The following is a 72,089-nucleotide window of genomic DNA, read 5'->3' as shown; positions in this document are numbered from 1 at the left end:
CTGTCTCTCTGACACTGTAAGCTGCGGGTAAACCTGTCCTGCACCTGTACTGTCTCTCACTGTCCTGTCACTGTCCTGTAAGCATAGACTACGACAATGCCTCAACGGCAGTAAAGCAAAGATGCAATCCCAACTGTCTAACTCACAGTCAATACATCCTAGCTGCCTATCTAAGGGTGCTCGTGGGATCGCTCCAAGACCTGTATCACCGAAAGGATCTCAACATTCGAGAATCCCCCAGCTCAATAAAACCTCACTCGACCCTCAACAAAGGCTGTAGTAAATCTGACAGTACATAGACTTCCCACAAAGTCATACATCCACAAATTTCCCACTGTATGCTGTAACCACTGCGACGGTTGTTTGCTGCGTGACTCACAGCCAGCAAACCCGCAACAGATATACATCATCTCTGACAATACATCCCATGTGGAAGTAATTGCAATGTCAGGATGAAATCTGGAATATCAAGCAGCAAACACAAGCTACCTGATGAACTATTGGATGCTGTCTACAGTCTGTGTGTAGATGCGCCCGTGTCGTATGTGACAGGCCTCCAAGAACTGTGAGCCGTCCTTCGATGTGTAGATAGCCACAAATCAAAACTCTGGGAGTGTCGATATCATCAGCACCTGCAGTCGTATGCCGAAAACCCCAAATTTGCAGAGTCCGATCTGCACCCGCCGAGACCACGTAGTCGAAAATGGCCTGCGCAGACCTTTGTCGAAGCCGAACGGTGACCGAGATGACCTAAGAATGAAATTCTGAGAACACTGAGCCCTTTGGGTGCACCCACAGGATTTGGGGCCGTGTCTTCGCCTGTCGAATTTCACTCCAATCTGAGCTGGTGACTCTAGCCTCCTGCAGGGCTGCCCCGAGCCTCGATCTGAGCTCTGATACGAGTTGAAGGAGTACGAGCGGAAGTGCGACGCGAGAGAGAGTGCGAGAAGAAGAGTACGATGATATGGTGAACTCGCTCTACTGTAATGTGTAGAGCATAGTGAGTTCTTATTAGGTTTTTACAAAAGAATATGTGTACATACCTGGCGGCCCGCCCACTTACCAGGGCGACCACATTGGGCTTTATACCCCAACAAGAGTATACTATTCGCATTGATGACCATGAAATAGAGTTTGAAGAGGAAATCAGAGCAAAAAAACAAGGAAAAATATAAATGGATAAAAACGCAACTTAGTATTTACAAGTTGAAAACCCTGACTTGATAGACAAATGGGGGCTAGAAGTAAATACCATAATTCCAGATATGACAACAAAAGAAGGACCAATGACTTTAGAATTTAAGGGATACGATCAAGTTGATTTGAAGCCCTTGAAATGGCTTAGCACGGATAATCCTAGGATCCGAGTCTATTGTTGGGAGGATAGAAACGTCAAAGATCTTCTATGGAGTTCTCATGTCAAATCAGGATAGTTAACACCCATGAAGAAGATCATCTATATCTTCAAAATCAAAGACAAGGATTCAACAGATCTACCAACCTACATATTTAGGGATTGTTATAGCAATAACTTTGTTATGATGAGTCTTGAGGAGTGGAACAAACCAAATACCAAGGGTATTCCAGGGATTGGATATTGGGCCAAGGACTAGAAAGTATTCCAAGAGATGAACTCCGAGAGAGATCTTTTGAGAGTAATGGTAAAAAACTCAAAACTACCTCATCATGAAGAAAAGCGGGTAACACTAAAGCCACTCTAGGGCTACATGAGTCACTATTTCCAACAGACTGGTTTAAAGGACTCGGAATAGGACCAACTGCCAAGAGATCGGGAGTTGAACCAAATAGATGTATCAGACCAGCTGATTTTCAAAAATGGGTTAGAAAATAAAGTGGATCTGGGGATCCATATGACCACTTAGCAAGCTTTAAGCAAGTACTAAGAGTAGAATGCATATTTGATCTCCATACTCAGTTTGAGGGGTTTGGAATGACATTAGAAGGAAAAGCACTAACATGGTTCCAAAACATTCCACCAAAGTCACTCCTGGACTTAAATACATTAGCTCAAGGATGAATAAGGTGCAAAAAGCACCTATGAGGAGACTAGGGCAAGGGATACCTCAATAGAGACAACCAATTAGGGCAGAGAAATGGTGTGCAATTGAAAATAAATGGACCATCCATAAGACCAATGAGTGCTATTACCGACCAAAGTATGAGGGGAATGTTCGATATGTGCCTATGAGGTCATAAGGACAACCCATGTACCGATATCAACCTAATATGGGCCTAGCTCAAAGACCACCGATGGGTATGGAAAGACCTCAGTCTGTGTTGTGTCAACAACCTCCATATCCTGGACATAATACAATACATGTAAAGTACATGCATTCAGAGGGAGTCATAGATGAACAAGCACTAGTGCCTGTTACATCCTATGCTGAGCCTAGTCCATCTACCGTAATCATAGAAGGAGATTGGTACAATTCACATCCACCACCAATGGAAGAACCTGTAACTTATAGTACACCAGAGCTACCGATGTACTATGTAGCTAATCAAGGTGTTAGACCTCCGGTGGTAAGACCCATGATTAAGCCAAGGACTGGGAATTTTCATAAATGTGGTGGACATGATCATTGAAAAAATGAATGCCCAGAGGCCTGACAAGAACATTAAACCAGTTGAAGATTTTTGTATGCAATGTTGTAAAACGGGAGGACACTTCCATGAAGATTGTCCAAAAAATCCTTTAAACAAGGGTAAAACAATAGAGAATGTAGTCCAAGTGATACCTAGTAGCTTGTTTGAGAGTGAACCTATTGTTCCAATGAAGGTGATCAAGAGAGCCCAGGATAAGAAAAAGAAACATAACTCCTCTAATGACTCGGAGAATACTAAAATTTCCTCTCAAAAGACCAAGAGAAGCGGAAGCAAAAGGTATGAGATGAGAAAACAAAAACAAAGGCAAAAGACCAAGAGAAGCGGAAGTGAAATCAAGAAAACTACAGTGAAATCTGGAGAATCAATTTTGGTAGACAAAATTTTTGAGCCAATCAATGTAGCATTTGAAGCTTACCAAGCGGGACTTAAAGCATGCCAAAACATGAAAAACAAATGGAAAAACTATCCTTCTCCAAATATGGAAGCAGCTAAGCTTGAAGCCTATCAAAATTTGGTAAGAATTACTCAAGAGATGCTGGAAAAACAGAAACCCAAGCTCGAGAGTAGAGCAAAACCTCAAGAGCTCATGGTAGGAACCCATAAAGAGAAATCCGAAGTTGTGGTAGAACCCCACCTTGAAACTAAAGAGCCAAAACTCATAGTGCCTGACAGTGAAGATGTCTTATAAGATGGATTCCGTTAGTAGAAGAAGAATGGCCATGACACTTATGGAAAAAATTAAGAGAGATTAATGATGGGGACCTAACTCTAAAGTCAACTCCTATAGAGGAAGTTTGGTTAGACAATCTACCTCCTGATATGGACATGGATGTACAATCCTTGAATGGGGATTGCGGCTCTGAAGCTTGAGGACTGTCTAAGCCAATGACTTTGAAAACACTACCCTCTTACTTGGGAGATAACAAAGATGAATCCGTAGTGTGTAAAACCACTCAGATAAAGAGAGCAAAACACACCCTTGAGGTAAACAATATCCATTCAATCATGTCTACACCCATTCAATGCACTCTTACTCTAGTAGGACTGATAAGAAAAAGACCATATCTATGGAATGATCTACAAAAAACTCTAGAGAAGGTGGGGAAAAGAGAGCTAATTGTGAAAATTTGAAACACGAACTGGATAACAAAGAGATTAGATCCATTCCAATGAACAAAGTCAAAGAATAATACGAAGCGGAAGAAGGAAACACAACCCTTCCAGTGAGATACAAGCGGAAGAAGGAAACACAACCCTTCCAGTGAGATACAAGGATGGCTTTTCAGGATACAATAACCTTTTTGGTTGACCTAAAGATCAACATAAAACTACCTTTACAACTGTATGGGGTATTTTTGCCTATAGGGTTATGCCTTTTGGGTTAACTAATGCTCTTGCCACCTTTCAAAGATTGATGAGCCATGGTTTTAATAAATACATTCAAAATTTCTTGAAAGTATATATGGATGATTTATGTGTACATTCATCAAACCCGGCTGATAATTTTGAACACCTCAAAAAGGTCTTACAAAAATGTAGACTTTATAGGATTTGCTTAAATTCTAAAAAGTGCACATTTATGGGCAGACAAGGAAACATTCTTGGACATATAGTGTCTAAAAAAATGGCATAGCTACTGATATGGATAAAATTCATGTTATTGCTGAATTGCCTAGACTGACAATAGTCAAAGGGGTTCAAGCTTTCATGGGACATTGTGGATATTATCGACGATTCATTTACATGTACGCTAAAGTTGCAAAACCCATGTAAAACCTAATTACACTCTTCGAATAGACTGATGAGTGTGAAGAATCCCTCATGAAGCTTAAACAAGCTCTCACTACAGCCCCAATATTGAAAGCACCATATTGGAATAAGATATTTCACATACATGTAGATGCTTCCAATTTTGCCATTGGCTGTATAGGACCTCAACCAAAAGATGGGAAAGTTAATTTTCCTATTTCTTATGCTAGTAGATACATGAATATGAAAAAAAAAACTACAAAACCACCAAAAGGGAAGGATTAGGAATGATCTATGCAATAAAAAAGCATAGACATTACCTGTTAGCTAACAAATTTGTGTTCTTTGTGGACCACCAAGCCTTATTGTACTTGGTGAACAAGCTGCCATGGAACATAGGAAGAATATTAAGATGGCTCAAAAATTTGGAATTTGATTTCATCGTAGTTGTGAAAAAGGACACCACTCACAAAAGAGCAGATCATTTATCAAGGATTGTTTCACGAGAACCACCGAAGGGAGTAGACAATGATCTACTGGATGCATATTTTTTCTCCATGGAAATGATACCCCGATGGTGGAAAATATGGTATCATTGATGACCATAGCTCGAGTGGATTTGCAAATACCACTTCTTATTACAACTGGATCAATTGAGCAATCAACTATGTATCAATTACTAGCTGAAAGGCTATACAAAAGAAATCGAGATGGAATATTGCTTCTATGTATTAATGCTGAAAAGAAAACCCAATACCTAAATCAAGCACATATTATCATAGTGGGACTTCACTTTGAGGAAGACCAAACTATGCAACAAATGTTGAGACTCGGAGTATTTTGGCCAACTATGTGAAGGCATTCAAAACAGAAGAAGAGGTATACATTTTTGTCATGCCACACAAAGGGGGGGGATACCCTATCATTCTTGGAAGACCATGGCTCATGGCTATGGAGGTAAAGCAGGATTGGAGTACCGGAATGATCAAGATGAAGGATGCTAAAGGAAAGCCAATATTCTAGGACATGAAGATTGGTAAGGAATGCAACATGATCTTGGAGGCATCGAAAGATGAATTCACTAGTAAATCCTTCAACTACTGCATTCATAATGCGTATGCATTTCACTTTGATGTTATTTGCCATTTTAGCTCGGCAAGGTGCCGTCCTACTTACCTCTAGGCATAGATGGTGCATCATTTTTTCACTCATGAAGCATATTTGTGCACCACCATCCATGTAGATGTTTGGGATGCGTTTCCCCTTTATGTGGGCATCCATGATGGGCAGGATGTCGTCTAGGTTCCTCTCAAAGATAGCCACATCTATCCGTGGTCTTGAATTTCTAGTACTTACCATTTTTGTCTATTGTCTCCTCATGCTCGGTACAAGATGGAGTAATTAGGGCCATGTTATTTTCGGACCCTGCATCAAAACGTCTTGAACTGGTCATATGGTTTAGCATACTCGCCCAACAAAAAATCCACGATGTCGATCTTTAGTCGTGAGGCTTAGACACGTGCTTGCTAGATTCTCCTTTTCATTTCATCTTTTCCTCCCTTTGAGAGGCCTCTTCGTGCCTGGCATGCTTTACTACCATGGCATCCACTTCTTCTACTTTTCGTTTTCGTTTGTCCTTCTCTTTGTTGCACTCTGGTACGTTTGCCTTTCCTTTAGCTTCAAGACTGATTACACTCACTGCAGGTGGTGGAGGTAGCAGTGGAACGAGAGGTTGTGGTGGTGGTGGTGGTGGTTGTACGGATGGTCGAAGGATTTGGACCGATGGAATCTGGTCTGGTTGCCTGAGCAGTGATGGTCTCGCCCTTGGAGGGAAATTTTTCTTGTACCTTATACCTCTATTGAAGTTCTGCCTTCTTGGATGAGGACAGTAGTATATGCCATGGACGTCCTCTCCACAGTTGTAACAATGGTACTCTTGATTCTATCTTTGCTGCCCTCTTCCTTGCTCTAGATTTCTGGTAGGTGCATGCACTTGCTGCACCATATGTATTAAAAGATTATCTAACTGGTTGGTGATTTGGTTGAGCAGGTCTTGTTGATCTTCAACCGGTTCTTGTGACTGATTCCCGAAGGCTACTCTGCACGTGCGGCTAGGTGTGGTCGGACCCTTCCGAGTTCCTTTTCCTTGGTAGTTCTGGCTTGTAGACACAATTTTTTATCTTTAAGGTGGGTAGCTACTTGAACTGCTACCTCATGCGTAGCAGGAAACCTTCCCGCCACCTTCTCTTTAGGAATTGGCCATAAACCAACCACAAACCGGTCTTTCTTTAGGAAATAAGTTGCCCGTTCACCCTCCCTTAGCGATGCAACCCAGCATCCCCATAGATCCACGGACTTCAATTCGTATGCTGCATATTCAACCATACTTCCTTGCTTCAACTCCATCATAAATTGCCACAATTTCTTCGATGTGGTGCCTTCTCCAAAGCTCCTTAGAAATGTTGCTCTTAGTAGGTCCCACCTCTCCTTGGTGGCTTGTACCAAGGTGTTGTACCATGATCTTGCTTCCACTTTTATAAATAGTGGAAAAATATGCAGACCCAAATCAGCATCATCCCTTCCAGATATGACACATGCTATTTCAAGATTATCTAAGAAATCCAAAGCATCTTCCACCACCTTACCGGTGAAGATCGGGAAGGAAATGTTTGCCATTGCAAAACACAACTTTCAAACTCTTTTTTTTATTCTTAAAACACAAATGACTTAGCGCCTTATAGTGACTTTCTTACAAGGTTGGGTGGATAGATGAAAATAGGATAAAAATTGAAACATTAAAGAAGTGATGGTAATCCAACAAGGGGAGGATAATGGGATTTAGGGAGCTAAGGATCACTCCTAGAACCTCATCACCAAATAAGAACACAATCTTGCGCTGATAAAAGATCTTCCTATCTACATATATAGGTGCGTGCATGTGTTGCAAAAATCTAAACGGAAAAGAGGTTGGTCCTTTATCCATGATGCACAGAGTGTAGAGTACTCACTTATACCCTTACCATGCTAGTGTTTAAAGTCGGCACATGCACAGGAGGTCGTCGCCCTTCATAGGATCCACATTCCCTTCATTGCTCAGCACGTTTGGAGTGATGGCAAAGTGTTTGACCACTGCTAGCCTTTTAGCTAGAATAGTTGTAAGTAGTTATTGTAATCTGCTCATTGCATGAATTCCACACCATTTAATTATAGCTCATATCCGGCCCACTGGGTTTCACCCATGGTAGACAATTTCTTGAGGATGAGTTTTACGGGGAAAGGAGGAAGGCCCTCTGCTCGGCCTCCAAAACAGTAAAGACAGTAGCCAAACCACTCCTTTCTAGGGCATGTGAACCTTCTTATCACCTCCGCTTTGGGGTTGTCGAAGTGAACTGGCAGTACTTGCATGAACACCGCGAATCAATAGGCGATCTTTCACCGCTTTGCTTAGCGACGATCATAGCAACGCCATGGATTTTAACATTTGAGCATTGCATTGCTAACATCGCTAATATGAAGAACCTCTTGTAGTGAATATTTTGCTTTCAGGATGCACCACTCCTTGTTTGGAGACACATGAAGTGATGCCCCTGAGTCTATAATCCAGTCACTCAGTGTATTTCCATCAGATGCTGTAAGAAGAGCTGAGTCCATTGTATTCTTCCAGAAGTAGATGTCTCCTGACACTAGACTGTCATCCTCTGCAACAGTGTTTGTCACATTTATTTCTTGAATCTTCACTGAGGACTTGTTCTTCTCACCATGGTCTTCAGCTTTCTCTTTGCCTTTTTTTGCTTTCCATTCTCTGCAGTCTCTTTTCATGTGACCCTTCTTGCCACAATGGTAGCATTCTATGTCACTCTTGCCTTTAGCACTGCGGGACTTGCTACGAGACTGATTCCTCTTTCCACCTTTGTACTTTTCTTTGGTCCTTCCCTTGAAAACTAAGGCTGTTCCTTTGCCTTGGTCCATTGTCTTTCTATTGGTTTCTTCAGTAAGCAGACTTTCTTCTACACCTGCTATGTTCAAACCATCTGGAGGTGCAGAATTACTCAAAGCTGTGTGAAAAGTGTCCCAACTTTCCGGCAATGTGATCAACGGGAACATAGCTCTAACAGGTTCATCAAACCTGACACCTTGAGCTAACAACTGACTGTAGATGGTGTTGAATTCATTCAGATGATTGGACATAGGTGTCCCTTCTTTCATCTTCAAGTCAATAAGCTTCTTAAGCCAATATACCTGTGAAGCTGCACTCTGCTTCTCATAAAGATCACTCAGCTTTGTCCATGCTTCATAAGCCGACATCTCGTCTGCTACATTGAAGTAAACGCTTTCTGCCAAAGTCAGCATAATGGTAGAAAGTGCCAATTCATCCATTTCGCTCCATTCATCTTCGTCCATATCTTCTGGTTTTATCCCCTTGAGCTTTATAGGTTTTATCTTCTTCTTTTGTACCAACACGTGCCAAATCTGCTTCTTCCACAATGGGAAATTGGTTCCATCCAGCTTCTTGATATTGTAAAGAGCAGTGTCCTGTGATCCAGCCATACGCTTCACAGTAGTTAACTTTCCTAGGAAAAATTCAACAGAGTTTTCCCTGTAAACTGACCTCTAAACCAATATCAACCTGTCAAATGAACCAAGAAAGCTTCAAATTCTGCAGAAATTTTGGCAGAGTCTCCTTTGTAAAATGGCTCTGGTGTACTAAAAAAACAGACCAAAAAACACTGCCTCTCTAACACTGTAAGCTGTGGGTAAACCTGTCCTGCACTTGTACTGTCTCTCACTGTCCTGTCACTGTCCTGTAAGCATAGACTGTGACAATGCCTCAACGCAGTAAAGCAAAGATGCAATCCCAACTGTCTAACTCACAGTCAATACATCTTAGCTGCCTATCTAAGGGTGCTCGAGGGATCGCTCCAAGACCTGTATCACCGAAAGGATCTCAAAATTAGAGAATCCCCCAGCTCAATAAAACCTCACTCGACCCTCAACAAAGGCTGCAGTAAATCTGATAGTACATAGACTTCCCACAAAGTCATACATCCACAAATTTCCCACTGTATGCTGTAACCGCTGCGGCGGTTGTTTGTTGCGTCTCACAGCCAACAAACCCTCAACAGACATACATCATCTCTGACAATACATCCCATGTGGAAGTACCTGCAATGTCAGGATGAAATCTGGAATATCAAGCAGCAAAAATAAGCTACCTGATGAACTAGTCGATGTCGCCTACAGTCTATGTGTAGGTGCGTCCGTGTCGTATGTGACACGCCTCCAAGAACTGTGAGCCGTCCTTCGAGTGTAGATAGCCACAAATCAGCACTCTGGAAGTGCAAATATCCTCAGCACCTGCAGTCGTAGGCCGAAACCCCAAATTTGCAGAGTCAGATCTACACCCGTCGAGACCATGGAGTCGAAAATGGCCTACGCAGAACTTTGTCAAAGCTGAATGGTGGTCGAGATGACCTCATAATGAAAATCTGAGAACACCAAGCCCTTCGGGCTTATACACAGGATTTGGGGCCGTGTCTTCGCCTGCCGAATCTCACTCCAATCTGAGCAGGTGACTCTAGCTACCTGCAAATGCTGCCCCGAGCCTCAATTTGAGCTCTGATACCAGTTGAAGGAGTACGAGCGGAAGTGCAACGCGAGAGAGAGTGCGAAAAGAAGAGCACGACGATATGGTGAAATCGCTCTACTGTAATGTGTAGAGCATAGTGAGTTCTTACTAGGTTTTTACAAAAGAATATGTGTACATACCTGGCGGCCCGCCCACTTACCTGGGCAACCACATTGGGCTTTATACCCCAACAAGAACTTCATCCAGATCAAACAATACATGTTAACAATCTGGAACATTTCACCATAGAGTGATTTTTTACCTTATATTTTTCATCATGCGCACACACTAGTTCAAACAAAGCACACACCGACTTAAAGACTTCAAAAAATTCAGCAAGATTGTGTTTATTCAGGTTGATAATCATTTTGACTTTAAATGGTATATTTGCTCATATAAAATACAATAAATATGTCATTTCTAATAAAATTGTCCACATCTAACAGAACATGTTAAAAATCTAAAACAATTTAAAGCCTCTACCAACCTACATATTTAGGGATTGTTATAACAATAACTTTGTTATGATGAGTCCGGAGGAGTGGAACAAACCAAATAGCAAGGGTATTCCATAAGGGATTGGATATTGGGCCAAGGACCAGAAACTATTCCAAGAGATGAACTCCTAGAGAGATCTTTTGAGAGTAGTGGTGAAAAACCCAAAACTACCTCATCATGAAGAAAAGCGGGTGACACTAAAGCTAGTTCAGGGCTACATGAGTCACTATTTCCAACAGACTAGTTTGAAGGACTCGGAATAGTACCAACTACCAAGAGACCGGGAGTTGAACCAAATAGACATATCAGACCAGCATATGTTCAAAAATAGACTAGAAAATACAGTGGATCTCGGGATCCATATGACACTTAGCAAGCTTTAAGCAAGTGCTAAGAGCAGAATGCATATTTGATCTCCATACTCAGTTCGAGGGGTTTGGAATGACATTAGAAGGAAAAGCACTGACATGGTTCCAAAACATTCCACCAAGGTCAATCCTGGACTTAAATACATTAGCTCAAGGATTTGTAGCTGCATATTCTAAAACGGGGATAAAACATAATACAATAGCTCAAATCTATAGCTTCAAACAGAAACAAGGTGAGTCATTTAGGGATCGTGCAACTAGAATGAAACAATACATTGCAAGATGTCCAAAACTAGAAATACCTGCAGAAGAAAGATTAGTATCATTGTTTCTAGAGGGACTGCTAAACAAAGAGCTTTATTCTATATTGCATCGCAAGAAACATATGACCCTAGAAGAGTGTGTGTCGGATGCTATCGACTTAGGAGACAATTGTGATATTTTGAATGAAAAAGATGTCCCTAAAGATACCCAAAGTGAGAAAACAACATCCATCAAACCAGCACAAGTGGGAACTGCTGCTGCAGCAGCGCCCCGAGGAGGTCACCTAATAAAAATGTAACTTATCACGTGAGTTCAACAGAAGGGTATTTAAAGTTCTTGAAACTTACAAAAATATATATTTAGAAGGGCATTATTTTTTCAAATTTGGGAAAAACTTATAGATTTTAAAAGAAAATGGCACATTATATTCCTAACAAAATTCATACATAAAGGGCTTTACAAATATATCTTGAACGCAGGTGATATGGTAGTTTTATACATAGTGAACACCTCGAGATCACCGCTTATAGCCATAGAAGACATGCTCCAAAGGATGAATAACATGCAAAAAGCACCTATGAGGGGAGCAGGGCATGAAAACCAATTAGGCCAAAGAAATGCTGTGCAATTGAGAATAAATGGACCAACCATGAGACCAATGAGGGATATTACCAACCAAAGTATGAGGGGAATGTTCAATATGTGCCTATGAGGCATAAGGACAACCCATGTACCGATATCAGCCTAATATGGCCCCAGCTCAAAGACCACCGATGGGTATGGAAAGACCTCAATCCGTGTTGTGTCAACAAACTCCATATCTTGGACACAATACAGTACCTGTAAAGTACATGCATTCAGAGGGAGTTATAGATGAGCAAGCACTAGTGCCTATTACACCCTATGCTGAGCCTAGTCCATCTACCATAATGATAGAAGGAGATTGGTACAATTCACATCCACCACCAATGGAAGAACTTGTAACTTATACTACACCAGAGCTACCGATGTACTATGTAGCTAATCAAGGTGTTAGACCTCAGATGGTAAGACCCAGGATTAAGCCAAGGACTGGGAATTTTCATAAATGTGGTGGAGATGATCTTTGGAAAAATGAATGCCCAGAGGCATGACAAGAACATTAAACCAGTTGAAGATATTTGTATGCAATGTTGTAAAAAGAGAGGAAACTTCCATGAAGATTGTCCAAAAAATCCTTTAAACAAGGGTAAAACAATAGAGAATGTAGTCCAAGTGATACCTAGTAGATCATTTGAGAGTGAACCTATTATTCCAATCAAGGTGATCAGCAGAGCCCAGGCTAAGAAAAAGAAACATAACTCCTCTAATAACTCGGAGAATACTAAAATTTCCTCTCAAAAGACCAAGAGAAGCGGAAGAAAAAGGTATGAGATGAGAAAACAAAAACAAAGGCCTAAAATCGAGGAGAAAGCAGAGAAACTACTCCAAGAAAAATTCGAAGAAATTGGAAGTGAAATCAAGAAAACTACAGTGAAATCTGGAGAATCAATTTTGGTAGACAAAATTATTGAGCCAATCAATGTAGCCTTGGAAGCTTACCAAGCGGGACTTAAAGCATGCCAAAACATGAAAAACAAATGGAAAAACTATCCTTCTCCAAATTATATGGAAGCAGCTAAGCTTGAAGCGTATCAAATTTTGGTAAGAATTACTCAAGAGATGCTGGAAAAACAAAAACCCAAGCTCGAGAGTATAGCAAAACCTCAAGAGCTCATGGTAGGAACCCATAAAGAGAAATCCGAAGTTGTGGTAGAACCCCACCTTGAAACTAAAGAGCCAAAACTCATAGTGCCTGACAGTGAAGATGCCTTATAAGATGGATTCCGTTAGTAGAAGAATACTGGCCATGACACTTATGGAAAAAATTAAGAGAGATTAATGATGGGGGCCTAACTCTAAAGTCAACTCCTATAGAGGAAGTTTGGTTAGACAATCTACCTCCTCATATGGACATGGATGTACAATCCTTGAATGGGGATTGCGGCTCTGAAGCTTCAGGACTGTCTAAGCCAATGAATTTGAAAACAATACCCTCTTACTTGGGAGATAACAAAGACGAATCCGTAGTGTGTAAAACCACTCAGATAAAGAGAGCAAAACACACCCTTGAGGTAGACAACATCCATTCAATCATGTCTACACCCATTCAATGCACTCTTACTCTAGTTACTCCAGTAGGACTGATAAGAAAAAGACTATATCTATGGAATGATCTACAAAAAACTCTAGAGAAGGTGGGGATAACAGAGCTAATTGTGAAAATTTGAAACACGAACTGGATAACAAAGAGATTAGATCCATTCCAGTGAACAAAGTCAAAGAATAATACGAAGCGAAAGAAGGAAACACAACCCTTCCAGTGAGATACAAGGATGGCTTTTCAGGATACAATAACCTTTTTGGTTAACCTAAAGATCAACATAAAACTACCTTTACAACTGTATGGGGTATTTTTGCCTATAGGGTTATGCCTTTTGGGTTAACTAATGATCTTGCCACCTTTCAAAGATTGATGAGCCATGGTTTTAATAAATACATTCAAAATTTCTTGAAAGTATATATGGATGATTTATGTGTACATTCATCAAACCCAGATGATAATTTTGAACACCTCAAAAAGGTCTTACAAAAATGTAGACTTTATAGGATTTGCTTAAATTCTAAAAAGTGCACATTTATGGGCAGACAAGGAAACATTCTTGGACATATAGTGTCTAAAAAAATGGCATAGCTACTGATATGGATAAAATTCATGTTATTGCTGAATTGCCTAGACTGACAATAGTCAAAGAGGTTCAAGCTTTCATGGGACATTGTGGATATTATCGACGATTCATTTACATGTACGCTAAAGTTGCAAAACCCATGTAAAACCTAATTACACTCTTTGAATAGACTGATGAGTGTGAAGAATCCCACATGAAGCTTAAACAAGCTCTCACTACAGCCCCAATATTGAAAGCACCATATTGGAATAAGATATTCCACATGCATGTAGATGCTTCCAATTTTTCCATTGGCTGTATACCAGCTCAACCAAGAGATGGGAAAGTTAATTTTCCTATTTCTTATTCTAGTAGACACATGAATATGAAAAAAAAACTACAAAACCACCAAAAGGGAAGGATTAGGAATGATCTATGAAATAAAAAAGCATAGACATTACCTGTTAGCTAACAAATTTGTGTTCTTTGTGGACCACCAAGCCGTATTGTACTTGGTGAACAAGCTGCCATGGAACACAGGAAGAATATTAAGATGGTTCAATAATTTGGAATTTGATTTCATCGTAGTTGTGAAAAAGGACACCACTCACAAAAGAGCAGATCATTTATCAAGGATTGTTTCACGAGAACCACCGAAGGGAGTAGACAATGATCTACTGGATGCATATTTTTTCTCCATGGAAATGATACCCCGATGGTGGAAAATATGGTATCATTGATGACGATAGCTCGAGTGGATTTTCAAATACCACTTCTTATTACAATTGGATCAATTGAGCAATCAGCTATGTATCAATTACTAGCTGAAAGGCTATACAAAAGAAATCGAGATGGAATATTGCTTCTATGTATTAATGCTGAAAAGAAAACCCAATACCTAAATCAAGCACATATTATCATAGTGGGACTTCACTTTGAGGAAGACCAAACTATGCAACAAATGTTGAGACTCGGAGTATTTTGGCCAACTATGTGAAGTCATTCAAAACAGAAGAAGAGGTAGACATTTTTGTCATGCCACACAAAGGGGAGGGCTACCCTATCATTCTTGGAAGACCATGGCTCATGGCTATGGAGGTAAAGCAGGACTGGAGTACTGGAATGATCAAGATGAAGGATGCTAAAGGAAAGCCAATATTCTAGGACATGAAGATTGGTAAGGAATGCAACATGATCTTGGAGGCATCGAAAGATGAATTCACTAGTAAATCCTTCAACTACTGCATTCACAATGCGTTTCACTTTGATGTTATTTTCCATTTTAGCTCGGCAAGGTGCCGGCTTACTTACGTCTAGGCATAGATGGTGCATCATTTTTTCACTCTTGAAGCATATTTGTGCACCACCATCCATGTAGATGTTTGGGATGCGTTGCCCCTTGATGTGGGCATCCATGATGGGTAGGATGTCGTCTAGGTTCCTCTCAGAGATAGCCACAGCTATCCTTGGTCTTGAATTTCTGGTACTTACCATTTTTGTCTATTGTCTCCTCATCCTCGGTACAAGTTGGAGTAATTGGGGCCAGGTTATTTTCGGACCCTGCCTCAAAACGTATTGAACTAGGTCATATGGTTTAGCATACTCGCCGAACAACAAATCCACGATGTCGATCTTTCGTCGAGGCTTAGAAGCGCGCTTGCTAGACTCTCCTTTTCATTTTATCTTTTCCTCCCTTTGAGAGACCTCTTCGTGCCTGGCACGCTTTACTACCATGGCATCCACTTTTTCTACTTTTCCTTTTCGTTTGTCCTTCTCTTTGACGCGCTCTTCTACCTTTTCCTTTCCTTTAGCTTCAAGACTGATGACACTCATTGGAGGTGGTGGAGGTAGCAGTGGAATGAGAGGTTGCGGTGGTGGTGGTGGTTGTACGCATGGTCGAGGATTTGTACCGATGGAATCTTCTTTGGTTGCCAGAGCAATGATGGTCTCGCCCTTGGTGGAGAAATTTGCGTGTGCCTTATGGCTCTATTGAAGTTTTTCCTTCTTGGATGAGGACAGTAGTATATGCCATAGACGTCCTCTCCATAGTTGTAACAATGGTACTCTTGATTCTATCTTCGCTTCCCTCTTCCTTGCTCTCGATTTCTGGCAGGTGCATGCACTTACTGCACCAGATGTATTAAGAGATTATCTAACTGGTTGGTGATTCTGTTGAGCAGGTCTTGTTGATCTTCAACCGGTTCTTGTGGCTGATTCCTGACGACTGCTCTGTAGGTGCGGCTAGGTGTGGTCGGACCCTTCCCGGTTCCTCTTCCTTGGTAGTTCTGGCTTGTAGAAACAATTTTTTATCTTCAAGGTGGGCTACTTCAACTACTACCTCATACGTAGCACGAAACTTTTCCGTCACCTTCTCTTTAGGAATTCACCATAAACCAACCACAAACCGGTCTTTCTTTAGGAAATCAGGTGCCCCTTCACCCTCCCTTATCGATGCAACCCAGCGTCCCCATAGATCCACAAAATTCAATTCGTATGCTACAGATTCAACCATACTTCCTTGCTCCAACTCCATCAGCAATTGCCACAATTTATTCGATGTGGTGACTTCTCCAAAGCTCCTTAGAAATGTTTCTCTTCGTAGGTCCCACCTCTCCTTAGTGGCTTGTACCAAGGTGTTGTACCATGATCCCGCTTCCACTTTCATTAATAGTGGAAAAATACGCAGACCCAAAGTATCATCATCCCTTCCAGAGATGACACATGCTATTTCAAGATTATTTAAGAATCCAAAGCATCTTCCCCCACCTTACCCGTGAAGGTCGGGAAGGAAGTGTTTGCCATTGCAAAACACAACTTTCAAACTCTTTTTTTTCTTCTTAAAACACAAATTACTTAGCGGCTTATAGTGACTTTCTTACAAGGTTGGGTGGATAGATGAAAATAGGATGAAAATTAAAACATTAAAGAAGTGATGGTAATCTAACAAGGGGAAGATAATGGGATTTAGGGAGCTAAGGATCTCTCCTAGAACCTCAACACCAAATAAGAACACAATCTTGCGCTGATAAAAGATCTTCCTATCTACATATATAGGTGCATGCATGTGTTGCAAAAATCAAAACGGAAAAGAGATTGGTCCTTTATCTATGATGCACAGATTGTAGAGTACTCACTTATACCCTTACCATGCCGGTGTTGACAAGTCGGCACAGGCACAGGAGGTCGTCGCCCTTCATAGGATTGACATTCCCTTGATTGCTCAGCACATTGGAGTGATGGCAAAGTGTTTGACCACTCCTTGCCTTTTAGATAGCAACAGTTATAAGTAGTTATTTTAATCGGCTCGTTGCATGAATTCCATACCATTTAATTGTAGCTCATATCCGGCCCACTGGGTTTCACCCATGGTAGACAATTTCTTCAAAACAGCAGAGAAAGTAGCCAAACCACTCCTCTCTAGGGCATGGGAACCTTCGTATTGAGGCGGTCCGGGGCGGGCAACAAGAGAGGCGACCTCTAAACACCTCTCAAGGCTCCCGTGCTGCTCAATTGGGGTTGGGGCAACCACAAGCAAGAAACAACAACAACAAACCCAGAGCCAAACAAATGAAGGAGCACCACCTAGTTATGGTATGCGAACTAGGACGCAAGAGAAATTTTTGCACAACCAAGAGGATGCGCCACAAAACACACACCAAGCAACCTCACACCAAGAATCACATAAAATGGGCCAGAGAGATCTAGAGCAAAGGGAAGAGAGAGAGGAATGGATCTTGCGTAATACCTTATTTGTGACTTGCAAATGGAGATGGTTCGTTATGTTGCTATCGTAGAGCTTGTACAAAACTCACTCAATGCTTAGTGAATGCTAAACAATGCCAACACACACACACTGTCTTAGGGTGTGGGAGACCTCTCACCACAATAACCTCTTACAATGGACACAAAATTGGCAATGAAAACACACTAAAACACTTTCTAAAACAAGATAAACGATAAAACTCAAAGTACACAAGTCACCTTGAATTCACTAAACTGTATCGCACAAGTGGAAGGAGGAAGATTTGAACGTCGAATCACGCCTTTGGTGCACCAAACCTCAATTTATTGATGATGGAGGAACATATACAATAGTGGTTTTGAGATTTTGAACTCACTCTCTCTCACTTGCAATGTGTAGCTTGAAAGCTTCTCTCACACCAAGAGTGAAGCTCAGAAAGTGGTTGCTACGCCTAAGTCTCTCCTCACGCATAGAGTGTTGGGGTGCTATGTGAGATATTGGAGGTTGTTTTACAAGAATGAGAGGGTCCTATTTATAGGTTGGATACCCCTCATTAAGATTATTGGAAATCCTAATTTACAAGCTAACAAATCAGGATTATGATTTTTTCAGAATATCAAAACATTGCGGGCCTTCTTTGTCTACTTGAGTCATGATGTGGGCTCAAAAGAGAGCATTATTGATGGTAGATAAGGTGAAAGTAGAGTTTTAAGGAAGGGGAGAGAGAGAGTTACTATGCACATGTTTTGAGGTGAGGTGTCTTTTATGGTTAGGTGAATGGCTATTTTGTGTTAGTATGTTAGTGGTTAGTCTTAGTAATCACTAGAAAGTTAATGATGTATTTACAATGGGTGGAATGAGGTGGATGGTTGAAGTAAGATGGTTGAATGAAGTGAGGAAATCCTTGTGATGGTGAGGCTTGAAGAAGGACTTACTTGTGTAGGTTCCCAAAATGACTATTGATCCTCTTCTTCGTCTTCTCTTCTTTACGCAACCGCCGCCAAGGTTGATTATCGCGATGAAAATGGAAATTCAGTTGATGAGATCTCTTACTTTGTAGAGGTTTATCATGGTACACATGCTGAATTTATGTATATATAGAAGGGGTAAGATGGAATTGTACTTTGGAGATAATAGAGAGGCATAGAGATGGTGTATGTACATGGAGAGCTCATACATGAGAGCTATGGGAGTAAGAGGGGAAGTTAATGGTGAATAAGGTGAGGAAAACCATGGAAGGTGCAGGTTTGAGTGAGGGATTGAGAGGCATGAGTGTGTGTGTGTGTGTAGAAGTGTGGAAAGAGGTGAGAGAAGACTATGGGCTATTTGTGAGAAAAGTGGGCAGACTGGGGTCCCCTCAAAAACTCCTAGGTCACTGGTGATTGCTCCAAAAATCACCAAAATTTTTGAGGAGATTATTCAGCTCTTGGTACACATTTTTTGTTTTGACCACTGATTTCAATCCGGAGTGGAAATGGATATTAAAAGTCCCACCAAAATACCTATTTTTCTTCACAAAAAAGTCTTCAGTGGCCCCCCCTTTTCTTGAATTTGCATATGGCTCCAAAGGTGAGCCTCTCCTTGCATGAGGGCATGAACTAATTGATTCTTAGGGGTATTAAAATATGAATGGTTGTGGATTATGCATAAATATAATACACGGATATGATGAGAAAAAACAGGCTAGTATATAAAATATTCATGGAATCTAGAATAGTGTCAGCTATATATAAATATAAAATGGAAAAAAGAGATATATGAAAATATAAGGAATCAAATGAGGGGACCCTCATTTGTTTTTATTGAAGTGTATTTATTTACAAGAGATAAGAAAAAATACCTCTAGGAAATAGGAATTTAGTGAAAGGCAATGACTGATGGTGGAAGGTATTTTTGAGGTTTTTCCTTGGAGTGGATTATCACCCAAAAATAGGAGAAGCTTGCATAAAATGATTTTTTATAGAATTCAGAGGTAAAAAATATTATGGTAATGGTGAATAAATGTACATAGCATATATATGAAAATAACGCACACCTAGGTAGAAATATTTAAATAAATATCAAAATAATTATGAAAATTCTCTATATTTAGGCCCTATGTACAATGAAATAAATACACACAAATGGGCCATAATATATTTAATTTTTTTGATTTTATTTATTTTTTTGGCTCAACTAGCCTAGTGACTAGCTAGCTGAGGGTTCTAAGAAGATACGCGAAAAGCCCCCTAACTCACATATGCCTATGTACAATGAAAAGTTAAGAATAGCCACAGTGTTTATATGATTTTGGTAGGATGGGGTAACTCACTATGGCAATTACGGAGAGCCAAAAAATGGCTATCATTATCACCTCCGCTTTGAGGTTGTCGAAGTGAACTGGTAGCACTTGCATGCACACCGCGAATCAATAGGCGACTTTCACCGCTTTGCTTAGCGACGATCATAGCAACACCATGGATTTTAACATTTCAGCATTGCATTGCTAGTGTCGCTAATATGAAGAACCTCTTGTAGTGAATATTTTGCTTTCAGGATGCACAATTGTGAGTGATGGGTGGTCAAATGTTCAAAGAAGACCGCTGATCAATGTAATGCTAGTTTGTCTAAGGGAAGAAACATTTATAAAGGCAATTGAAGTTTTGGTGTAATTAAAAGTGGAAAATACATTTTTGAGGTCTTGATTAATGTAATTAAAGAAATTGGTGCTGAACATGTCGTTCAAGTAGTCATGGACAACGCAAAGAATTGTAAAAATGCCAGTAAATTAATAAAGAAGTGCTTTCCACACATTTTTTCCAATGGTTGTAATACTCACAGCTTAAACTTGGTGCTGAAGGATTGCTACACTAGCGAAGAAACCACATGGTTCACCAAAAAATTTGACACAGCACGACAGGTTGTGAAATTTATCTTGAAACGATTATAGACCGCTTTTGGTGTGTACAAAGTAGCATGTATATGCATGGTCATATGTACAAAAGGATGTAAATACATAAATTTGGGAGCTTTGCAAAGTGGTTTCAAGTTCGAAAAAGGATGCAACGTGTACACATTGTGAATAGTCACGTTCGCGCGCTAGCAATCAGACACGTGTACATGCCCGTATAGGGTATCGGGGCCTTGGATATGGTTTTAGGTGGCTTATTTTGGTTCTAGATAAGGTTTTTGAGCTTTCTAGAATGTAAATAATGCAAGTGACAAGTGTGGGTACTCTCATCCCGCTCGAGAAGTTTGACACATGCGGTAACTCTCTATTTGCGGCGCCTGATCTGCGGTGATATGTGCACCGCCCTAGAAGTGGTCAAAAATAGAATATGGGGATGTGGAAAAGTGCTTTGGGTATTGAGGATCAAGCGTACAAAATTTGGTGAATTTTGGAGTCCGTTTGGGGTTTTTCCTGCGAAAAATGCTCGCCAGGGGTCAAAACTGGGCCAAAAAAGGTCAAAAAATGGTGTGAAAAGGCATCAAATTGCCACATCAGTGGCGCTGCCGTGGGTGCTTGGGCTGATAGAGCATTTTGGACACCAAGTTTTGGCACTTTCACCTCTCTGTGTGGGGAAGGAAGCAGGGTTCCTACAGGTGGTCTAGTGCAGTCCCGTCGCGTTCGCGACCTGTTTTCGAGTGTGTGGAGGAGTGAATGAGATCTTTGTCTCTTCAATTTTGCACTGGGGAGAGTCTATGGAATTTCTGAGGTTTCCATGGATATGTGTGTGCGAGGAATTGAGGGAAGAAGGTGCGGCTTTCTGCAAGACTATGTGAACCTGTATCGGTGCCATTAGGGTTGGCGCTACTCCAAAGAGTCCAACAGAGTGGAGTTTGGTGAAGGCTTTGCAATGGTTTGAGAGTGGCCTTTTGTGGCTGGAGTTTTCTGGTTTTTGATGGTTTTTCTTGTATATTTTGGTCACCATCAAGCGTGATTTCCAAGGTTGATCACCTCGACTCACCTTGTAGTGTCTGCGGGCATGCAAGGGCTTGTAGGTCGAGGCGTTTGGAGTTTGAATTGAGCTTGTGGGTAAAATTTTCAGGGAGCTTTTGATTGGTTGTGAGTGAGGTGAGTAATTTAAGTAAATTCCTTGTGTTGTGTTGAGTTTTCTGGGTGTGTGAGTGTGCGCACAACATCTTTTGCTCCATCATCCTTTGGCGATCCCGCTGGGGAGCGGAAATTTGCCAGTTGTGCATCCATGTGAAGCGGTTTTTCCGTGAAGTTCGAGCTTGATTGAAGAAAATTTGTGGTTTGGTTGAGGTGCAAGACTTCAACTTTTGTGGAGTTACTCACGCAAGGGAGAAGCGACTCTGAAGAGATGGCTTATAGTCGGCCAGTGTTCACAGGGAAGGAGGATGTGAAGGACTGGATTGCGGAGTTCGAATGGCATACGCTTGGTATGCATATTGTGAATGATGAAGCAAAGCTTCATGTATTTCCTCTTGCGCTCAAAGGAGAAGCTCGCGAGTGGTTTGAAGGTTTAGAGGAAGACAAAAAGCAAACATGGGAGCAGGTGAAGTTGGCAATTTTTGATAGGTTTGGAAAGAAACTAACCGCAACAGAAGCGACAAAGAAATTGAGAGGTTTGCAGCAAGATGTTCATGCTAATTTTAAAGAGTTTTTGCAACACTTCAAAGGGCTTTGGGTTCAATTAGAGTCGGCATCCCATGTACCTTCAGGGGATTTCTTTAAAGTACGTCAGTTTATGGATTGTCTCCATCCAAGTGTAAGAGAGAAGGTCGATCAAGATGAGCCTGCTACATTTGAAAGAGCTGTGGAAATTGCCAAGGCCAAGAGCAAGAAGATCAAGAGAAGGTGGGAGCAAGGCTTGACACATAATGATCCAGTTGTGGTGCAACCAATGGTCCTTGTGAAAACGGATGATAGAGTGGAGCGAGTGGTTCAAGGTCCAGATCCTGTTACGGCCCGGGTTCTGCATGATCTTGGTGGTTAGCTGCAAGAATTAAGAATTAACATAATGAATAGGAACCAAAGAGAGGAGTGGCCAGCTGGGAGAGGTAGGGGACGAAGGCTACAAGGAAGATGCTACAATTGTGATGAAGAGGGTCACTACGCCCGTGATTGTCCTGAACCACCAAGAGAGAGAGGATGGATATACCCCTTATATGGACGTGGTCGAGGGAGAATAGAAGAAAATCATCAAGAGCGAGCACTAGAAGCCCCACCGCCGCAGCAACCACCACAACCATTGCCTGGAAGTGGAGAAGGTAGAGCATCAAGATGTGGATGTCTTGGCCAATAAGAGAGCTAGGCATGATAGGGAGAAAGAGACAGAAGAAGAGAGGGAAACAAGAGCAATAAAAGGAAAGGCTAAGGTAGAAGACAAACCAGAAAGTAGCAAGAGGCGGCGAAGAAGGAAAATTGGTCCAAAGGACTACCTCCTTGGCCAAGGTGTTGAAGACTATGATATTGTCGACGACATACGAAATCAAAAGGCAAATATATCTTTTGGTCAGCTGGTGGCTTTTGAATGCTAAATTGAGGAGGCAATGGACCAAGTGTGTGAGTACGCGGCTTCCTTCCAAGAAGGAAAAGCGTCAAAGCATGGTGTCATCTTTGAGGGTTGGTCACCCAGTGGATATGGTGCCAATAGTTGAAGCTATGCTGGGAAAGAAGACGGAAGTGCAAGCATATGTGGATGGTGGTGCCCAGGTGTGTGTCAGGACCGAGGCTATCATGAAGGAAGCAGGCGTTAAGATGTCAGTGATGAATGCTTCGATCCGTATGAGGATGGCCAACCACAAAAAGGCAAGGTGTCTTGGAATAGCTGAAGATGTGAAGATAAAAGTCTTGGGGATTGAGTGCTTGGTTGATTGCTACGTGATGCAAGCGGGTGAGAATGCTTATCCGATCATTTTAGGGAGGCCATGGCTTATAACCCTTGGTGCTAAGCAGGATTGGGGCACGGGCTTGATCACCATCCCCGACAAAGAGAAAAGAAGGACCATTGTCTACAACATGAAGACACACGAGAGCCGTACACAGCCCCTATTGGAGATGCAAGATACAGATTCGACAGAAACTACGTCATACGATAGTGATGCATCGTCTACGACATCAGAAGAAAGTGTAGAGGAAGTATTGATGCAAATATGTCCTGATCTTTTTGGGATAAGTGTTGAAAAGGAAGCATCAATGCATGATGTGAAGGTCAAGGAGGAGAAGGATAGTCCAAAAGCAATTGTAGAGCCTGCCAAAGTGAATGTAAGGAGAATGCTAGGAGAGGACTTGACAGAAAAAGAAAAAAAAGAGTATGAAGACATGTTTATAGAGTTTCCAAAGCTATTCACCACTGAATATACAGACTTGCAAGGAGCTAAAGGAGTCGAGCATAGAATCAATCTAAAAGAAGGTGCCAAGCCAAAGGCTCAAAAGCTTAGGAGGTTGGGGGTCATTCATGAGAAGGCACTTCATGAAGAGGTGACGAAGCTTTTGGAAGCAGATTTCATCTTTCAAGTGGAGGAGTCTGAATGGGTCTCTCCAGTTGTTATTGTGCTCAAGAAGAACGGAAGATTTAGGATATGTGTTGATTTCAAACCTTTGAATGCTGCCACAAAAAGGAATCATTATCCACTACCCTTTCTAGATGAAATCCTCAATCAGGGTGCAGGTCATGAACGTTACTCAATCATGGATGGATTTTCTGGCTACTTTCAGATCTTGATAGCGATTGAAGACGACCTTCATTACTCCTTGGGGTTGTTTTGCCTACAAAAGAATGCCTTTTGGGCTGGTTAATGCATATGCTACCTTCCAAGGATGGATGAATAGAGTGTTTGGTCCCTACTTGGGTAAGTTCATTCGTGTTTTCATGGATAACATTGGGTGTTATAGCTCAAGGGTCACACATTTGGAGAAGATGAGGTTGAGTTTTGAAAGGCTTCAACAAGAGGGTGGGAAACTCAACCCAAAGAAGTGTAAATTTGCTCATGCCAGAGTCCATTTGCTAGGACATGTGGTTTCCCAAAATGGAATAGAAGCAGACCCAGAGAAAGTTAAGGCTTTGTTGCTTATGGATCTGCCCAACAACACAAAGGATTTAGCATCATTTGTGCATAAGCTCAGGTACTTGTCACATTTTTTCTGGATGCTATGTCAGTATGTGTATCCTCTCCAGAAATTGAGTCAAAGAGTTCAAGGGTTTGAATGGAATGAAGACATGCAACAGTCTTTTGATGGAATCAAGGAGGTATTGTGTGCTTTACCAACAGTGAGTCATCCTGACTTGCAATCGATTTTCTATGTATCTATCAGTGTCGGGTCAGTAGCTTTTGGGTCGGTTCTCTTACAAAAGCAAGGAAGGAACTTCAAGCCAGTCTATTTTGAGAGCAAGATGAAGAATGTAAGCGAGTTCTCCTACACGAAAATGGAACAGTGGGTATTTTCCCTGGTTCTTGCTTGTCGAAGGTTTCAAACCTATTTGTTGCCCCAAAAATTCTATGTGCTCACCACATCGAATCTTTTGCCGGATGTAGTACAACATTTGAAGCCTAGCAAGCGCATCTTAAAGTGTACTTTGGAGCTTCAAGAGTATGAGTTTGAGTTTAAAGTGGATCATTCTGTTAAAGCTCACTTGGCAGACATAGTAGTACATAAGGGAGGGGAGCTTCCATCTTACCCAAGGGTTGACAAAGATGATCATGAAGAGGAAGTAGATATTACAGATGCACATACAATGATGTTTGATGGTGCATATAGGAAAGTTCTTCAAAAGGCAAGTGGTGGGGTAGTCATTAAGAACCCAAAAGGCGATGTAATCTTTTCTAGAGCTTACGATCTTGATGAAGCTGAAAGCAACAATGAGGCCGAGTATCTCACGCTTTTCCTTGGGTTGAAGCAGTGTGTTGTGTTTGGACTGAAGAGGGTCATTGCAAAAGGGGATGCATTGCTAGTCATGAATCAATTGCTTGGTTTGTGGAATGTTAAGAAAGACAATTTGAAGAAGTGGTTCTATGGCATCAAGAAGCTTTTGCATGAGTTTGAGAAGATACAGTTTAAGCATGTTCCTCGTAAACAGAATAAAGAAGCTGATGAGTTGGCTAGGGACAAGTTGGATGCCTTGGTAGCTCCTTTAAAGGTCGAGGAAGCCTTGTATGCAGGAAGGGAATCATTGCAAGATGTAGAAGTATTTCTTAGTAAAGGGCAATGTCCAGAGGGCATGTCAAAAGTTCGGCGTCAGAGAATAGTTGCAAAAGCAAGAAACTACATATTGGTAGGTGAAGATCTCATGATTTATGGCAAGGATAGCATTTTGAGAAAAGTTCCATACAAAGAAGAGATAGGATTGATTTTGGAGCAGTGCCATGAAGAAACAGGCCATCAAGGCAAGGATCAAGTAGTCTTTTGTGTTTTAAGAGCAGGTTACTGTTGGCCCTCGGTGCAAGTCATGCCATGAATGCCAAGTGTTTGCAAATCGGAAGCTTTTGACTGAGCCTCAGAAAGCTATAATGTCTTTTGATGCATTTGCAAAATGGGGAGTAGATGCTATAGGTCCAATGCCAAGGACCAACAATGGCAAAAGGTATATCCTTGTGGCTATGGACTATTTGACAAAACGGGTTGAGGCAAGAGTAGTAAAAGATGTAACAGCAGGAAGAGTGGCCTCTTTTTTATATGAACAGGTGTGTTGTAGGTTTGGAGCCCCTATGGTTATCATTTCTGATCGTGGACCAGGGTTTAAGGGAAAACTTGTTGCTGCTCTCATGGAGAGATTGAAAATTCAGCATAGGCATTCTTCCCCTTACTACCCACAATGCAATGGGTTGGTTGAGAACTACAATGGTCAAATTGTGAGGATGCTATCAAAGTATGCTAGAGAGCATCCTAAAGAGTGGGATTTGGACTTGGAAAAGTGTTTGTGGGCTTATAGAACTGCGTATAGAGTGTCAACACAGTTTACACCATATGAGCTTCTTTATGGAAATAAAGCTCTTATGCCCATACAAGTGTAGTTGGATGCCTTGAAGTTGTTGTGCAAAATACAAGGTGAGCATAATGACAAGCTGCAAGAAAGTATTCTTTCTCTAGAGTTGTTGCAAATGAATAGAGAGAAAGCCAGTGATTATTATCTTCAACAAGCAGAAACAAGGATGGAGAAGATGAATAAGAGGCTGCCAGAGAAAGAGATCAAAGAGGGAGATCTGATGATGAAGTATGATTCTCGCTTGGATTTTACTTTTCAAAAGAAGTTGAGGGACAAATGGTTGGGTCCCTACAAAGTGAAGCATGTATTTCATAATGGCACCTATGAGTTGGAAAAATTGTCCGGTGAACGTTTGCGCTATAGAATAAATGGTTATAGACTGAAGAAATATTTTGCAAGGGATGTGGTTCCAAATGCAAATAGTCTCTTGGTTGAGCATAAATGCTCTACCTAGAGGGTGGGCAATGATGATAGACCGCTTTTGGTGTGTACAAAGTAGCATGTATATGCATGGTCATATGTACAAAAAGATGTGAATACATGCATTTGGGAGCTTTGCAAAGTGGTTTCAAGTTCGAAAAAGGATGCAACATGTACACATTGTGAATAGTCACGTTCGCGCGCTAGCAATCGGACATGTGTACATGCCCGTATAGGGTATCAAGACCTTGGATATGGTTTTAGGTGGCTTATTTTGGTTCTGGATAAGGTGTTTGAGCTTTCTAGAATGTAAATAATGCAAGTGACAAGTGTGGGTACTCTCATCCGGCTCGAGAAGTTTGACACATGCGGTAACTATCTATTTGCGGCGCCTGATCTGCGGTGATATGTGCACCACCCTAGAAGTGGTCAAAAATAGAATATGGGGATGTGGAAAAGTTTTTTGGGTATTGAGGATCAAGCGTACAAAATTTGGTGAATTTTGGAGTCCGTTTGAGGTTTTTCCCGCGAAAAATGCCCGCCGGGGGTCAAAACTGGCCAAAACTCGGCAAAAAAAGGTCAAAAAATGTTCAAAAGTGGTGTGAAAAGGCATCAAATTTCCACATTAGTGGCGATGCCATGAGTGCTTGGGCTGATAGAGTATTTTGGAAGCGATTTTTTGGCACTTTCACCTCTCTATGTGGGGAAGGAAGCAGGGTTCCTACAGGTGGTCTAGTGCAGTCCCGTCGCGTTCGCGACCTGTTTTCGAGTGTGTGGAGGAGTGAATAAGAGCTTTCTCTCTTCAATTTTTCACTTGGGAGATTCTATGGAAGTTCTGAGGTTTCCATGTATATGTGTGTGCGAGGAATTGAGAGAAGAAGGTGTCGCTTTCTGCAAGACTATGTGACCCTGTATTGGTGCCATTAGGGTTGGCGCTACTCCAAAGAGTCCAACAGAGTGGAGTTTGGTGAAGGCTTTGCAATGGTTTGAGAGTGGAATTTTGTGGCTGGAGTTTTCTGGTTTTTGATGGTTTTTCTTGTGTATTTTGGTCACCATCAAGCGTGATTTCCAAGGTTGATCACCTCGACTCACCTTGTAGTGTCTGTGGGCAGGCAAGGGCTTGTAGGTCGAGGCGTTTGGAGTTTGAATGGAGCTTGTGGGTAGAATTTTCAGGGAGTTTTTGAGTGGTGGTGAGTGAGGTGAGGAATTTAAGTAAATTCCTTGTGTTGTGTTAAGTTTTCTGGGTGTGTGAGTGTGTGCACGACATCTTTTGCTCCATCAACGACAAAGAGTGCTCGATTTGTATAGAATACGCATGTTAATGATGTTGAAACTTCGTACTGAATCTCAAATTTTTACGCACTTTTATACATTGGAATCCGTTCTCCGCAATAAGTGCACTATGATTGACACATTCAATTGCACGGCCTTTGATGAATGGCAGCTTGAGTAGAAAGAAAAAGTGAAAGATAAAATTACATGTCTATGTGTGGCGGCGTAAGCAAGGCTGCTTGATAGAGGATTGTAATGGATGCATACCATGTAATGATGCCCGTTATATTTTTGATTTGCAACCTTTATCAAAGGGCACCAAATTTGGGCAAAGTGTGGATGACATGGTGGTCAGTCCAACAGAGTCCTGAAAATCTCAAAGAGCTGAAATAGTGTGTAGTAGAGAAGGAGTGGCGACTACCATTCTCTAGCAAACAACGAAGAATTTTGGCCATGTATTTTCATGCAAGGTGGAAGAGTGCTCATAGTCCACTTTATAATGTTGCTTACATGCTCGATCTAGAGTATGGAAATTTAGATCTGACGTCAAATATAGAGGTGGTCATCGATTTCTATCACGTGGTCAACACGTGCTACTCCAACGTCCAAGACCGAATTGATTGCATCAAAGAAATGAGTGCATTTAGATTAAAAGGAGGTCCTTTTGCAAATAATTTTGTACAGATAATGGCAAAAGAGAAACTTGCATGGAAGTGGTGGACGATGAACGGTGGAAAGTATTACTCTACCTTACATCCCCTTGCAATAAAAATATTGGGACAATATGCATCAAACTCAAGTTCAGAGAGAAACTAGAGTATGTACAAGTATGTTCACAACACTATTTGCAACAGACTATTAGTAGACAGAGCGGAAAAATAGTGTACATGTTTTCTAACAAAAAGATATTGAATCACATCGAAAGTGTTGTCTACGAGGAGGAAATTCCAACCTAGTGTATGATTGTCAAAATGAAGACGAAGAACAATTCAATGTTGGTATATCTCAATGCACTATAGATGGAATAGAAGAAAATCTGATAATAGACATGGAGATTGAATTACAAGGAGATCCACAACACTCAGATTTAGAACCAGATAACAACTTCACAGATCTAATATGGCTTAAGAGTAGAATGAACATCGTGTTAGAAATCATTGTAAAAGACCTTGTATTCAATGTGTTTTGATCATATCTAACTCTTCATATTCGTGATTATACATAGTTTGTTGATCTCAATTGTGTTGCTCTAAAGCAGCATCTTGTTCACCAAACAGATTTCTAATTATGCTAGGGGTATCTTCGCGAGCTTGCTTGAATTTATACTCAGTTGCCATGCCAAAAATAATATGTATTCCTTGTGGAATATCTTGTGAACAAATTGCGCATCGGCTACTATTCTGCATTAAACAATTAAGACATGCAAAGTGATAATAATGACCACATATCAATGTATATTTTCCACTCCATCTGTCAAAATTCTTGTAGCAAACTAGACATTGGGAAGATGAGGATGCATTTGAAGTAGATGAGGGGACCAAATCTGGATGCAGGACAAGGTGGCTTATATGTGTCCCTTGTACAAGCGGAGGATTCACTCGCTGTGTCAGATTCTGAACGTCCTGGCTTAAGCGGTGAATGCTTTTCTCCATCCGAACCTGTGATGGTTGGGGTGTTTGGGTGGCTATAGAAAGCCGTGTTATGTTTGCATCTTTCTCTGCTAGGTGTGTCGTGTAAATATCCTTCTCTCTCTATAACTATAGGTTGGCACCTTCCATTATCATTACCAGCTCATCTCGGGTGAAAGTAACAAAGCTCTCCCTGATATCATGAGTGACAATAGTTGTTTCCTTTGATGAAAAGTCAAATGGTCGTTGTTGCACAAAGTAAACATATAACATTTTTGCAAAATATAACGCATAATCTGCATTATGCAGTGGACAACACGGCCGAAGGTCATTGCTTCTACAGGAAGATTTGCTAAAAGCAATGACCTCCAACCGTGTTGTAGCCTGTGCATGTGTCGTCTGAACAATCAATGGGCAAACGATAAGCGACACATCATGTCCCCCATGGTACCCCCATTGTAGTATGGGAATATAATGATCCAAGGAGCTTCGGTGGTAAAGCCAGTGCACCTTACAATGGAGGGGTGAAGCATTTGTGTTCCTTGCTCTTTCTGAAAGCTGTCAAGTTTTGCCTCATTCGCTCCCTTGTAGCATTTTCCCACATATGTGATGTGATCTGGAAAGAAAGAGATGAATTTAATGGTGTACAATGTGCACACACCAAAGGAGCCTACTCCAAGCTTTGTACCTTCTACCATGGCCTCGTAAGGGATGCCAACAAGATGAGCGCACTTGGCATTCAAAGCTATCCGCATGATTGTACCGGTGCTGCTGGCATCTGATCGACCTCCCAAAGCTTCTTGCACATCTTGGGCCATCTTCAATCTCTTGGGTAAGGCTTCTTGGTCCTGCGCTTTCACATGCTTCATCTTTACCTTCTGCTCCTCCCACAGTTTATCCTAGAACTCTAATTTTGACATGTCACAAATAGGCAAGAGGGATATCTTCCTTTAAGTCTTTGCAACATACTTTCATATTGCCCAACACTATCCTCACCTTGTGGTGGGGGTCTAATTCTCGAATCTCTACTGGAATCAGTAGCTCGTATTGGCCTTCACCTTGCATCCTGCGCTCTGTGTTCTCCCATATAGCGCTAGTGAGGTCTTCGATGAAGACATTGCTTTCACTAATCTGCTGTATGCGACCATGTGCACATGATGATATTGCCAAAATACATTCTTTTTGAATGGTACGCATAATAATTTTCTTTAGATCTGGCGTTGTTTTTGTACTGGACAATAAAAAACAACATATCAAATACAAATTCATGGTTGCACACTGCACTAACGCTCTCACACAAATTCAGGTAAACCCTCAACCATGACTTGAAGACTTTAAGAAATGTGCATGAAAATATAGAGTGTGCTTGAAAACAATCTTCACTTTAAACTACAACCTGTTACACGTGTAAAATGGAGAGCAAAGAAGAGGTTTATAAGAACCTCATCCAGATCAAACAATACATGTTAACAATCTGGAACATTTCAGCATAGAGTGAATTTTTACCTTATATTTTTCATCGTGCGCATACACTAGTTCAAACAAAGTACACACCGATTTAAAGGCTTCAAAAAATTCAGCAAGATTGTGTTTATTCAGGTTGATAATCATTTTGACTTTAAATGGTATATTTGCTCATGTAAAATACAATAAATATGTCATTTCTAATATAATTGTCCATATCGAACAGAACATGTTAAAAATATAAAACAATTTAAAGCCTCTTGGAAGATGCATACATCGTGATGTATATATTGTCTATTTTATTTTAGCTCATTTAAAACATTGGAAGTATGCAAATCGGGCTAGAAAATTGCAAAGAATGTCTTGCTCTTTAAAAAGATAAAAATTAATATTTAACATGCAAATTGTGTTCACACACTCTTTTACATAGAATTAATGTAAATGTAGTATTAAAATAGCGATGATGATTGATACTCTTTAAAAAGATACAAAAGAATTTTTAACATGCAAACTGTGTGCAAAATTTTTTTAATAGAAAATTTATGTAACATGCAAATTGTGATAATTGATGATATTTAGCATTTAAAATAGGGATGATTGATGAATAATGCATTCTTTTGAATATGATAGCTAGTACATAATTGCATAAGACCATTTAAAAACAACAAAATCAAACAATTCAAACATTTGTGTTTCATATACTTAATACTTAAAAACTTAATTGTACATACATATACAAATTATATAACCTTCGTACGACCGGGTTAACGACTTAAATGCCACATTAATGCAAAAATAGATGCTTTAACAAATGACACTCAATTAGCTGCTCGCGTTACCGATCGAGTGTCACCTGAATCTAAGGAGAAATAATGGCTTGCATACGAGCATCATATAGCCGCGTTACCGACCCATGCCCATATTTTCTTTGGAAAAGGAGAAGGGAAGTTGAATAACCATAAGGATACTAGATTCTCCACGTTACCGACATAGTACCCAAACAGTAAGCCAGTACTTACGACAAGGACACCATCTTCCCCGCGTCACCGAGGTGATGCCCCCATGCTAAGCACGTTCTATAGAATAGCTTACGTTGCGAGCAAGATGGAAACACACAGAATGCCTCTATAATGACCCAACGCATACTCATGGGATGATATACACACACACTATGGGGCACCACTCGGATTACACAACCCACCTGGCCGAGACAGGGAACACACCCATGGAGTGAGAGGAGAGAGACTACCCATTTACCCACTCCACACAGAGGGACACACACACACACACACACATCCAAAAAACTCAGCTCAAAAGAGGAGAATTTATGATTTTTAGATACAATTGAGCTTGGTCCAACACCAATGGGGCAAATAGCTCACACAATATGGGTAAGATATGCCAGATACAATGACAAATTGGAGCAGAAGCTTCACTCATAGGAGAAACTTACACAGCCAAAACAGCAGAAAAATAGTGAGAAATTCGGCAAAATGGATAGTTCCATCACGTCTGGAACTTCCCAAAACCCCAATCTACAATGTTAAAGTGCTCAAATCTGATTTCGGATGAGCAGTTTATGGCTAAAACAGGCTCCAAAAACAGCAAACCTCAGGTTTTTCAGTTCCCACACTTAGATTTATTACTTGGTCACCGTTGGCCTTTTAGTTGACCTCAAACGGGGCCCGAACAGGCCAAAAACTGGCCTCGCAGTGCATAGTTGCCACGTTTTTGCATCCATCCGCACACGTGGCACTAAAATTTTTCCAATAATGCATCCCACCACCAGGTGAAAGGCCCCAAGATATGATCCTCATGATGACCTTTTTGCATAATTATCACATGAAAACACCCACGTTGTGTCCGTACTTATCCACGTGAAAATATTGACCCCATTCGGCTTCCTGACGCCACTAGATGCCACCTGACGCACCTGCTTACCTCATGTTGTCAACGCGTGGATAGATTCCTTGAGAATTTTTACGCGCTACCAACTCCTCATTATTATAGAAAAAACACACTAGTATTGGTGATAGTGAAAATCGATAGACTATGTACATGTTGTCCTACCTGTATACATGTGGGCCCCACGTAACCACCTGGCTCTGAAAAATGGGAAATCCTTTATTCGATGCACCATGCATGGGTATGTACATGTGCGCAATCCCTTGCTCCCAAAAACTGTTGACATAATTTGCCCATCCCCTAGCCTGCTAGATCATTCATGATCAGCAACAACAAAAAGAGATATGAGACTCGCTGCGTCACAAGTCTCCTCATTCCTCACCAACATTACTTTCTCCACAGAGAGCTCATCTTGCTCCACCATCATGAACCTAGCATGATATAATTTAAGACGCAATCCATTTACCCTTGACTTATGTAGGATTCCATCCACGTTAGCCTGCTGGTATGTACCATTCGGAAAACACTCCACTACCTTGAAAGGGCCTTCCCACTTAATTTGAAACTTCTTTTGGAAGGTGTTTTCCAGCTTACTGTTGTAGCGCAAAACCAAGTCATGCTTCTTGATACCCTTACTTTTGACCTTTTCAGCTTACTGTTGTAGCGCAAAACCAAGTCATGCTTCTTGATACCCTTACTTTTGACCTTTTCATTTATCTTTGCCAAATCCCTATCCTGCAAAGCTGCCCATAATGCTCCAATACACTCATCCTATCCAGCCGAACCTCTTGTAACTATAAGAGCCTCTCTTTGAATGCATCACTAGGCGGCCAAGAAACTTCTCCAACATCTTGACAGCAGGCAACTCTACTTCCACAGGCAATAGTGCTTCCTTTCCATATACCAAATGAAATGGAGTAAACCCTGTACCTTTCTTCACCGAAGTACGGTAAGCCCATAATGCACTAGGCAATTCCAAATCCCAATTCTTTCCTTGGTGCTCTGTCACTTTCGAAAGAATTTGGACCAACTCACCATTGAATCTTTCATTTAAGCCATTACACTATGGGTAATAATGAGTGGTATGTTGATGCCTAATCTTCATCTTTGCGCATAAAAAGTCTAGCAGTTTAGCTCTAAATCTGGTCCCTTATCTGAAAGCAGCTCTAGTGGCACCCCAAACTTGCAACATATTTCATCGTACACAAATTTTGCCACATCCTTTGCAATGATCTGTTTTACAGATATAGCCTCTGCCCATCTAGAGAGATAGCCCACTGCAGTCAAAGTATAGCTTTTACCCCTGCTTGTGATAGGTAATGGGCCTATTGCATCAATCCCCCACTTTTCAAACACATCAAATGCTATAATGGTTTTTCGTAGCTCTGGCTTCAATACTCTCTTCCCAAATGCTTGACACCTATTGCAAGACCTACACCAATGGTGAACATCCTTGTGCAAACTAGGCCAAACATACCCCTCTTGCAAGATCTTATGTAAGGTGATCTTTAGAGAAAAATGGCCGCCACACGCGCCTTCATGATTCTCTTCCAACACTCTATAAAGATCCTCCCGCCAAGGTACACGTCTCAACACGAGATCAGCCCCTTTCATGTATAAGATATCACCAATCAATTTGTACCTGGATGATCTACGCACAAAACCATACTTCTTAGACTTTTGAGGATGCATTTTATTTGCGAGCTTTTTAAATCGTTCTTTTATAAGCATCATACTATTCTTAGAGCTTTTTGGCTACCAATTATCTATGATCCATCACAAAGGAGCTGTGAAATGTACCAACAAGATTAATTCCTACAATGCACACCTTTCAATATTCATAAGAACCAAAGCACTCTAATAGCGATCCCATCATGATTTTAACTTACCATTGTTCTTTAATACACAAGAACCTTAAAGCACTCTAATAGCAATTGAGCATTCACAACCTTTAGTCCCAAAAAATGTACCAAAGTCTAATCAACTACTTCAATGCTCCCACAAGCAAACTCCCACTGATATCTTAATTTGCTACCTCTGCTATCCTCCCATAGCCAATTATCTATGATCCATCACAAACGAGCAATGAAATGTATATCAAAAGGAATAATTTTCATACGATACCATTTAACATTATAAGAACCAAAGCACTCTAATAGCAACCCCATTTTGATTTCAGCTTAGAATTATTTATAAATAGACAAAAACATTGAAAGAAGCATTCAAAAAGGTCAATCCAAAAAGATGTACAATAGTCTAATCACTTCTTCAAAGCTCCCACAAGCAAACTCCCATGAAATTAGCCACATCGGCTATCCTCCCATAGTTGTCTTTACCTTCCGTGGTTGACCCAGAACAAAGGCTAAATCTATGACTGTGAATGTTGGCTGGTGAATGACCATGTGCTCCTTTGGCTGAAGACCAAGAACATGTGCATACACATAGTACATGTGCTTGCATGCAACGAAAGTCTTTTTTGCACACTCTCTTTTCTGAAAATCTGGGCACGTGCATCTAGGCTCCTCTTTGATTTGAACATCATAAACATTTTCTGTCATTACTCTAAATATTACATGCTGCTTTTGTATCATAACGATCTCCTCCAAAAGTGTCATATCCAATCTGTTAGCTGCGTCAATTCTTTTTTGAGCTTCTTTGGAAATGCCATGTCTCCACTTTCGCTTCCTGCTACCACTGCCCAACTCTGAGGTACTTCTACATATGTTGGTGGGTGGTGTCTGCAATGGTGTGTTAACACATGCTATCTTGAATCCAGCTGCTCTTAAACTAGAGAGCTCCTCATCTGAAACATTTGTTCCACTCGCAATATCCCAAAGAGCAGGTACCTCAATTAACATTTTCACTTTCTTCTTGACTGCTTTTGTATGTTCCACATCATGATTGCAAAACCACAACCACTGTGCAATAGACTTGTCTTGATAAGTCCTTTCTGACCAGATCGAAGGTGCCACCAAACCTCTTTCACGGCTTTGGATTAAGGTATTACAGTTCTTCCTACCCAATCTACCAAAACATTTTCTAACACAATTAGGTGGCATCCTGCGAAGTGCCCATTGCTCGCGCGATACCTCAACTTCTTGTATTAAACATGACGTCGTGTTCGGATCATTGTTATCATACTTGTCATTGCCTACCTCTTGCATCTCATCCTCCTTGCCTTGAACAAACTTCTCTTCAATGCCAATATTATCAAAGTGGATGTGCCTTGGCCGCCCCTTTGGGTTACGTTGTCTTGACTCCATGAAGAACTCCGGCCTATGAGAACTGAAAGCTTCCGTGCTTTTTTTTTTCTTTCTTTGGACAGACTCCTTGTCTCCATGCACAGTAGGATCTTCATACATTGGTGTCCCCGCAACAACTTCTCCAATAACCTTTGCAATAGAACACGGACTCTGATTTCTCTGATTGGCTGCCTTGCTTAACATGGACTCCATTGAAGGCCCAGTTCCAATAAATCTACCTGTCATAAAACCCAATCGCTTTGCACACTGGATATACGAGTTCAAGACGTCACTGACGCAAGCATCATAAAGGGATATTTTTTTTTTGCCACCTTCTCCTGACAACCAGCTTGCATGTACACTTTCTGAGAGGTTTATACTGGGAACTTGAGCACGCTCCCATGGACTCATCTCAATCTGCACAATCATGAGTACATAGAAAGATTCACATATAAATGAATGAAAAACAGATTTACTAATAGAATTGAAACTCACCGTAGTTGTGATACTTCCCCAATGCGATATTCTTTTTTCCCACCATTTAAACCATCTTTGCAAAACAATGATATTGTCTTTGTTGACATTATCGGTCCACCATTCTTTGATTGCCTTTGCACACTCATTTGCTTCATGAATAGTCATTGCGTTTCTCCATGCTTCACATATGGAGATGTGTTCTCGTTGTTTACTTGAAGAAATGAGCTTCTTGGTGTACTTGTGTAAGCTTTGTTCCCAATGAAAGAGGCAAGAACGCTCTCTTCCCTCAAGTACATTTTGAGGTCCTCCATTATAAACTGTTCTAATTGCTAGCCAATTTGCTCCTGCCTCATCTGACATAAAGCCAGCAAAATCGGGAGGTGCTTGTCCACATTGCGCTACTACACTATTGAGCATCTCCCAGAACAACACCTGAGACTCACAATCTTCCTCTTTTGATTCACAGATAGCTATTACTTGCAAGGCTCGCATGCTGCGTAGACAAAAGTTGTAATTATGCAATGTAAACATAGCAAGAATATTACTAAAATAATCAGTTGTCAATTTTATATACCTAGGATCGTACACAGAACATGACATTGTTGCCCAACCTTCTATGCGATGTGTGTGATCAAAATGTACCTAGGCATTTCTCAGATCTCCTGTACCTGTGCGTCGCATGCGATTAATCAAGTCTACTCCAGAGGCTGGACCTTTGGTGGACATTTTGAATAGGTAACATTTGTCTTTAAGCCCTCCCTGTCCTGGAAACCTACTTCCATGGAAGAAAGGAAACATACAACGTCGTTGCAGTTGCAAAATATTATCATAGCCATCGCCGATCAATACTCCTTGTTTTGATTTTTCTTGTGTCACTATTCCCTTGAATCTAATTAGCAATAAACAATAATCATACGTTTATAAAATGAAAGTGCTATATCAAATGTTTGAAACCAAAAGATAACATATAGTTCTTACCCTTTGTTTTGAACGAGTGGCATCATTTCTTCCAAGAAATGATTGAGATCTTTCTCGGTTGTCATTCCATCATCTTCTTTGGTTAGAGAATCGAATAATATCTGGCGTGCAACCATCATCTGAATTTTTCTAGGTCCTCCTCTCTCAATCTTCAATACCGTGCTAACTAGACTTCTCACTTTCTCAATGGAGGCTCTGTTTGTTCCTTGTTGAACGCTGTGTGAATGTTCACCAACATGTATTGCCAAGCGACTCATTTGGTTATCTTTTGGAAGAACATAGTATATCTTGCAAATACAAATAGCAGAACATGTAACAATTCTCTGACAATAGTGACATGTGATGCCTGAGTTAGCTTGAGCTGCAGGTAATCCCTTGCTGATTGGTCGATCAAGATGTCCATGAAAATATGCATCGTTAAATTTTTTCTCATTTTCAAAGTAAGAACATGTTATCCTGTGACACATCAGGTAGCCCAGACAAGAGCTGAGACGGATTGTGCAGTCTATCGACATGTTTGTTTGAGAAGGTCGACTCCATAAATGACCATCAAATTTCTGTTCCATTCCAACCATCCGATTTTTTTTTCCAGATGCAGGTGGTAGTTTGAAGCACACTGTTCCATCATAAACTGCAGGAAGCTCTTCTACATGAATCGAATCTCCACAAATGCTCAAAAGTTTCTTGAGTCTAGCTGCACCTGTACTTTCTTTTATCCAGTTGATAATAGATTTTCTTTTCACGTCTGCATCGTCACTGTCAACTGGAATGACAATAGGGTTATGACGCAAACCTTGTATAACTTGATCTTCCTTTTGCGTGTCAAAGTGTACATCAGACATTGCCTCATCATCCAAGCATAAAGGAGATGACTTAGCTCCATAAGATGTGAACTGAAACATAGTGTGTGTATCATCTTCTGCAGATTCGATACTATCAGAAACATAGACGCAATCATGAGAGTGAGCTATTTTATATGTTTTTGAAAGTGTTCCATCAAGCAAATAGTGCTCGTTTCCTTCATGATCACTTCTTGGTGTCACACAGATCTCAGATGGTTTTTTATTGTCAGTTTCAACAATGGCACTCAAACCCAAAAGTTTACAGTGAGGAGGCAATAAGCTCTGCAGAAAAAATGCACTCAATAGAACCTCATTATCTCTCAAAGACACTTCATGCTGCAGTAGCATTCCATCAACTTTCCAAGTTAAAATGATAGAGCTAGAAGGACTCATTTAGGGTCAGTAAGAGAAACTAACAAAGAAAGCAAAACATATAGTGATAAACATGGGGGTAATAAAAGAAGATAACTTAGATAATAGAACCTAACAACAGAAACCGAAACTACAGAGTTTTTGCTATGGCAGGAGAAGCTAAAATGTGAACAAGATGACAACTCTCTGTCAATGTATTTCGTGCATTCAAAACGTATTTTTAAATATTTCTCAAACTTTCTCTCTTTCAAAATACTACTCTCTGTCTCTCTCAATACTGTCATTACTCTTTTTATCATTTCTCTTATGAGCTCTCTTTCTCTCTCTTGCATCCCTCTTTCACTATATCTCTCAATATCTCAACAAATCTCACCGCCGTCACTGTTATCATACTTCTTTTTCTCTCTTTATTACTTATTCACTGTTATCATACTTCTTTTTCTCTCTCTCTCTCTCTTTCCTCCTCTCTCACTATATCTCTCAATATCTAAACAAATCTCACCGCCGTCACTTATCTCTCTTTATTATTTATTCACTGTTATCATACTTCTTTTTCTCTCTCTCTCTCTTTCCTCCTCTCTCACTATATCTCTCAATATCTCAACAAATCTCACCGCCGTCACTTATCTCTCTTTATTATTTAGTCACTGTTATCATACTTCTCTTTCTCTCTCTCTCTCTCTCTTTCCTCCTCTCTCACTATATCTCTCAATATCTCAACAAATCTCTTAACTGTCACTTATCTCTTTTTATTACTCATTCACTCCTTGATTTGATGTAAATTGATCTTGTTTATTTGAATTAATTTAATTAAATGTAATTTGATTTAATGAAGTAATTTTGTTTGTTTGAATTTATGAAATATATTTTGACTTAATTTAATATAATTTGATTACATTTAATGTTATAAACTACATATTATTTTTAAAAATTGTATGATTTAAAGCTTGCTTATTAAGTTGGGCGGACAAAGTGAACACTAGAAAACCCTGGTCGGACAATGTGAACACTAGAAAACCCTAGATCTAAATGTGTATTTTATCAATACATTCTTTCATTCTCTCCCTCTCTCTCTCTCTTTCTCTCTCTCTCTCTCTCTCTCTCTCTCTCTCCTCTCTCTCTCTCTCTCTCTCTCTCTCTCTCTCTCTCTCTCTCTCTCTCTCTCTCTCTCTCTCTCTCTCTCTCTCTCTCTCTAACTCGTTGCATGTCGACTCCTCCGTTCTGAGGTACTCACCGTCGTTCGTCGGTCACTGTCTCCTCCGTTCAACTCCTCATCAGGTACTCTTGAATTCTTTTTGCAAATCTGGACCCGACCGTTCAATCCCAGTTCAACTGTGTCTCCGCCCAACACCGTTGCCCCTGGCTATGGAAAGATAGGAGGAGCAGGGGGCTCCCCCACCACAGAGCTGCTAGTCATGCTGCTATGTACTGTGGTGGGGAAAAATGGGGGGGCCAAGAGCCCTCCCATCATCCGCGCGCGCGCGGATGATGGGAGGGCTCTTGGCCCCCCCCTTTTTCATCTCACTACTTGGGCCAGCTGAGGGCTGCGGCTCATGTGTCAAGAGTGGAGTGCTCCCTGTCGGTCCTGAGACCGGTTCTGAGAAGAGAAAAATGGGGGGCCAGGAGCTCTGCCATCGTCCGCGCACGCGCGGATGATGGGGAGGCTCCTTGCCCCCCATTTTTTCTCTTCTTTTTCTGAGTAAATTTCATTCCAAATACTAGCACAAAGATCTTAGTTGATGTAGTCAAAATATCATCTTATTAATCCTTGTGAATGTGGCAGAAAGCTAGCGAAGAAGTCTAAATGCTACAAAAATAGCCTATTGATCCTTAAAAATGAATGTAGCAAAAAGCTTATGATGGCTAGTTGGGTTAATTAATCAGATCAGGTAGAACAACAGCTAGCTGTGGATAGGAAATAGTGATAAATTTGATAAATTTGGGTACAATGGCTAAGACGGAGATAGTACTAGTCTTTAAACTGGGTGTCATGATTCCTGGTAGGAACACTGATATGTGAAAGTATATATATTTTGATGGAAGGGAAAGAGTCAAATTTGAAAGCAATTAAGGGCAACTTGTGTCTGTGTGTACAGTGTGTGTAAGAGTGAGAGAGAGAGGTATGAATAATTGTAAGCATGCATACGAGATTGAGGATGGCGAGTACTTCACACTAGTCATGATGTTTGCTGCATATGAGCTCCGGTGTGTGTAGGTGCGTCCAATTGAGTTGCGTCCAATTGAAGTGTGTAGGCGCGTCCAATTGAGGTGCGTCCCATTGAGGTGTGTAGGCGCGTCCAGCTGTCTAAATGAGGCCTAAATGAGGCACGTGGGAAGGAGAGTTATGAGGCCTAAATGAGGCACGTGGGAAGGAGAAAGGGGGGGGCCAGGAGCCCCCCCATCGTCCGCGCGCGCGCGACAATGGGGGGGCTCCTGGCCCCCCCCTTTCTCCTTCCACCTACCCACCCACCCTTTCTCCTTCCACCTACCCACCATTCGGCGTTTACTGCATAGCGCACAGCATCAGCGTTTACTGCATCAGCGCACAGCATCAGCGTTTACTGCATCAGCGCACAGCATCAGCATCGAGTTTACTGCATCAGCGCACAGCATCAGCGTTTACTGCAGCGCACAGCATCTTCTGCTCTACAGCGTTTACTGCAGCGCACAACATCAGCGCACAGCATCAGCTTCGAGTGTTTACTGCAGCGCACAACATCAGCGCACAGCATCAGCTTCGAGTGTTTAATGCAGCGCACAGCATCATCTGCTCGCTGAGCATCACCTACACACATAGCAGCACACAGCAACACACAAACAGCAGTGCATAATAGCAGCGTTTAAAGCACATAACAGCGTTTATCTGTTTACAGCAGAGCACAGCCTCATCTGCTCGCTGAGCATCACCTACACACATAGCAGCGCACAGCAACCCATAATAGCAGTGCAAAACAGTGTTTACGGCACAACAGCATTTAAAGCACAGCAACAACGTTTACAACATTGACAGCATTTACAACAACAACGTCGAAAGTGTTTACAACAACATAACAACAGCTCAGAGCATTCCCACAGTATTGTTCTACCCCGTCGCTCAGCAGTGCACACACAGCAACACACAAACAACAACATACAACAACGTCGAAAGGCCTTCGAATAGGTACAATAGTTTAATTGGCTCGAAAGGTTTCACATGAATGTATTGGTTCTCCCCTCTGTGAGTCCCCATGGCTAGGTTCTATGATGCAGGATTGTCATTCTTAAAGCTTTAGTTAGCTGAACACATAGACGTACATTTAAGTGCCTCTATAAATGAAAAGGTGATTCTCCCCTTTAGTTAGCTGAAAATAAGAGAAGCAGTGAAATTAAGGTGTCTTAATATCTTTCATGGTGGTCTTGTTAAAAGTTATGGAAAAGTGTTTTCTCAGTTCTAAATTACATACTTTTCACCTTGTTTCCTTTTCTCTCTTTAAGAATTGTTGCTGTTTGATTTCAATTTTTCATACCTCTTAAGAGATGGGAGAGATAGAGAGAGAGAGAGAGAGATAAAACATGAATGAAAACGAGACAAAAGCGATTGAGAGAGATAAAAAAATTTTAAGTGAAAAATGATTTTGTTTTGTGTTCTCAAGCTGTGAACATGGGTCCTAAGAAAACTGCAAAAAGAAGATTGCAATCTTCATCACCAAACAGTAGTCGCTATGTGAGCATGAAGTTAAGAAGTGGGTCATTGCCTAAAGTGACGTTTGAGCAAGAGGCATCTTCACGTGTAATGTCTCTTGCCACTCCGCTAACAAAGAGGGGGCGTCTACAAAAGCGTTGCATTTATGTGGACGATGAAGCTGAGGTTGAAGAGGATTCCAATAATTTAAATGATGTCACAGAAGCTACAGGTAAATTAATGGTGGTCTTTTGCTTTGATTTATTTTCTTTTATGCTTGGTAAGAATATTAAAAACATTTATGCTTTCTATCAGGAACAAACGTGGAAGAGCAAGGAGAAATCCCTCACGAGAAAGATGACAGTCAAGAAGAAAGTAGCGACAGTGAGAATGAGGACAATCAGAGAGCCAAACATAAAAGACAATTTGGAAAAAAAGTTCCTCTTGGACTCATGAAAGATGTGCTCGGACAGTTTTATGTGAAGAGAAGGAGTGTTCCTCCATTGGTGCCTCTTTGTCGTTTGGTTCCTCATGAGGCTGTGAGATTTGCTTCAGATTCGGCATCATGGTTGGTGAGTACTTTTGACACTGCTGCATATGTGGAAACCATGGGTGTTTTCTTGGTTTCATTGGCTGGTCCTAGTGGTAGTACTATGCCAGTCACTACCCAAAATTTGGAGGAGTGGGGTCCAATATGGACACAAAAACATCTAGACTTTGAGCGTTCTCTTAACAAAGAATGGCAAGATTTAAAAGGGAGAAAATTTCTTGTATGGGATGGCAATCATCGCCTCAAAACTTGGATGAAGCGCATCAAAGACCGTACGTTCTCTTACTTTATTTCATGATTAAAAATATAGCTTATAGCTTTTAGTATGATTTATTGATTATAATTTTCTGAAACATTTGAATGTAGTGTATGCTGATTCTCCTGAATATCATAGTTGTGTTCGTTGTCAATTTATTGAGGTTGACAAAGCCAAGGAAGGCGAGTTACTTCTTGCATTGGATACTACAAATGCGTAAGTTATTATTTTGATCATCATACTCGTTTATGTTGCTATTATAATAAATTTTATATGTTTTTAAATTTTTCGTTGTTTTGTTATATTTTAGTATTTCAAGAGCTCATGTAACTCCGAATATTAGCCATGAGGTGTACATGTTTCAAAAATTTGGCATAGCAAACAAAGATAGTATCTTGAGCAAGTTATCTGAAGAGGACCGAAAGTGGGCTGAGGTGGAGATGTCCATTGAAGCAAGATATTATCATGGCACTCCGCCTTGGTACAACACACCATGTGTTGTTATTGCACAGCTTGTATGGAAGGTAACTCTTATGGCCTTTCTTATGTTGAAAGATTTATTTCTTTGAGAATAACTTAAATCCCCTGTGGGAGCCTCTGCGATATTGAGGTGGATGTTTCTTTTGCAATTTTGTTCATATTACAAAGGAGACTCTGTCAAAAAAAATTTGGGAGGGTTTTCATTTATCTTGTTGATGTAGGATGAGTTCAACACCTTTATTTCAAATGAAACTGCAAAAATCAAAGGGAAAGGGTTACCTGAGCATGAAACAAAAAAAAAGATTGATGCTGCCATAAGGTCAGAAGAAGAGAGGCTTAAAGATCGAGGATACAAGTATCTCTGTATTGCTAATCCTAATAATGGAGAGGAATTTTTCAAAGTTTTGTATGGACTTAAGTGGGATGAGCCAGGGATGTTAAAGATTACAAGGGACAAATTGTATTGTCTTACAAGCTCTAAGATTCCATCTGACAGGTAGATTCTTGATATTTAATTTGTAATGTTTTCTATATTTTTTTTTGCTCTTTACTCAATCACTATATATCATTTTATAGAAAAAAGGTTCTTTTGCAAATCATGAGTTTGACAAAAGCCAAAGATCCCCAATGTATGCATTTTGGAGACTACAAAACATTTCACAATTACATGAAGAAGGAAGTTTATTGGGCACACATGTTTGTGGAAGCCTCGTTGGTTATTCGAAAGCTCGAGGTGGAAGGTCCTCAACTTCCATCAGATTTTGAGGACTTCTATAAGAGTTCTCTCAAGAGTCATATTATAGAGGTAATAACGTTTTGAGGTGCACTGTTACTATAAGTTACTATAGAAATATTTTAAAAATGTTAATATTGTGCAGGCTTTTGCTTCTCTTCTTAATGTGGTGAAATCTTCGGATGACCAACAAAAGATGCCAGAGTTAGATTTTTCGGCAAGGAGACTCCTTTTTAGGTGAGGATATTATTCTTTACATATGACTTGTCTATGAGAGATAGGGTTGAGATAGAGAGAGATTGTCTTTACTTATCAATAAAATGTATCGTTTTCTGTAGATGGTTTATGTATTGCAAGGAAGAAAAGATTCTAGGAAGTATACCATCTGTGGCCAAAGAATGGGTTGACTTAAAGGATGAGAACACTATGTACTCTCCAACAATCCAAGATCGTGGAATCACTGATTGGGAGGCTAGCATGTGTCCTTGGTGGATTGACTATCCCATTGGAGTTATCCCAAAACAGGAGAAGGAGTTGAGGATAAGTATGCAACTATGTCACTATTGTGAAGCCTCTTTTGTATCCTACACAATGTCTTGTTGTTTTGCCTTGTTATATGCATAAATATAATGCAAGAGATCTTGTAGGGTTCATGACGGAGCATGGCATTGCTGGTACAATTGACACTCATGTAGATGATGCTTCTGAGCCAGCTAACATTGATATTACGCATGTTGTGCAAGACAAGAAAGGTAGGAGGATGTTTATGTATATGTTTTATGGATTATGCATGCTATGTTTAATATGTGTCATATTATTGTTGTACTAAAATTACTTTTGTATGTTTTTGCATTTTTTCTTAGGTAAAAAAAAGGTCAATGATCCTCCACAAAAGACTCCACAAAGGACTCCAGAAATATCCAAATCTCAAGGTCTCGAGTCTGCAAGAAAGTCTGATGCAGCTCCATCTTCATCATTCGTTGCAGAGTCCTCGCTAGGACGCCCTGCATGGGAGAGACGACCTGTCACACGTAGTGTTGGTATGCAAATAACATTTTATCCGCAAATGTCAAAATCGTATCGTATTTTCTTTTCTATTTAGTTAGTGATGCGTACTCTTTGTGTAGGTTTCCATTACACTACTGTGGTTGATGCTTTGCTTGTGGATATTAGGGGTGTTGATAAGTTTGCTTTGAAAAGGTAAGTTTTTTTCTTCACTAATAGTAACACAATAGCATCTTTTTTGAAAGTTTTTGCTTGCTTGGGTTTTTGTTGTAGTATACACATGTTTCTCTCTCCCCCAAAAAGTTGATTTATATAGTAAAGATGGGGTTCCTTGCAAAGAGGTTGCACGATTGATTTTTGCCGACTTTCCAAATGGTTTGTTGGTAGATGCTTTGGAATCAACTCCTGAAGGTGCATTATTTTTTACATAACCATTTCTCATTAAGTTGAATATTGTTGAATTTTATGTGATAAGTGCACGTTTTATGAATTTGTAGAGAGCGTGATAGTGCCAAAGTGGAATTTATACTCAAAGGAGTTGATTACTGGTACCATGGATCTTGCACACGAGTTTCTCGCAGATGAGGGGTTCTTGGTCACCATGTGTTTAGCTGAGCATATTGGAGAGCTCTTTGTAGATGCTCTTAGGGTTGGTCTTACACTCCATCGCACTTGGACCCTTATGTGTGCTAGTCATGGCTATAGATATCCTGTTACTCGAGAGGCGGTAAGAATTAGATTACCTAATATGTAGGATTGTCTTGAACTTCAACTAAAAGGTTAGTCATGTATTTACAGGTGCTGGATCTCACCATATGCTTGTGGCATCGTGCTGGTAAGCCTGTACCCTTGTACGATCGTGATGCTGGTGCTATGATTGATGATGTGCACTTTCCAGCGATGCGTAGTTATGTACTTGATTGTGAGATTACACCTTTGGAGGTACAGGGGATTCCCATGAGGGGAGGTGCGGAACGATCATTGACTTTTTTCAGGTGATGATGTCTCAAACATATGCTTTGTTGTATAAGAATTTTTGGGTTTCTGAATATTAAACGAATCTAATCAACAGGTGGCTCCTCGCTACTTTCACTGAGCGATATGATTATGTTCTGGACGTGTTCGCTGGATGCGGTGGCCTTGGGAGAGCGAGCATTGAGGAGGGACGACATTGTCTTTGCATGGAGATTGATGATGTTCTTTATGAGGGGTGCCTCTCTACTATTGCATGTGGACCTATGCCTCACGTTGGGCATTCACAGCCGATCAGTCTAGATTTACAGTAGACATGACACTTGAGGTCTCACTTTCAATTTTATATGTTTGGACTTATTTATTACGTGAGCCTATTTTGGTCATTTTGTGCATGCACGTCGTCACTAGTTTTATTGACTGGACATATATCATCACTACTGATGACATTCATATTTTGATATATGGCTCCTTTCGCTATGTTTTTATGTAGTTATTTTTGGAACATTGCTACATTTGTTCCATATGAATGTTGTTTCCATTTAATTCCATTAGAAAGAAATGTTGTGTTTATGTCAAAGAGGGTTTTTATGCTCGTCTCATGCTTACAATATTTGAGATACGTTAATAGTGTGTTCTCATAACTTTGAAAATATATTATTTCAAACTTCTCCTACTTATTCTCCATTGAATGCATAAAAGTTATTAAAAGAACGAAAATCAACAATAAAATTAATAAGAACGAAAATAGAAGCTCGCAAAAATTACATCCCCGTTGGCATAGAAGCCATTTTCGAAGTTCGTTTGCATTTTTTCGTAGAAAAACGCAACCGGATTTGACCTACGGCTTGTGTATTTGACGTTTCTTCTGTCCGATTAACCTACGGCTTGCCATACACAGTCTTAACATTGCCTTAAGACTACTTAATGGACTACGGATGGTTTCGATAAGCGTAGAATCAGTTTCTTGAATTCCGTTTACGTTTTTCCATAGAAAAACGCAATCAGATTTGACCTACGGCTTGTGTATTTGGCGTTTCTTCTATCTGTTTGACCTACGGCTTGCCATACGCGCTCTTGACATTGCCTAAAGACTACCTAATGGACTACGGATGGTTTCGGTAGGCATAGAATCAGTTTCCAAAGACCGTCTGCGACGCAACCGGATTTGACCTACGGCTTGTGTATTTGACATTTCTTCTGTCCGTTTGATCCACCGCTTGCCATACACGCTCTTGACATTGCCTTAACACTACCTAATGAACTACGGATGGTTTCGGTAGGCATAGAAGCCATTTACGAAGTCCGTTTGCGTTTTTCCGTAGAAAAACGCAATTGGATTTGACCTACGGCGTAGAAGCCGTTTATGAAGTCCGTTTGCATTTTTTCGTAGAAAAACCCAACCTGACTTAAAAAACGGCTTGTATTTTGAGTATTTCTTCTATCCGTCTGACCTACGGCTTGTTATATGCCCCCGCCCAACCTTTTTTCAGGAGGAAGCTTGCTCTAAGAGCAACAACGACGCTGTTGTAGAGGACTTTCATGTATAAAGGTGAGAGTTGAGCTTCGAAAGTATTTTGAGCTGGTCAAATGAAGTCAAAGAAGCTCAAGAGGAGTGCCACATGTTGGCCGGTTATTAAAATGCTAGAGGAGAGTGAGCGAGAAGCTCTGTGGAGCGCTGTGATGGTGTTTTGAGCAAGCAATGAGCCACCATCTTTACCTTTTGTGTTTTGTCGCTCCTCCCTTCCCCTTTTCTTCTTCTATTCTGCTCTCGTACTAGCCGCGGCGCCGACGGAGCATGTGTACGCCTGGGCCGCTGGTTCTTTGCACACACACACACACACACACACACACACACACACACACACACACACACACACACACACACACACACACACACACAGAGATTGTGTGTGCAGAGAGAGAGAGAAAGTTGTGTGTGCTTTACATGCTGTCACTAAGAATGCCGAATGATGACAGTAAGATGCAAACGTTTCCGTTGGTCATGCAAGGCAAGGCCAAAGTGTGGTACGAAGCACTAGAAGGCGAGCCAAAGTAAATGTGGCCGGCATTACGCACGAGGTTTCTACATGACTTTCGCAAGGAAGTGTCCCCGCTCGACATGGACACCAAGCTGAAGGCTTTGAAACAGGATGTGGGAGAAGATTTCAATGTGTTCTTGGATCATTTCGAAGCTTGTCTTCCTTCTCTCTATTTCTCTTTCTTTCTCTCTTTTTCCCTCTCCCTTTTTTTATGTTTAATTTTGTTTCTACTCTATTTTTTTTTACTACTTTTTGTTAATGTATTTAAATCTTTTTTATTCTATTTTTGGATATAAAAAACCCTAAAACTAATTAACTTTAACCCTAAAATTAATTTCAAGAAACCCTAAAATACAATTAACAATAACAAAATTGAATATAAATTTAAATAACAATAACAAATTAAAATTAAACAAAAATAACAATTTGAAATTGAAAATCAAATAACAAATTTAAATATAAAATTAAACCAAAATTAAGATTAATTTGTGTGTGTGTGTGTGTGTGTGTGTGAGAGAGAGAGAGCAATGAGATTGTGCACTCACATACACTCGTATGTGTGCACAAAGCTTCTGGAGTAGCTTCCACATCAGCAAAAAAAAGAAACACACACACACACACACAAATAACCAAAAAACAAGGACAATAGGCTTACTTGTAGGCATCAAGTAGAGAAGATGTGATGGTGTTTGCTCAAGCCCGTAGTAGTCCAAATCTGCAGATCTCGCCACGAGTTGAGCGAACAGAGAGAGAGAGAGAGAGAGAGAGAGAGAGAGAGAGAGAGAGAGAGAGAGAGAATGAGTTTTTGGAAACGCGCAGAAAATAAGCCCGCGGTTTCGTTTTTACCAGTTGGCGTTGGTACACTACTGGATAAGCGTCGGTATACACTGCTGAATACGCGTCGGTATACACACTTCTCTCTCTCCCTCTCTCTCTCTCTCTCTCTCTCTCTCTCTCTCTTTCCTACACACACACACACCGCTCTCTCTCCCTCTCTCTATCTCTTTCCTACACACACACACACGATGTAGAGAGAGAGAGAAAGGGGGGGGGGGGGGGGGGGGGGGTTGGGGGGAGGTAGAGTGACATAATACCTGCGCAGCAAGTTTCGGCCAAGATCTAAGCTCTCTCTCTCTCTCTCTCTCTCTCTCTCTCTCTCTCTCTCTCTCTCTCTCTCTCTCTCTCTCTTTCCTACACACACACACGATGGAGAGAGAGAGAGAGAGAGAGAGGAGGGGGGGGGGGGGGGTTGGGGGGAGGGAGAGTGACAGAATACTTGCACAGCAAGTTTCGGCCAAGATCTGAGCTCACACGTTGCAGGCAAAAATGGCCCCTGCGATCGGGTTTCTCCTTTTTTTCCCCAATTTTTTTTTGCGTCGCAATGTGCGCCGATATATCCGTGGGAATTTCCATTGATATACGCGTGGCAAACCATGCCTTTCCATGCGTATATTGACGCACATTGCGACACGTATATCCACGGATATATGGACGGGATGGAATTACGTCGATATACGCGTGGAAAGGCATGGCCGTCGATATATGATGCGTCGATATCTTCATGTTATGTTGTAGTGATTTGTGAAATATTTGATATTTTGATGAAGCGTTGCAATGTTGATTTGAATTGTGGAATATGATCACTTGTTGGGTGTTGTGTGAGCATATCAGTGATTGGCACGTGCTGGAGAATAAGGTAATAACAGTTATTCAGAATAAAACTGCCACCATTGGATCATTATGGCAATCCTTAGTATTTTATGGTTCAATTATAAGTTGAGATGTAGAAAGCTATTAATTGTTATATTAAGCTCTCTACAAGCCATGACTATCCTATGCCCAAGTGTGAACTGATGTAGCTTAATTTTTTAGCTTGAACTTTTCTATAAGTAAAATACGTGCAAGAGGGACATGCTCGCTCTTGCATGGGGGAAGATTGCACCCATTGTCTGCGTCATTATTCTCTCCTCCCTTCTCTCTTGCTTTGCTAGCGTAGCAGTCCGCTCTAGGAGGTGCGTCTGCATGTGCTCTTTTACACTCTCTTGCTCACCGTCTCACTCTCTATTCTCATACGGCTTTGATCTTTGTTCTAGAAAATTCATCAAGTATGGGGATTGGTGATTTTATGCGTTATATTGTATTATCTTGGGTAATTTGCCGGGCAGACACACGTCCACCTGTAGCAGTAAAAGAGAATCTCAAACTGAGTAACATTGGTATAATTAATGCTACAATCACATAAGAATAAAAAAGGTACATGTCACTCACCTGCTCACAATTGCGCGGTAAAACTAAACTGTCATACCTCCCTGTGTGATGCACACTAGAGTCCACCATGTAGAGGCCATTCTCCTGTCGTCTAGACATATTTGCAAACCACTTGCACTCGAAGATGAAGGTATTAAAGGTTCTAAAATTAACCTTTAGTATCCTTTCTATAGTTTTGTAGTACCTAGATTCATCACCATATGTGTCAAAGCTGCCCATGATGGCACAATCCACGGTGGCTCGTCAATGTGACACGTACAAAAGTGACGATCCTTTGAGGTTAAAGGAAGTCACTACAGAATAGAAAAATATCTTTTATATAATACATGTTAAAGATAATTTCAAGAAAAAAAATTACAATATGCTTTAGGTATATGAGCACTCTACCTTTGGTACGCAGCCTCGTGTATACTCCCATTCTTTGCTAGCTAGTGATGTCTTCTCCGTGCGATTTTGCCTCGGTCATTCTCTCATGAATCCACTCTGCACTAATGAGATATGGGAAACATGCAAGGTGTCTAGGCACACGGGGTGCCCTCCTTCCTCCATGGGCTTGTTTCCATGCTTCTCTCTCTTGCAAATGCCTTGCCTTTACCACTACCCACAAGTCTACCCACTTTGTCATAATCTTTGCATTGAGAATACAAAAGTTATTGACCACCCTGGATAGATTCATATCCATGTTAAATATTTTCCCCTTTCCACTTGGCAAGTGTGAAGTCATCCTTGCATCTTCCTCGTCTGACCACATGCGAGGCATTGAAGGATCAACTTCTGCCAAATACTCTGATATGTAAACAGACGCCTCTTGAACGATCCACCCTTAGGCCATACATGCCTCTGGTTGAGACCATAGCCGCACAAAATCTTTGAGAGTCTCTAAAATCCTCTCTAAGAAGAACATCCATCATGCATGCACTACTCCACATATAGCGATCTCCCCCACCACGTGAACCAAGAGGTGCATTTGACTAAGAAGTACGGATCAAGGAAATGCATCTTCAATGGCACACATAATTCTTGTTGCAAGTGTTTGAGCAGCAGCGATAACATCTATTTCGATTTCCTTGGAGCTCACAAATCTGCAAGAAAAAACACAAGGATACACTAAGTGCTAGTTGAAATTATTGTGTACATAAAAAAGATGTAGTTGAGTGGAGTCTTGTGGTGTACCTTACTAGCTCTCTCTCCTAGTTTGCAAATAACGTCCCTGACTTTCTTGTGCCGACATATACACATACTCACCGGAAGAATAAACTACAATGAAAATCAGGGGAAGGGAAAGTGAGTGAAAGTCATACACACAAACTATAGATAGAATAGGGAGTATTAAGATAGCAGCATCTTCTGCCAATCATGGGACTTCATCCCATACAATTAAATGCTTCCACCCGTCTTGGATTTTGTGAAATCTCCCTTTAGCGACCTCATGTATCCTATTGGTGTGTGAATAGAGGCAATGGTACCCCTCATCTTATCTAATTCTTCTTTGGCTAGCATCCATGGTGCTTTAAAAAGCACTATCTTTCCATTTGGGACACTATGTGGAGTAGTAGATATGGGGAGACGTTTTAAAAGCCTCAAATCCTCCCTTGCACCCAAAGAGTTCTTATTGCCAATAATGTGGTCCCATAGTGTTTGGGAGACATTCTTGAATATGTGCATGGGATCCAAGAGGTGTTGTATTTTTAAGTCCTTCCAATATGGAAGCCTTAAAAATATGGAATTCCTTGACATACCTTTTGGTGGAGGACATAGAGCCGGATTGCTGTTGTGGTGTTCTTCCCAAATGGTTGCCTAATCTGCCATTGTGAGCTTTAGAGGGGTCTTCCTATTTTTTGGAGCCTTGTGCTTGTTATGCTCTTGGGGTAAGAAATGATGGTTGTTTGGATAGATTACCTTGTGCAAGGAATCAAGCCTCTCCATCACCAACGATGCCCTGCAAGTAGGACATGCATTGTGCCCCGATGTGGATAACCTTGCATACATACCATATCGTTAGAGAGATGAGTGAACTAAAGGGAGAGAGGGAAAGATAGAGAGAGAGAGAGATAGATGAAAAGGGGTTACCATAAATCTCTTCAAGCCCAGGATAGTCATGCATAGTCCACATAAGTATTTCACTCACAATGGCCTCTCTCCTCCTCTTTGCAACTGAGACATCGACAACATGAATGCCTTTCCATAACTCCTTCAACTCCTCAATGAGTGGTTCGAGGTAGACGTCAATATTTGACACTTTGTACTTCCCTGGCACAAGCAAGGAATGGTTGTCTCCCATGGTGGAACATTGTAGTTGACGATCACCACAGGTCAAGTGCTCCATGAAGTAGACTTAGTGTCGAAGGAGTTGACACCATCACTTGGTAACCCAAGCCTCAAGGGTCAAGGCTCCAACCCAAAATCTGGCCATTGAGTTTTGATGTGCCTCCATGCAGGTGAATTGGTAGGGGCACGCATCATTCCATGATTAGAGCAGTGGTTGGCGTGCCATGTGAGAAGCTCCACGATAGACCTGCTTTTAAACATGTGCTGGATGCGAGGAATCAATGGAAAATGTCTCAATACCTTGCGGGGTAGGTGCACCCCGCTCACTCCGATCTAGCATGCAATTGTTGACGCACGCATGGATGTGCTCATACTCCATTCCAAGTGCAGTGGCATACGATCTAGCTCGTCAATGATCTGGAGGCATGTGGTGATTTTTCCCATCAAACTACACTATTTTTTCCCTTGCAACCTCGGATTTGCATGTATCCATTTGATTGCTGCATACTCTTCTCTTCTTCCTCTCCGCCATCGCTCCCTCTCCAAACTCCCCCCCCCCCTCACCCCCCTCCCACCCCACCCCTTCCCTCTCCATCTCCCAAACCATCACCCCCCCCCCCCCCCCCTCCCTACACGTTCTCTCCCTACTCCATCTCAAGCACAACATCAACATACACACACACACACACACACACACACACACACACACACACACACACACACACACAAACACACACCCACGTTCGGGTCAAGGAGGAGTTCGTAGAAGGGGGTTTTCCGCGTTCCCATGGAAGATCAACCTAGCTCACAACTACGCTACAACAAAAGGTAAACACAAAACAACGCTCCTCCCCCCTCTTCCTTATTGTTTTCTACTACTACTACTACTACTACTACTACACACACACACACACACACACACACATGCATAAACTAAAAAAAAAAAAAGTAGAGATATCATGACATACCTCGTTCATTTCCCAAATGGTTGCATTGTTGAAATGTCTCTTCGTCCGTGGTAGAGAGGAGATGCTTCTTTGGAAATGGTTACGTCGCTCGACTTGTTAGATTTGCAAATGTTAAAAATGTCAGGTTTGTTAGAGATAGTGAATGTTAGATACAAATGTTAAGTATTTTAGATAGAAATGCAACATAAAAATAGAGATAGAGATAGAGATAGAGAGAGAGAGAGAGAGAGAGAGAGAGAAGGAAAGAGAGAGATAGATAGAGAGGGAGAGAAAGAGAAAGAGGGAGAGAGAGAGAGGAGAGAGAGAGAGAGAGAGAGGGGGGGGGGGGGGGAGAAATAGAGAGGGAAACAGAGGGAGAGAGAGGGAGAGAGAAATAGAGAAAGCGAGAAGGGGAGAGAGAGAGAGAGAGGGGGGGGGAGAGGGATAAATAGAGAGGAAGGAGAGAGAGAGAGAGAGAGAGAGAGAGAGAGAGAGAGAGAGAGAGAGAGATAGTTCTATTATTGTCCTCAAAGGTCAAATATGACCTACGGGACCAAATGAGCATGTCACTGGTGTGAGTGGAGGTCATAAGTGACTCTGGATGCTCAAAAATGGATGAAATGAGCGTCGCAATAGAGAGTTCACATCGTGGTTGGGAGAGGAAGGTATGTAGGGAGAGCTCGTGGCTGAATATATGAGGAAAAGAGGACCTAATGTGGTCAAAATCTGAGCACTCAAGTAGTGTGTGGTACTCACTCTCTCACCTTGATGAGGGCATAAGGCGCAAAGTCGATGAGAGTCCTCCCTAGTGTCCCAACGTCCTGTCTCGCAGCGTAGAGAATGGGAGCTAAGACAATTGGAGGCAATGGAGCGGATTGCACTCAATTGGATGGGCTCAAGGATGTAGGGATGGGTTCAGTCACCTCGTTCCGAGAAGAAGAGAGATTTGTAGTTCGAGGCAACGTGTGTGGTGTAATGGTTGAAGCGAGAACCTTCGGATTTCTCCCAAGCCGTGATACATTGGCGTTGTAAGAAGGCCTCATTTACTTGGGAGTCGATCAACACATCCTTGACCAAGTGACATGCATCCCATCTTCCAAACCATTTCTTAATATCAAGCATCCACCCCGAACTTAGTATTTTTCTCTTGCATGCCTCAGGCAATGGAAATGCTTATGGCCTTCAAGATGCAAACATGGGTGATTATAAAAAGGAGAGAGGACCTTAGTTTACATCCTGATACAACTAACCTAGAGGTTTCATTTCATGCCACAAGAGCACTATGTTCGTAATTATGTTTGTTTCTTCAAATTTAGTTGAAATATCTATTACACAAGAAGGTTTTCACTTGCATATCAACTCCTATTCACTTCATGTAAGCTTTTTTTGTTACTGAGGTATCCATGCGTACATGAAACTCTTTCTACCCCTTTGTACCACTTATTATTTCTCCCTCTCTCTATCTACCATACAATGTTGTATGTGGTAATTTGGTACATACTCTCTCTCTACATACAATTATATGTGGTAAATACCCTCTCTCTCTCTCTCTCTCTCTCTCTCTCTCTCTCTCTCTCTCTCTCTCTCACACACACACACACACACACACACACAAACTATACAAAAGTTAGACTTGCATTGCATTTTGAAATGTGTTGGTTTTGAAATGCAAGGCTATCCATAAGAATTACATGATACCAACATCACTAGATATCACTTGGCACAAGGAGTGTTTGAGTTGTTAGTTAAGGCCTAATTATCTAGAATTGCCTTGACTACACAAGATATATTAAATCTATGGCACTTTAGCAATTTTTGGGGGTGCAAAACCATTTTCATCCCCTTAAGTCTTCAATCAATAACATGAGTTCCTAGGAGTTTTAGATCATGAACATGCCTATTGATCTTTTTTGTTTGGACTTTTCCTTGTTGTTTAACAACTTCCATCCACAAGATAATTGTCCAAAAATCATGTGCTTTCCATGTATCCAAAGAGTTGGAAGAAGTGTAATAAAAACCTAGCTACATTGTGTTTTTTATCTAGTTTTAATCATAGAAAGAACCCCTAATCCATTGTGCTTCAATTCTCTAGTGATTTCATCCTTGGACCGGGAACCTTAGATTGAAACTCCACCATGTCTTGTTGCACTAGGATCACCAGCTTGTATCATGAATTTTAATATAATTCAATGAAATTTTATATCATTGTAATAACCTCTCCTAAAGAGCTCCAATAGATTGGATCAAGTCTTGGGGGCATAATTTATATAAAGCGTGAAGGTCATTGCACCCATGACGTTGTTGTTAGAGTAGCATGTCACTTTTTTTTTTCAAAAAACACAGAGTATATTAGAAAAAAGAAAGAGACTTACAAATTTTCCTCACAAGTAGGGAGAGAGGCATCCGAGGGAATGAGAAATAAAGGGAAGATTACAAGTTGAAACATAACTATCCATCCTCAGTCTTCATAACTCATATACAAAAAATGAGGGGTATATATACAAAAGGTTTGACAGCCAATATCCGGTAGCTCATATCTCCAGGTGGATTTCAAAGTAGACATACACACATATGTATTATGTGTCACTTCAAAGCTTGCACTAGGAATAAAAGGAGTTCCTTTGCCCACCTTTCAATCCTCCCCTTGGGCACACAATACATAATGAAGACCCATTTATCCACACAGGATGGCATTATCCACTAAGGATGACAAGAACTATCCACACAATATGACAAATAATACCTCCCCTTGAACTAGAGAAGATAGAAACAAATCTTCAAAGTATATATGTAACAAAACAAACCTCCCCTTATTCCTTGATTCTTCTTCTTCTACTACTACATGAACTGCTTCTTTCATTGGCTTCTTTCCTTTATTTTTGTTGCTACTACCTTGATCCTTTGAATAGCACCTCAAAGGAGGATGCCCCTTCTTACTGCAATTGCTACAGAATTCATTATAACAACCACTAGCTACATATCTCATTCTACCACAATTGTAGCACTTTTGAACGTTGGAGGATGATGTAGAAACTATGGATGATTCGCCTCCCCTTGCCAAAAAATCTCTCTTTGTTGGTAAAGATGAAATTTTATACTTCTTTTCCTCTATCTGAAGCAAGCTACCACATCTTGAAGTGCTAGAGTTGGCACCTTTTTTTTAAAGAATAGTGACTATATGATCATAGTTAAGAGGAAGTGCACTAAGGAGGATTGCAACTTTGTTTTCTTCTTCTACTCCGTATTGGATGTAAGTCAATTGTGTGATCATAGTTTTAAGCCTATTGACCAAACTGGCTATGTCTTCCCCCTCTAGCATAGCGAGTTTGTAAAGTTTCCTTTTTAGGCCAACTTTACTCCGTTTTTCTTTAGCTCCAAAATTCTCCTCCAAAACTTGCCAAGCTTGGTACACATGTGTGCACTCATCTATACAATGTACATAGTTATCATGGAGTGCAGTAATTATGATTCCAAGTGCAACCTTATCTTTTTCTTGATTAGTGCACTAGATGCCTTGGTTTGTATGACTTCGTGATCACTGAGAGGTGTTTATACTATGCCGCATAATGTTTTATTCATTAAATAACCCCTTAGCTTAGTTTGCCAGGTATGGAAGCCCTCCCCATTAAATTTTGAAAGTCCTTTTTCTTCCATGATGCAAGTGCGAGAGAAAGAAAAATGCTAGGGGCTTGGTCTTACTGATAGAAAGGTTCTCTCTATAGTACAGTCTTATCCAATTTTACAAAAAAAATAATGTAGGTACGAGCTTAATAATCTTGATTGTGAAGTAGATCTTCTCTCCTAAGAACCACCTCTTCACTAAAGCCTTGAATTGCAGTGACAAAGGAACCTTTCAAGTCATACAAGAATAAGAGCTCAAATCTTGATGTGCTGCTTTGCTTTGGTGCTTAGCCAGGCTTCATTTTGGCTAGCGGGATTGCCCCCTTGAGTAACTCAAGCTTGTAGAGTATTTGTGTACATATGTCGCACGTGTCAAAGTAAGGGACTTGCCGTACACTGTGTGCGAGCCACAAATGGCTGCAAACACACAACCAGATCAATCTAGCAAGCTCAAGAGAGAAAGGGGGTGACACTCACCACCCTATGTTCCCCTTCGTGGAGGATTTCTTGCCGCAAAGAAGAGGGAGCTACTGCCATGCTCAACCGCCTCGCCGCCATCGTGCCATTGTAATGCTCGACTGCTCTCTCTCTCTCTCTCTCTCTCTCTTTCTCTCTCTCTCTCTCTCTCTCTCTCTCTCTCTCCTCTCTCTCTCACACACACACACACACACACACACGCACACACACAAGGAGATGAAGAAGAAGATGGAGATGGAGCAAGAGCACTCTTCAATTACACAAATGAGAGAATGAGTGATTTTTAGGTTTAGGTGACTTTTATATAAGCTCGCCCATTCACACTTGGGCACCCATGCTTAGCCAATCAACCCTTGAATGTTCCAGTTAGAGTGCGCCTCTGATCGGCGATCACTCTTATCCTTTTCCTATTGGACCAACAAGTCCGTCCCATGACTACTAGAAGTGGACACCGGTGGTTAACATGCCCCCCTTCTTGATGCAGATTTTTCCCTCAGAATATAACAGTGCAGCATCGGGATCCACAATAGGAGTACCTGTAGGCAGAAGAAAAACAACATTGTGAAAGCTCAAAGGCAGCATGTGCAGGTGTGCAATAAGTGAGATGTATACATGATATTCTAGGAAATGCAAAAAAATTCATGAATTGTAGCATTGCCAACTAGAACAAGCCTAGTACATGAATAAAATGCAATTGAGTTAAGGTCTATTAGGTTGACTCTAAGAGAAGTATACAAGAGCTAGGGCTAAAGTAAGTACTAGATTAACCAACATTAATTAAAAAATGTCAACTAAAGATTAATTAACCCTAGGAATGCTCGTTGAGGTCTAAAGACTAGTAATCTTGTCACTTATACCACTTAAGTGTGATCAAGATAAAATGTAAGAAAGTTTATGCTATTTGATTTCTTTTTTCTCTTTTTTTTTTTTGTTATAGTTGCTACAAGTAGCTAGGGGACTTGAGGACTCAAATATCAGCAGGCAGCTGAGAGACTCGATGTCTCAAATACTAGCTTGATCATAAACTAGCTAGGAGACTCAAGGTCTCATATACCAGGTTAACACATGGACTTCCACAACACAAGTCACACTTGGTTGGAATAAGCTAGAGAGTATTATATCCTCATACCCTAAAACATTACTAAAGTTACTACAATTAATAGACTGTTTAGGAATTAAAGTCAACAATTAAGTGGCCTAGTTTAGCCTAAGGTCCTAATACCTACTTAAAACCAGCTAATAGACCAAACTCAAAGAGAAGAATAAGGTACTAGAAGTTTGAAGAAAATTTAGCATCTAAATTGGTAGTCACAAATTCATAATTTTATGCATTGTTAGAAACTCAAATGACAAGATGCAAACATGTAACTATGGAAATCATAGATAAAAGGAAGTAGTACACATGATATCATGGAGAACATCCATTGTTGTTGTCCTTTGAAGGCATCCTTATGTAGTCACAAACTGCACAATAGTCACCATCAAACATCCACCTTCTAGAGGCACATCACTGGGAAAAGACACCAACGCTTATTGAACACAATTAAACAACATAAGGAACCCTAACCTACTTATTTGCCCCCCCCCCCCCCGTGAGAGTCAAGGGAACGGGATATTGTAGAGATGGGGAGGCAACCCTAAGGCTAAACCCCTATCTTTGTCATCAAGATAGATGTAATCCTCTTTGGTAAGGCCGTGTGTCTCGTATGTCCAATCACCATTATCATCCTCATCCTCTTCCATGCAGAATAGTATTAGGAATGTCACGAGGCGTGCATACTCCACCTCGGCAAAAGGGTAAACATGGGCCATTGGGAGAACTTCCTCGATAGAATAGGGATTTGTCGTAGTCACAAGAGGCGGACTAGCCACTCTAGCTCCTCAACATTTCTCTCACAAGTAAGTGTTTCAACCGAATCCCATTCACAAGAAATATGAGGATAACATAAATTCATTACTTAGGATAGGTAAAAAGAAAATTTGTAAGAATCAGCCATAAGATATGAACACAAATAGAGGATGGCTAGGTGTTTGATGACATAGGTTTCTGTTCAGTGTACCTGATGTGACATGTGTAGGTCTGGGTCACTCGTTTGCTAATTTCTCTTGTTCTTTAGTAATTTTTATAAAAAAATTTAAAATCTATATATATATACAATCCATAAAATTGGAAATCTCAAGAGTCAGGGAAAGAAGGGTAAGAGGGAAATAATTCAATATGATGACGTGAATGAAGACACCCCCCTTCCTTGGGTAGATCATACTTTAAAAGGATGTCATCACCTTTTGGAACCAGTTATTCCAATTGGTAACAGTTTAGGATTTTATCCAATAGTTCTCTGATACCTTGGGTGCCTCATCGAGTTGCAAGGGTAGTAAGGTACTCTCCCACGAACGAACTTGAAGTAGTGCATCAGGTAATAATTGAACAATGGGAGGTGTCAAATCTTTTGTAGCTTCATGGAGGCTGTCCATGGTAGGTGGAGGTTGTAGAAGCTTTTCCCTCTATGGATGCATTACATGAGGAGCTAGAATCTTCATGGAACTCACCCTTTCTTGAGCTAAGCCAAATAGATTGGTTTTTCCTTGGAACCTAAACTAGCTCTGGATAGGTGTGTAGCATTCTGTGATCTTTCCCTTCCCACGGTCTTCCATCGGCTTTGGAATCACAAGGTTTGACTCACATGGTTTTGTAGTGGATAGGGAAGGACAGGATTTACGTTTAGGTACCCAAATTCGATCATTTCCATCATAGTAGCCTTGGGATTCTAATAGTTGTTTGGGAATCCAACATGATTTGGTTTTCACCTTCTTAACCTGAGTGGATGCCTTCCTTCGATGTTTCCTTTGTGAATTAACTTGAACCATAGGCCGATAACGATACCTTGGGGAGCCGTTGATATAAACCCTTGGTCAAATCACGTGGAACTTTTGATGTAGCACTATATGTCGTAGCCATGGAAGTTGAAGCTTTAGAGGGTTGTGCTACTAGCAAGGATGTTGTGACTGTTTGGATTGGCAATATTTTGTTGTTTTTTGTGTTATGAAGAGGTGAGATTTCAGTTGTTATTCCTTGAGCCGTAGGGCCATGAGGTGGTTCTTGCGTTGTGATACTCCCTGTCTCCCAATCAATATTACATTTGACTGCAAACATCCATTTACACCCCAGGTTTATATTACCCTCCATAGTACCAATAGGCAAAGCAACATGACCAAAAAGCTTTGAACCACGGCTCCATTGTCATAAATAACAAGAGTGTGTAGGATTCAAAAACAGTGGTCTTCTTCTTATTGACACCCTTGACTTGGATGGTGTTTGTGGATAGGGGTGGTTTTCCTAGCTGACACCAAACTCCATAGGATAACAAATTATGTTGAGCTCCTGTATCCAATAATGCGTTATATAGTACTCTTTCATAGAGGCTATTTAGTTCAATTGGATATCGTAGAGGTGGCTTAGATTCCAATGAATCATCATCAATGTCTTCAAAAAACGCTTTTGTGATTCCCAGATTAGCCTCTCATTGGCATCTAAGATGTTGTTGTCTTTCTCAAGCCTCAACTCTTGCTTGGATCTTTTTAAGCTTTGCATGTTCTTTGGTTGCTTTCTTTTGTTGTTGAGCTAACTCTTTATTATGTCGTCTCCTTACGGTACGGCTCAACTTTGGCTTCTCTATAGCCTCTAGCTGTGCGATGTCAAGGGTTGTGGACTACACCACATAACGCTTTGAAGGTATTCACCCCAGTTATCTACCAGCTTCCAATGAGCATCAGATGCCCCTATATAATTAAGCCATTCTGTGGTAGATTTGTTTTCATTTATTCTAGCACGCACATTTGCTCGATATTGTCACCTCTTATATCTCTTACTCTTCTTGTCTATTTTTTTATTGCGGCTGATCTCTAGTGAAGAGTCACTAGATGAATCGCTACTTGTGTGTTCTGCTCCATTGGATGGATTGTCATCTAGGGTACCACTAGGCCCTGAATGGTTTGTCCCCACATTTTCACTAAGATTAACTCAAATTATTTGTCCTCAAAGTCAATTTCAATTGATGATTCTGACTCCAAATCGTGTGGGCTATAGTCTTGTGAGATGCAAATGGTTCCAATGCCAGTCAGACCTTCATCTTGTAGGTCATCAGAAGCTATATGCATTGCTTCTATCATATTTAAGGGTACGAGTGGTGGCATTTCATCCCCCTCAAGTGTTACCCAGGTCATCCCCCTATTTCCCCAAGTGTCTATGGTTGCTTCTAACTGGACCTAGTCCACATTGTCCCACTCAGTCATCCCAAGTAGTACATCCATATAAGGAGAATCTTCCTCAACATCAGTGTCCACTTTACATGTGTAACAATACTACAATGGGGCCGAGTGAACTGTGGTGTCAGATCTATGATCAATTCTAAACCTGTCTCATAGAGAATGTGCTCGACCAATTACAAGATCCGCTTAAATGACAGAATCTTGGAACTGCAAGTAGACATGGTTTTTAGACTAGTCATGCACCATTTTTGCTTCCCTCATGAAAGGGCGTCCTAAGATCATCTCAGATGCCATAGTGTGCTTGGAGAAATCCATAACAATGAAGGTATTTCTTATTTTATGTCCAAAGACCTTGATCTTCAGATCTTCTAGCATCCCAATAGGTTTAACAATAGACCTACAGGTTCCCATCAATTTTTAGGTCTTCCCATAGTTTCCCATCAATTTTTAGTCACAATGCTAACCCCAGCGCCACCATCAAGGATTCCCTTCACAGTTAATCCCTTGGTAGTGATTTGTATGGTTGCATTGGATTCATCACCCTCAAAGTATTGTCCCAACTTATTATTAACAGGTATTTCTACAACAGGGTTCTCATCTAGGTTGGGTTGTGGATCTAAGTGTTCCTCCTCTATTAGCATCTCCCTAGCTCCATCTATCTGTGCAAATTGTGGTAGCCCAACCTTCAGTTCTCCATTGAAAAAATCATCTCCCTTTCTTTGATAGGTTCAGGTAGTCCCTCTGTAAACATTCTTTCCAACAAGAAGTGAGTACGCCTACTTATCCATGACTTTAAGTCACTTTCTTCTTGGATGACACTAGGTATGGCTAGGGGTCTATGGACTTTGTGAGGTTGTTGTTGCATAGGGAAAAATGTGTCTGTAATCTCGATCTACCTAGGTGTTGGTTCTAGATCCCTTTGGGTATCTTCTACCTAAACTCCTTAATTGCTTGATTCGCTCGATCTCCTTTGTAGGGTTTGGGTAAGTTCCTATCTTCTTCTTGGGTCCTTGCCATTGTGGCTCATGACGATCTTCCTTGTTGGTTTCTTTCTTAGTTTTTGTTTTGGTCTCCATGGTTTCACCTGCAGAATCAGAATCCTCTTCAACATCGTTTATATATACGGGGTTGTCACCAGTCCCTAAGTTGGTCTTTGAACTGGGGTCTAACTTCCTTGCTTTTTGTGATCTCTTGGACTCATTAAGAGTAATGAGTCCAATTACTCTTGTCACAATATATGAAGGGCCCATTGGACTCACTGAAGGAGTTTCCATCTGTGATAGTGTTGGTTTTCTGGCCTTGCCCGTAGCCAAGAATCTCATAAGGCCCATTGAAGGAATGTTAATCCCTCGGTTTTGCCTCTCCGATTGGATGATGCTATGGATGACATTCCAGACCATCTATTGCCGCTCCTCTAGAGTTGTGGTGCTAGAAGTAGATTGTACAACTTCTAACCAACCTATATGGTAAATGTAACCCGTGTACATGCCAATCAAGGTTTCAGTTTTAGGTCATATTCCTTTGATTTTTTGGGCGTTTTGCACCCTGTTTTCACTCGTTTTTTGATGTTTTTTAATGTCTTTCTATGATCGGTTTTTGGATTAGAGCGTGTGATAGCTTGAAATGAGTGTATCGCTCAAGGGATTGTGGTGTACTTTACAGCACAGCGTTCGGTTACCCGAAGCTCCGATGGTCCTCAAAAGGGTCAATTTTTACTTAGAGGTGAGGCTAAAATAAGTAAGTACAAAGGGTGATTGAGGCCTGAGCCGGGGCTTGGGCTTGGACTTGGGGAATGTTCTTGATCCCGGTCCTACCTTTTAAATTAAAAAACAGTTTACTTTTTTTCCGAATAGGTCGTCGCGGTCGTGCCACGCGCGCGAACACAAACACACCTAACCTACCTACTTGTACCTAACAGAGCTACTATTACACACTGTTTAACACAATACTACATAAACTAATTAACTAACATATCTACTTACTACACCTTACATATCTAACATTATAGATCTAATACCTTAAATCTAACACCTTATCGACAGAAAATAGTACATTGCAGAAAAAAAATATAACCCCTTGTTAACAAAAAACAGTACATTGCAGCAAAAACAAAGTTCACAAATCCTTCTGAATAGCCACACACCTTCTTTCTCTACCTTTCCTACATCTCATACTGAACCACAAAGCAGCATAGAGTGCTATTCGAGCTACATCGAACAAGTCAACAAAAAATCCTCTATAATCGATCCTCAAAGTCTCTTGTAGCGTTCCCAAGTAAGTGAGTTTCGCCACCACACGATCTGTATCAGAGGACCGTCGTTGACTAGACTATTCAAATTTTGCCATGATTCCACAGTCTTGAGTAAAATGCTTTTTGTCGATCCGTTCCACCCTAAAATGTGTTGAACTTTACACCATGGTGCTGTGTATGACTTATACTACAACCAACAAATATTATGAGTGGCCGTTCAACCATCTAAAAAATCACTACTCGTACATTGCAAACTTACCTTGGTCGCGCAACCCCGAGAGTACTTCCACTCCTCCTCAGTCACTTCTTCACCGCAGTGTTGTGCGCTTTTCAATTGGTTGTGCAACCATCTAAAGCTCATGAATGTTGGTAAGATCTCTAGACCCGCCGAATAATGCATTGGCGGTCGTCTTCCCCGTCTCCACTTGATTTGATCCCTTTTCTCGCTCTTGCTTTGCATCCTCGTATTGTGAAATCCACTTTTTCACTGGATTGGGAAGCATACAAAATCAGTTGATTTTAGCCTCTAGATCTTCCATCATCTTCTTCTCAACACCGAGATTGCACATGACAATCCCAGATATGCGCTCATCATCTATGGTTTTCCATAGCATCTCCCGAGCTTTATCAAATCCGTCTAGCCACTCTCCAACATAAGCTAGGGACTCTGATACCAGCCAACCTTCCGGCATGCTACCCTCTGGACGTGCCTTCTAACCCACATATCCCTTGAGCTTTTTCATGAGACGTTCCTAACAAAACATCCATTTGGAATGTACTGTGCCAGCTATTTCCACCTCATCAACTATGTGAACAAGAAGATACACCTGAATGGTTAGCATGGTAGTAGGAAAGTGTTTCTCAAACATGCACACAACCTCCACAATGTTTAGTTTAGCTTCCCTTCTTTAGTGAAACACGTTCAAAGCGAGTGCATTACGCCAGTGGGGGTCCGCACAAATTGAATGGTCTCTTTTACTTTGCAATCTTGGGCTCTGTCAAAATTTATGGCGCTTTAGGGAGCTTTATTGATCCATAGAGCGTTGTCTACGGCGGCCAATATTTCTCCATACAATCCACATTTCTAAGATCAACCTTGGCTTCCAAAGTATCTTTCTTAATGCCGGTCAGATGGTCCCACAGCAGATTACGCACATTCTTGAATATGTGCATTGGATCGAGCAAGTGATTGATCATGAGTCTGGGCCAATATGGTAACTGGTACCATAGAGGGAGTCTCTTCATCCCTGGGGGAAAACCGTCATCACACATCTCCTTCTTCTCTAACCATGCTTGTGCAGACATCCTCGGGGCTCTCTTTCCAAAAATCCGTTTCATAACTCGTGATTGCCTGGAAGATACGCTTGATGACCTTCTTAGATTTGCTTCTCAATGAGGGCGCCCGACGTGCATTAAGTCTAGGTCCACATGTGACACATGCTCTGTATCCTCTTGTTTGAAGCCCTGCATGTATACACATGACAATAGATAAGCTTGAGAAAAACCAAGATTTATAGTGTTTCAGTTTGAGTGTAAATCACCTGAGCATTCTGTTGGTCCGGGATAGTTATGCATGGTCCACATTAGAATGCCTCTGATCAAAGCATTCGGTCAACCTGTGTGTTGGCTCATATCCACCACTTCTATTCCAATCCACAATTGTTATAGATCTTCCAATAGTGTACGAAGATACACATCCATATTCTTCACTTTATACCGCCCCGGCACAATCAAGCTTAGAAACAGGTGCCCCTTCTTGGTAGTCAACCATGGGAGAATGTTGTAGTTGACGATGACAACGGGCCATGCATTGTAAGATGTTGATCTCTGAAAAAATGGATATATGCCATCCATAGCCAAGCCTATGTGCAAATTTTGAGTTCCCTGGCAAAATCCGGCCATGTATCGTCTATATGTTTCGAAGCTACGCAATCTGCAAGAATCCATAGCACACCATCCGAAGATCTAATCTCCTCATGCCATGATGCTAGGGTGGCCATGGACTTACATTTGAAGAAATGCTTGATGTGAGGAAGCAGAGGAAAATGTCGCAAAACCTTTTATGGAATTTTTTTTCCGTGGAGATCTACTCGATATCTCTTGGAATCACATTTCAGACACTTCTCCATGTCTATGTATTCCCCTCTGAAAAGAATGCAGTCGTTAGGACAAGCGTGAATCCAATTGTAATCCATCCCCAAGTTTCACAAGATCTTTCTTGCTTCCTCTCTAGAATCTGGCATCACATTATCAGCTGGTAGTATGTGCTCTTTGAGCAATCTACACAGCGAAAAAAATGTGGTACACTTGTGTAAGTAATCTATCATATCATTATACATCTAGAGTTTTTTATTGAAGTAAACACATTGTAATAGATCACCTAAAAAGCGCTATGACGCTATTGTCACTCCATCTAAACTTTTCCTGCAAGTTGAGAAGAACCAAGAGCGCCTTCAATCTAGGACACGTGTTCCATCATACAATGGCGTATCGGTTTCACTTTTCATATCATCATAGATAAGCCGTTCTGAATCCATGATCATCTCGATCATTTCATCGGTCTCGGGCTCAAACATTGCCTCGTTGGGAATGTGGTATGCATGATCATCCTCCAAGCTGTCAGAGGCTATATCTTGTGGCCTCACATATGTTGCTTGACCAAAGTGCCTGAGAGCACATCTATTGGGTTGCAAGATTTCTTCTTGTTGGCCAGCATCATAGTCCAACAAGTTTTAATTGGCAACATCTCAATCTATAATAGATGGATCAAACTCGCCAAATTTACGAACGTGTTGCAAAGAAACGCGTCTTTCCGTCGCATAGCATGCTTGCATTGATTACAAGGACATAAGATCCTTGTTGAGAGATAGGTGTTTCAGTTGGACGGGCCCACATCCTCGTCACTACTCATAATGAATTTAAAACCCTTATAACCTGGACATAAATTTAATCTTCTATGGCATCCTCTGTCTTTTATATCCTCTCTCTCTCTCTCTCTCTCTCTCTCTCTCTCTCTCTCTCTCTCTCTCTCTCTCTCTCTCTCTCTCTCTCTTTGTTCACATTGTAAACTACCTCACATTCTCTAGTCATGTCCGAACCCCACACACCTCGGTCTAGAGGTGCACGGAGATCCGAACCACTGGGTTATATCTCATCTTTATTGTTCAATGCCTATATTTGTGGATACAAGAAATCTACACACCCACATCTACATGAAAGTGCATGTAGTGGACAAAATCCCTTTGCCTCTTCTCTAGTTGTAGAAATTCACAGCATCTTAACATCTCTTCACAGCAAATCTTTGTTCGAGGGATTACTTACCACATTACATGTTGTCCTACAATCTGAGTATCATGCCATTGAAAGCTTTCCAAGTTAAGGTCGCATCTGTAGAGAGGAAGAGTGGGGTCACCGTTTGCCTAACTCTAATTTTTTTCCGTAATCTCAAAGGTAGACTTTAATATAAAAACTAAATCCAAAAGCTAATCTTAAATCTAACCTAATTGAATATATGGTGATTCTGAGCTAATTGAACATGGTTAGTGGGTGAGTTAATAGGTGTCCGATTCTAATGGGAATATACATATTGTTGTGTACCTAGTGTTTGGTCTTTGGGCAAAGCCTTCATTGATATGACATGCCCTAAAAAATATAACATAAATCTAATCTAATCTAATCTTAAATCTAACATAAATCTAGATCTAATATAATCTTAAACTCGTCATAAACCTAAATCTAATCTAATCTTAAATCTAATCTAATCATAAATCTTGTTTTAATCTTAAATCTAAGTCTAATCTATTCTTAAACTCACATAAACCTAAATCTAATCCAATCTTAAATCTTAAACCTAACTGTAATCTAACTTAAATCTAACCTACCTAATCTTAAATCTTGCCGTAATTTAAATCTAACATAAATCTAAATCTAACCTAATATTAAACTCAACATAAACCTAAATTTAACCTAAACCTAAATGCAATCTAACCTAATCTTAAATCTAATTTAAATCTTAACTTAATTTTAAGTCTAACCTAATTTTCAAGTTAACATGAATTCTAAATATAAGCTAAATGTAATCTAACTTAATCTTAAATCTTAATCTAACCTAATTTTAAATGTAGTTTTAAATCTAACCTAACCCTAAATCTTAATATATCATTTCATTTCATATTTTCTCTACTTATCTCTCTCTCTCTCTCTCTCTCTCTCTCTCTCTCTCTCTCTCTTTGTTTTCTCCCCTTACCTATCTCTTTTAATTTCGTCTTTTCCCCCTCTCTCTCTGTTTGGTTTTTGTTTCTCTCTCTCTCTCCCTCTTTATCTTTCTCTTTGTTTTCTCCTCTCTCTCTCTCTCTCTCTCTCTCTCTCTCTCTCTCTCTCTCTCTTCCTCTCTCAATGTGTGTGTGTATGCATTCTTTGTTTATGCATGTGTGTGTGTATGTATTTTTTCTTTATGCATGTATGTACTCTCTCTCTCTCTCTCTCTCTCTCTCTCTCTCTCTCTCTCTCTCTCTCTCTCTCTCTCTCTCTCTCTCTCTCTTTCAAAGACACAATATGTGTGTGTGTGAGGGGGAGAGAGACAAAGCGGGGAAGGGCACATGAGAGAGATCAAGAAGAGGGAAGGAGCATACCTGGCTCTCCTTCCTCTCCTCATGTGTGTGTCTGTGGGGGGGGGGAGAAAGAGAGAGAGAGGGAGAGCGCGGGTTTACCTCTTTCGCTTGAGCGCCGAAGCTCATCAGATCTTGCCGAAGCGCCTTTGAAAAGAGTGGGAGTAGAAATCATTATGGAAGCTACAAGCCCAGTGCAAGGTTGCACAATTAAACCCTTCAGAGAGCTTCATGGAGCGCCATCAGGACTTCAAAAAGGAGTTAAAGTTGTCAGGCCATCATGATTTTCATATCGATGCTTTTCGTAGTGTGTATTACTTAATTAGTTGCATAGATTTTTTCCAATTAAAAATCCACACAAAAGAATGTGGTAGTAAAATTGCTACGTAATCATGGTAAAGACTTGCATTGCTACATATGACGGACAACTAGTGCAAGTGTGACCATATATGAGGCACAATTATTTTGAAAAGTAAGTAATAACTATGCTTTGCAGGATGACTGCATGTGTACATGCTCAAACTATGCTAGTTTTCATCTATGCATTGCCAATCTTTCTTGATACCCCGGGGCAGTCACTTATCAAAAGACCTCTATATCACGTGCGTTCAAGAGGTAATTAATAATACCCCAATATACATACTATACTTACACTGTGCGCCTATTTAAAAAACCCCCACCCCCCTCTCTATGTATACATTTTGGTCTTTTAATAATCCTCTCCGGTTAACTCACGTGATACCATACACATTCTAAAAAGTGACCGCCCCGGGATTGATACAAACAAGGATATGCAACTTGGCTGCCTTCAGCTTCAACCCTATCATTGCAAAGCTGCAAGCTTCCTAGTGTGAAAGTCCAAAAGTGGCTTCAGTTTCAACTTTCAAGTTAGTTGAAGTGGGCAACTTAGCTGCCCTAAAGGTATGAACTTTGCACTATAGATTACAAAAGTCAGGGTGAGGGTTCATCCATCAATGTTGATCCTCCTCACTATATGGCACAGGCCACTCAAAAGGGATCAATGGTGGGATTAACGAGGGTAGTTGATCCCTTTTGATGGCATTCAAATTTCAACTTTTCAGCCCAAGGTCTGGCGCCCAAATTTATGAATTTTCCAAAGAGTTGGTTTTACGGGGTTTGAAAAGTGGGTAGAGCCGGGGCTTAGAGCCTACACTAGGCACTGGAGTGGCGAGAGCGGGTAGCACGCTTCCAGGCCTGGGGCGCTACGAGGGGGTTCCGATGCCACACTGTGGCACTGTGAGGAGGGTTGACAGGTTGGGGTGCTCCGAGGAGGGCTAATGGCCACACATACACACCCACTCTCTCTCTCTCTCATAGTCGGAGATGGGCACACGTGGGTGTGTCATGAAGGGTTACATCCGGCTTAGGGTTTCAATATCCCTAGCCTACAATCTCTCTTTCACTCACTCTCCCACACACACACACGCAAACATGCTACATTCTTGAGGCCCATCCGACAAAATGTTGAAGGAGGTGTGCAGTACATGGTCACTTCGACACTCATTCCCTGGTTTATGAATGAAGAGGAATCAAGGAGATACAATCGGCCAATCTTTCAATTGACAACCGGCCGTTTTTGGAATTGAAGAGTATCAGCAAACACTCAGAGCACTCTTGGACGAGGTATGTTGGCCATACTCGCCTTTGTTATTTGCATATCTGGCTCTTAATGATGTTTCTAGCCATTTTCTTTCATAACTTGTATTATAAATCAGGGTTTAGGGTTTTGTGCAATGGGAAAAAAATCAAAAAATGTGAGAGGCCTGAATAGAAATCATCGTGCCAAAGGGGTTAATGAAGCTTCATCTAATAGAGAGGCTCATGCACAAAACACGGGTCACTTATTAGCAATGGTAAGCTCCACATTTGAGGATATGGAGAGAGAGAGAGAGAGAGAGAGAGAGAGAGAGAGAGAGAAAGAGCACGTTTTGATGCATAGGTTTTCCCTTATTACATTGAGGATATTAGAGCTAAGGATGGTGTCCTTGTTTGCTATTTTTGTGTAACGTAAGAATGTCGACGATGGGGTAAAGCATGGGATAAACGTGTCAATATCATTTGACATATCCAAGAGAATCATGGCCTCATGATCGACATTCCTTGTAGAGCCGTAGGAATACCCAAGGATATCCAACTCATCCCATTGCCAATCAAGTCACTGTCACATAGACAAGGCAAAACTCGATTTCAAAGCATCAAAATGCATATCAAGCTCACAAGAAAAAAGCATCGTAAAGGTTTAGAAGATGGGGCAAGTAAGAGATTGTTTTTTAGTTCTTCAATGGAAAAATACCATACAAGGAATGGAGAGTGAAATATTTGGAAGAAGAAATAACGGAGTGGGAGAAAGGCATGCTGAAGCGGAATTCCAAAATGCAAGCAAGGATTGCAAAAGGATACGATGACATGGTATAACACTATTTTGTTTTTTTATGCTTATTCTTTGTCGCATGTCTTGTACTATACACCTCTAGAACAATGATTTTAATAAATTTCTTGGTCCACAATA

At 40.9% G+C, this 72,089-nt stretch overlaps 1 protein-coding gene across 1 annotated transcript; it reads left to right on the top strand.

Annotated features, from left to right (window-relative positions):
- Positions 1-42,792: 42,792 nt before the first annotated feature.
- Positions 42,793-47,437, top strand: LOC147418351 (uncharacterized). The gene is made up of 14 exons (XM_086507197.1): positions 42,793-43,045; positions 43,129-43,635; positions 43,730-43,835; positions 43,930-44,143; positions 44,321-44,595; positions 44,676-44,682; positions 44,827-44,904; positions 44,978-45,069; positions 45,171-45,376; positions 45,480-45,584; positions 45,696-45,872; positions 45,960-46,032; positions 46,910-46,957; positions 47,365-47,437. The coding sequence occupies exons 1-14, from the start codon at positions 42,793-42,795 to the stop codon at positions 47,435-47,437; spliced, it is 2,214 nt and encodes a 737-aa protein (XP_086363323.1).
- Positions 47,438-72,089: the final 24,652 nt, after the last annotated feature.

Source organism: Adiantum capillus-veneris, chromosome 30, assembly GCF_014529385.1.
Source record: "Adiantum capillus-veneris isolate H3 chromosome 30, ASM1452938v2, whole genome shotgun sequence".
In the NCBI taxonomy this organism is placed as follows: Eukaryota; Viridiplantae; Streptophyta; class Polypodiopsida; order Polypodiales; family Pteridaceae; genus Adiantum; species Adiantum capillus-veneris.
Note: the sequence above shows the minus strand (reverse complement) of the source record. Positions and strands in the feature narration are given on the sequence as shown.

Coding starts and splice junctions, on each gene's coding strand:
- LOC147418351 (XM_086507197.1), top strand. CDS start 42,793: ATGGGTCCTAAGAAAACTGCAAAAAGAAGATTGCAATCTTCATCACCA. Junction 43,046..43,128: donor TGATGTCACAGAAGCTACAG/GTAAATTAATGG, acceptor GCTTTCTATCAG/GAACAAACGTGGAAGAGCAA. Junction 46,033..46,909: donor GATAAGTTTGCTTTGAAAAG/GTAAGTTTTTTT, acceptor TCTAATCAACAG/GTGGCTCCTCGCTACTTTCA.